The 72,089-nt window shown below is 38.6% G+C and overlaps 3 pseudogenes; all 3 read left to right on the top strand.

Moving 5' to 3' along the window:
- On the top strand, positions 13,411-14,377 carry OR7A222P (olfactory receptor family 7 subfamily A member 222, pseudogene; annotated as a pseudogene).
- OR7A200P (olfactory receptor family 7 subfamily A member 200, pseudogene) lies at positions 35,875-36,832 on the top strand (annotated as a pseudogene).
- Positions 52,686-53,613, top strand: OR7A270P (olfactory receptor family 7 subfamily A member 270, pseudogene; annotated as a pseudogene).

The following is a 72,089-nucleotide window of genomic DNA, read 5'->3' as shown; positions in this document are numbered from 1 at the left end:
GCCCCTTGTTACCATTGCCATCAACTTGGACACTGGAGCAAACGGTGCCCAAGAAAGGATCTTCCTCCTGGGCCTTGTCCTCTCTGCAAGCGAGAGGGACATTGGAAGAGTGATTGTCCTCACCTCAAGAGTGAGGAGGGGCCAAGAACACACTTCCCTGCCCAGAGATGTGACCCTGAGGACTCCGCCTGAAGGGGCCCAGAGGCCAATCCGTCTCCCATTACCATCGAACAGACTGAGCCCCGGGTTACTCTGGATGTGGAAGGTAAGCAGATCAATTTTCTTATTGATACGGGAGCCACTTACTCTGTACTTGTTTGCCACTCTGGCCCAACTCGTAAGTCCCATCAAAAAATTGTCGGAATAGAGGGTGACTCTAAGTTTTGTTAACAAACTTTTCCTTTAAGTTGCCAATATCGGACTCAGGTGTTTTCCCATACTTTCCTAGTCCTACCTACTTGTCCTATTCCACTATTAGGGCGAGACTTAATGAAAAAATTAGGAAGCCAATTTATTCTAACACGTGAGGAGGATGGCTTGTTTGTCGCTCTGTCTCCAAGCTCTATTGTTTCCCAGATACCCTCTAATATTCCACCCCATATATGGGAAGCAGTTGATCCCCAGGTTTGGGACTGCTCCCTTCCAGGAAGAGCTGTAACAGCACAGCCAGTCTCTATTACTCTGCGGGACTCTTCTCTTGTGCCCCATAAGAGGCAATACCCTTTAAAGCCAGAGGCAATTGAAGGATTACAACCCCTTATATTAAAATTCCTCAGTCATGGCCTCCTTAAACGATGTCAATCTCCCTACAACACTCCTATCTTGCCTGTAAAGAAACCAAATGGAGATTATCGTTTGGTCCAGGACCTCCACATAATTAATGAGGCCACTGTTCCTATCCACCCCATCGTGCCTAACCCATATACTATACTTTCCCAAATCCCAGAAAACTCTAACTGATTTACAGTCCTGGATTTAAAGGACGCTTTCTTTTGTATTCCTCTGGATGAAACTTCCCAACCTTTATTCACCTTTGAATGGAAATTTCCTAATGAAGCTCTTCCTATCCAGTTGACTTGGACAGTCCTCCCTCAAGGTTTTCAGGATAGCCCCCATTTGTTTGTAAGTGCCCTAGGCAAGGATCTGAGGGATGTCCAACTCCCTGTTGGTGGTTTAATACAATATGTTGATGATATTCTTATTTGTAGTCCCACAAAGGAGAATTCTGACCACAACACTGTCCTTGTCCTTAATTTCTTAGCCCAACGGGGATATCGAGTGTCCCCACAAAAGGCACAAATTTCACAACAACAAGTGTCCTATTTGGGCTATGGTTTAACCGCAGGACATCGGGCACTTTCTATAAATGGGAAAAAGGCTGTCCTCGAACTTGGACCACCAAAGACAAAAAAACAACTTCACACTTTCCTGGGTATGGCAGGATTCTGTCGTTTATGGCTTCCTCAGTTCGGGGTAATAGCAAAGCCTTTATATGAAGCAACCAGAGGACCTGATACAGAACCTCTGGAGTGGACACAAAAGGAAGACAAGGCCTTTCGGTCGATTCAACAGCAGCTGTCTTCCACCCCAGCCCTGGCTTTGCCTAATGTCAACAAGCCTTTTACTCTTTATGTTACTGAAAAGCAGGGCCAAGCCCTCGGTACCCTCACCCAAAGACTAGGCCCAGAGACCCGAATTGTCGGATATTTCTCAAAGAACCCTAGACTCGGTGGCTTTGGGATGGCCAGCATGCTTAAGGGCTGTAGCAGCTACAGCTCTGTTAGTTGAGGAGGTCTCTAAATTAACTATGGGACAGCCTTTAACTGTCATGCCTCCTCATCAGGTACAAGCCGTGTTACAAACTAAGGGACATCAATGGATGACTGGAGGACGTCTAATTATATATCAGGCCATTCTCCTAGACACACTGATATCATCCTTAAAGTTTGTCAAACAATTAATCCAGCAGAACTTATGCCCGGTCCTGACTACCCGGTCCAGGATTTGCAGCATACATGCTCTGAAGTCATAGAACAAGTGTACTCTAGCAGGCCTGACCTGCTGGACTCCCCCATAGATAATGCAGAGGACACCTGGTTTATAGACGGCAGTAGCTTCATAGAGCAGGGCATACGCAAGGCAGGCTATGCCATAGTAAACGCCTTACACGTCATTGAGGCACAAGCCCTTCCAGCCAATACATCTGCCCAAAAGGCTGAACTCATTGCTCTTACCCGAGCCCTTCACCTGGCGAAGGATATGGTTATCAATATTTACACTGACTCAAAATACGCCTTCTTGGTCCTACATGCACATGGGATCATATGGAAGGAAAGGGGTTTACTCAATACAAAGAACTCCCTATCAAATATGGAGCAGAGATTTTGGCTATTTTAAACTCTGTGCTTCTTCCTAAGCAAGTGGCTGTGGTCCATTGCCGGGGACATCAGAAGGATTTATCCCTTGAGAGCAAGGGTAATAACTTTGCTGACCGGGAAGCTAAACAGGCAGCTAAACAAACTACCCTTTTAAGCTTACTTCCCACTTCCCCTGCTTTGGGCCTTATTAGTCCTACTTATACAACTCAAGAAATAACCCTGGCTCAAGAAAAGGGATATACCCAGGAAACAAAACAGTCTTAGCTAATTAATGACCAGGGAAAAATTTTCATACCTAAAAGCCTTCAATGGAAATTAGTTAATGGAATTCATCAGGCTACCCATTTTGGCAAACAATCATTGACTCAGCTACTTTCTAAATCCTTCGATGGCCATACTTTCCATGCCACCATTAGACAGATCTGCCGCTCTTGTGCCACTTGTGCTCAAGTCAATCCAGAGGGGGCAGCTAGACCACCTCCTCTGTTACGGCCTATACAATGACGGGGCACCTATCCTGGGGAAGATTGGCAACTGGATTTTACCCAAATGCCTCCATGCCATGGCTATAAATATCTTTTGGTATTTGTCAATACCTTTACAGGCTGGATTGAGGCCTTCCCTTGTCGAAGCGAATGGGCAATCAAAGTAACAAAGGCCCTTTTAAGGGAGATTATCCCACACTTTGGCTTGCCCAAGACCTTACAGAGTGATAATGATCCCTCTTTCATAGCTCAAATAACACAACAGGTCTCTTCAGCTTTGCAAATCAAATACTATTTGCATGGCATCCACAATCCTCTGGGAAAGTGGAGAAGGCAAACCATACTCTAAAATGACATCTCTCTAAGTTAAGTCTCGAGACTCAGGAAACTTGGATTACACTATTACCTATTGGCCTCCTACAGATGAGAACGGCCCCTAAGAGTAGTTTAGGGTTAAGCCCTTATGAAATCCTGTATGGAAGGAACTTTCTATCCACCGATATAGTATTTGACTCTGATTACCACCAATTATGTCAATATTCCATTGAGGCTGGTCTGATACGAAATGAACTAAATGACTATGTTAATAATCATTTACCTAAGCCGGAACCATTGTCTGCCGATATACCTTGCCAGGTAAATCCTGGAGATATGGTATATTTAAAAGATTGGAAAACACATTCCGATGGGTTAAGCCCAAAATGGAAAGGACCTTATCAAGTCATTCTAAGTACCCCCACAGCTGTAAAATTAAAACATCATACTTCTTGGACTCATATTTCCCGAATAAAACTTATGACTTCTTTTCAGGACAAAGCTGATCCAGATCCTGCTGTTCAACCGGACTACTCTTGTGAACAAACCGGTGATTTAAAACTGCTTTTTAGAACAAAATGAACCCTATCTTGATTATTTTCTTCTTATCACCTTTTGTAATGACAGATAAGTTTTTTTTTTAAATGGGCTCAACATTATGGTGAGCTCCGTAACCAAACCACGTGTTGGGTTTGTGGACTCTTGCCTCTGTCTGGTACTTCTGGCTTCCCCTGGTGGGTCTCACCCCTCCAGGGTACTGATTGGCATGCAATGCTTCTCTTCACTACACAATACATTTCTAGCTCTTCTCTTCTACAAGATTCATCTATTACTAATCATAATGTCTCCTTGTGGCCATCTGTCTCTGATACCTGGGAGCTCCCAGGCCACAATCAAACCTTTTCCTTCAATGCTACTGCCCAAACACTAACTAGATTTGCCTTGTCACAAGTGAATCATGAACAACAAGTTCCAAAGGTAAAGTCCCCAGCTTATCGATACACACAGGATGGACTATATCAAATTTGGGACGAATATATTTGGCTCACTCCTACTAGTGGTCAACTCAGTCAAAAGGCCACTCTACGTTGGGAACAAACCAATCACACCTGTGATACGTGGCCTAATAGCACCCGACCTATGGGACAAATTCCCCGTCATATGTGTTCTCATATCCTAAGCTTAAAAAATACTGATTGGTTTGGGACTGACTGGGATAGATGGCCAAGCACACGTTGGTTAGCCCCTAATGGCACTCAACGGTTATGTGGCTCCAACTTATGGCCTTGGCTGCCACCTGGATGGATTGGATGATGCACCCTAGGTTTCGTCTGGATGCAGGGTAGAACTACCTTTAGTATATCTCCCCCTGCTAACCTACCCAACCTGCAACAGCGCTGGACCCGCTCTGTCTTCCACTGGTATGACCATCTTTCCTCCATTTTCCTTCCCCAATTAGGAATTGAAAGTGTCATCTTGCACATGGAAGTCCTAAACAAATTTACTATGAAGGCATTAAATGATACACAACATAGCCTTTCACTGCTCTATTTAGAAGTGTCCCAAATGCGTAAGGCAGTCCTCCAAAACCGAATGGCACTGGATGTCTTGACAGCAGCACAGGTGGGCACCTGTGCCATTATAAAAACTGAATTTTGTGTCTATATTCCTGACTACCATCAAAATATCTCTGGCTTCCTATGTGATATGAGCCACCAAATTAAGTCCATGTCTGACCCTCCCCTATCTCTAAATGACTGGTTGAACTCCTGGTCAGGACCAGGTTTCTGGACTGTCAAAACCTTATTCATTGGGTTAATCATACTGCTTGTATTTCTTATTATAATTTGTTGTCTGTTTCATTGTTTGTCTTCCGCATGTCAACAAAGTTTCACCTCCTGGACCACCTCTCGTCAAATGATTCTCTCATCCCCAGAGGATCTGGATGCCTTGTCAGCCTTGGACTCCACAGGTTCAGTCTTCTGGTCCGCTGAACCTCCTACCTATACCTATGGCCCCCTTTAGGGACAGCTCTACGACCTTGTACAGCCGGAAGCAGTTACAGAAGACTGACCGTCGTCCATATCCCCAAAATATTTCGGGGCCAAATGGGTTCAGGGGGGGTTTATGATGTGGATTAAGGCTGCCCCAGCTAGAGAAGCCCAAGGTGACCTGGCCTACATGCCAAACTATATGACCCAGTGGACTTTTTTTATGGTATGAATTAGGACCGCCCCAGGGAGAGAAGCCCGGGGCATCCTCACCTACATGCCGATCTATATGGCCAGATTCGTATCTAAAGTTATATGACCGCATAATAACCAGACCCCATCTGCACTGAAATCATTTAATGACTTTTTACATCATCTTTTCTTTTCTCCAGTAAAATTAAGTCACATACCCATGCCGTATAAAATTAGCCCTAACCCTCAACTCGGGGCAGCAGCAGGAGCTCTGACCGCCCGTGGGTCCTGTCCCCACGCACCAGCTCTGCCTGCCCATGGGTCCTGTCCCCATGCAGAAGCAGCAGAAGCTCTGACTGCCCATGACAGGTCCCCATGCTATTCCACACTATTCTCTAAATAAAAGAGCACTACTGCCAGATCTTGAGAGTCTAAGAAATCTTTCTTTTGACCCTCGGCTCACCGACCCCACACCATTTATGGCGGCCCGTAAGGGGACTTGCTTCATCGGCTTGTGAGCTCGAGTTCTGGTAAGTGCCCTTTTCTTCCTTGTGCCTTTCTCTTTTTCAAGGATGGATCTAAATTCACTTCTCCATCGGGAACTTTCTTGGATGGCTGTATGAATCCACGTTTGCTGCCCATGGCTACTCTATGGGGCAAACTGTGGCATTCAGCTTGAAGAGAATCAGTACCTTAAGCCTCAGGGTGATGAAGAATGAATTAATCCACTCCTTCCTGACTCTATCTCTAATAGACAAATTTTACGTGGGCACGGGTCAGCCACTTAAGTCATTAGGACGGCCGCCAATCTCCAAGACTCCCGTGGAAGGTTTCTTTTCCTAAGGCTGGATTGGGATCCCTCCCTCTGACACCTGACCATGCTCTGAACTGCGAGGAAAGTCCCACTCGGGACACCAGTTCAAGGAAAGTACCAAACTCTAACCTTTGGTGGAGTATGGGAACCCCTTCTTGGGAGAATGGCTCCAGGATGCAATTGGGTAGAATGTCCTCCAGACTGGCGGAAAATTCCTCACTGTTTTTCTCTATCCTTTATCCTGGGGACCATTCACCAGGCACCTATTATTGCCAGGCACAATAGGGAAGATGTTCAAGGGATGCCCCCATCATCCCTTGCTACAACAACTCCATTGGGGGGATTTTCAAGGTAATGGCTCCCTTTCTCTCTGGGACCATTCACCAAGCACCTATTCCTGCCAGGCACAATAGGGAAGATGTTCAAGTGATGCCCCCATCATCCCTTGCTACAACAACTCCATTGGGGGGATTTTCAAGGTAATGGCTCCCTTTCTCTCTGGGACCATTCACCAAGCACCTATTCCTGCCAGGCACAATAGGGAAGATGTTCAAGGGATGCCCCCATCATCCCTTGCTACAGGAACCCCAGTGGGGGGATTTTCAAGGTAGTGGCTCCTTTTCTCTCTCCTTTTCTCTCGGGGACCATTCACCAGGCCTATGCTGCCAGGCAGAATAGGCACCAGGCACCTGTTACTGCCAGGCATAACAGGGAAGGTATACAAGGGATGCAATGCCGGGGGACGCCCCCATCACCCCTTGCTATAGGAACCCCACAGTAGGAACAATGGGTAGGATGCTGCCCTAGGTTCAGGGGGGATTTTTCACGGTAATGGACCCGTTTCTTTTGTCTCTCTTAGAGTTACAATGGCCATTTTCATCTCCTTTTGAGCTTTGCAACTGGGAAACAAAGAAATCTTTAAAGAGTAAAAGGCTCCACCCCTGGGAGCCCCAACTTTGGGTTTCTGGGCCTGATCACCCCAGCAACCCTAAGTGGGGGTGCCCTCTCTTGACGGTTGACTCATTGAGTATTTTAGTCACCTACGGAGTCTGCTATGAGGGTAGGAGACCTGTGATTTATTCTGTGAACTGTCGTGCTAGGGTAGTGCGCTCCAGCACGGGAACTGTTGTGTGACTCTTATCTTGATAACCCTCTGGAAGAGGCCATGAGGGCGAGGTCTGATCTCTTCTTTTCCTTTCTTTGTCTGTTTTGCTCATCACCTCCTTTGTTGTCACCAAGTCGAGGTTAAAGTTCAGGCTGGACCTGAGCAGAACCTTGACCTTCTGTAAAATCAGAACTTAAGCCTTTTGCCAGGGACTTAACTCTCAACCTTGGCACTGGGAGTGCCTCCAGCCAGTTCCAGGCCTTTTTCTCCTGCTTCCCTGCCTCAACTGTGCTGGCTCGGAGACAAAGTGCCCAGTCTGAGCGGGACTTGACTAAATCTTCTAACTATGTCAAAACCCGCAATCGGCCTCTGCACCCTTTCTCCAGGGGCTGTCAGTCAGACACTGGCTTTACCGCCACTGGGAAGGCTCCTAAACATCCCCAGAGACCCACCCTGTGGATGTGTTCTAACTCCATCTGGGAGAAAATTTGAGGGGTTTCTCTGTGCCTTTGTGATGCAGTTGGACAGGTAGATCAACCTGGAATGTAATTTGAGTTACCATCCAGTTTCTGGGAAATCAAGAGCAACTGTCCTTAGAAAATCCTTGCAAGACTGGAAATACAGCTCTAGAGGCAGTTCAGATTCCACCTAGTTCCTTTATCACGAAAAGGATTATCATCTCCCCTCTCCAGGAACTACTATCTAGCCCATCACTAATTCCTAAGACTGAAGAAAAAAAAAAGAAAGAAAGAAATAAAGAGGAGGGGAGAGGAAAAACAGCCATAAGCATGCCCTTGCCAAAAATCTAGCATCTTGAGTGTCTCCTCCACAAATATTGGTAAAAAAAAAACAATAGCTGTGCAGTCTCTGTGTACGTATGTCTTACGTATGTTATATGTGTGACATTTTACCTCCGGATGGTATGGCCAAATTAAGAGCTCAGTTTAATTGGCTTAAAGCAAGCGCTTACATAAATTCTAAATGTAGTAGAAATTAATCCAATGTCTTTCAAGTTAACGTGATGTGAATTAACCTTTGGTAAATTAAAGCTTGTTTAAGTTTGTTGGTTTGATTGAAAATATTCTTGTTGCCAGAGTTGTCGGTATTTGCATACGATGCAGGCATGCTGCCTGGGTTTCCTAGTCAAGTAAGTTCACGTTGTCTGTTAAATTCATCAGCAAAATAATAGCTTTACATGATGACCAGTTTTGTCTAATGTCTCATGAAGTTTTTGTGGGTACAATAACTGTTTTATGGTCTGTATACTTGGAAAAAAAAAACAGCTTCTGAATTGTCTTGATAACAATCGAGTTTTGCCAACTTAAGTTAAATGATAAAAATCTGAGCATCTGGGTCATTTTTGGATTGGATAGCACACAAGCATTACAGCTAAACATATCTAAGTTATCTACTTTTGGCTTCTTATTGCAGAGAGGGTAAAAGTCTTTGGGTCTGTTACTGTAAATTGGCGTGTTTCTAGAAATTATAAAGTGTTTAGAATGCTGGTATGAAAGACAATTTGTAATTGATTACCTTTCAGTGTCTCCTAGGGTCTGTTAAGGGTTAAAAGTTCTAATTAACCTATATAATTAAAGCTACTGGAAATTAATAAGGAAAACAGCTCCGTATTCAAGGAAAGTAAAATGTGTGTTTTCAGTAAAGAGGGTATAAAGAATGGAAGTATTTTTGTTTGATAGGTTAAGAAAGATAAATTTGTCCTAAAGTACTAGAAAGGAAAAAAGAAAGACTTTGGGACAAATTCTGAAGGCAAAAAGAAAGTTGTAGAAGGTTTGTGAAGGAGAAATTCTGAAAGGAGTTTTATGACTGGTGAAGCAGACTAAGATTAAAGTAAATTCAATTAAGTGAATGAGTTTTAATGTTAAAAATAAGCTGGTACAGAAATTAAAATTTGGTTTTCTCTCAAAGGATAATTTTCTTGAACTTTTGGCCTGCTCTAACTCTACCTAAAAGACAAATCTGTTTTATTAAAATAATGACTGAGGTCACTCTTAAGATTTTTGACTCTTTCTGTTATCACTTTGAATAGATACCTGAGCATTATTTCACAGTGAGCGTTGTTTGAACAAGCGTTTTAAAGTCTTTTGATATTTTTGACAAGCTTCTCATCAAAAATATTCAAGTCCTAAGTAAAAGAATTTCTTTTGAAAATACTAAATTACATGGGAAGCATTGTCAAATAAGCGATGATGAACTTTCTTAGGTGGCATTATGTGGGTAAATGTTACTGATATACGTGTCTTAACATTATATAGCATTCCTAAAATTCTGATCTGTCCTGGTTATCAGTCATAATTCCAATTGTTATCTTGAAGTGTTGTACGTCATGTAAGTAGTCAAGTTTCTTTATCAATTGCCCTTTTGAGTCTTTTGTCCATTTACAGATAGTTGCTGTTTTACTCTGATGCTTTTTGCTTTTGCAAATATGTTTCATCTTCAGAGAAATTCCTGGAAAGGATTATGACACAAGATTCTAAACTACAGCTTTCTGATAAACTTTGAGAGTATAAAACTGAACTGGGTAAGAATTACAGAATTCTAACAGAAACTGAGCTCATAGATCTGCTAACAGAAGATTAAGCTCAAGAATTGATTATACAGGACTGCGTGAACTGATTAGGATGATTATAGCTTTTTATGACTTCTGTTTGAAATATTGTTGAGTTTTAATGTTTTGTTTTCTCAGATTTAAGGAAATATTTTCTCTTATGCTAACTATGACTTACAGCAATTTAGTGAAATACATCTTTATGAGCAAAACTGAAACATTTGTCTTTTTCTCCCAACCTGATCCCTCCAGAATTTGAAAACTCTTTGTAAGTATGGTTACTTCATGGCAATATAGTTATTTGCATAAGTTCAATAAGAATTTGGTCTCCTTATAACAGGACACATTGGTTATATTACCAAGGCTTTGACTGGAATGTCATATTTGAAACATACAGGCTCAGATATGACAAGACAGCTTTTCAGGAACAAAGATTGGACTTTCTGGAAATAAAGCCACTTGGAAATATGGGCAGGGTACCTTGTTTACAGAGATTCTGTCAATCTTACCCAGTAAGTAAGAAAGATTGCTTATCTGGCAGGTGCAAGGAACCTCAGAATATTTTGGAGGACCTCGAGAAGAGAGGAGTCCACCCAAATCTGGAGGTACTGCAGGCAAAATCTGATGGCAAGTCCTTGGCTTGGCTTTTCTGGCCTCGAGAGGCCTTTACAGTTCAATCTGAGATTCCTCAAAAATTCCAGCAAAGCAGATTTAAAAAGCCTGTATAATCAATTGCCATTCTTGCTGCACTTATGTAAATAATTGGACCAAGTTGTATTGAAACTACACTTTATTTGCAAACCAGTTTATCTTAATTTGGCTATCTTTTGTAAAAATGAGGGTGATTTTAGAGAGAAAAATTACGTTTCAGTAGAAGCTATAGTACGCATTCATGGATATTAGATTCTAGCTCTTTTCTTCCACAAGATTCATCTATTACTAATCATAATGTCTTCTTGTGGCCATCTGTCTCTGATACCTGGGAGTTCCCTGGCCACAATCAAACATTTTCCTTCAATACTACTGCCCAAATACTAACTAGATTTGCCTTGTCACAGGTGGATCATAAACAAAAAGTTCCAAAGGTAAAGTCCCCAACTTATTGATATACACAGGATGGACTATATCAAATTTGGGACGAATATATTTGGCTCACTCCTACTAGTGGTCAACTCAGTCAAAAGGCCACTCTATGTTGGGAACAAACCAATCACACCTGTGATACATGGCCTAATAGCACCCGACCTATGAGAAAAATTCCCCGTCATATGTGTTCTCATATCATAGCCTTAAGAAATACTGATGGGTTTGGGACTGACTGGGATAGGCGGCCCGGCATACATTGGTTAGCCCCTAATGGCACTCAGTGGTTATGTGGCTCCAACTTATGGCCTTGGCTGCCACCTGGATGGATTGGACGATGCACCCTAGGTTTCGTCTGGATGCAGGGTAGAACTACATTTAGTATATCTCCTCCTGCTAACCTACCCAACCTGCAACAGCGCTGGACCCACTCTGTCTTCTATTGGTATGACCACGTTGTCTCAATTTTCCTTCCCCAATTAGGAATCGGAAGTGTCATCTGGCACATGTAAGCTCTAAACAAATTTACTATGAAAGCATTAAATGATACACAACATAGCCTTTCGCTGCTTGATTTAGAAGTGTCCCAAATGAGTAAGGCAGTCCTCCAAAACCGAATGGCACTGGATGTCTTGACAGCAGCACAGGGGGGCACTCGTGCCATTATAAAAACTGAATGTTGTGTTTATATTCCTGACTACCATCAAAATATCTCTGGCTTCCTATGTGATATGAACCATCAAATTAAGTTCATGTCTGACCCTACCCTATCTCTAAATGATTGGTTTAACTCCTGGTCAGGACCAGGTTTCTAGACTACTATCAAAACCTTATTCATTGGGTTAATCATATTGCTAGTATTTCCTATTATAATTTGTTGTCTGTTTCATTGTCTTCCGCATGTCAACAAAGTTTCACCTCCTGGACCACCTCTCGTCAAATGATTCTCTCATCTCCAGAGGATCTGTACACCTTGTCAGGCTTGGACTCCACGGGTGCAGCCTTCCGGTCCACTGAACTTCCTACCTATACCTATTCCCCCATATAGGGACAGCTCTACGACCTTGTACAGCCAGAAGTAGTTACAGAAGACTGACCGTCGTCCATATCCCCAAAAGATTTCGGGGCCAAATGGGTTCGGGGGGGTTTATGATGTGGATTAAGGCTGCCCCAGCTAGAGAAGCCCAAGGTAACCTGGCCTACATGCCAAACTATATGACCCAGTGGACTTTTTTTATGGTATGAATTAGGACCGCCCCAGGGAGAGAAGCCCAGGGCATCCTCACTTACATGCCGATCTATATGGCCAGATTCGTATCTAAAGTTATATGACCGAACAATAACCAGACCCCATCTGCACTGAAATCATTTAATGACTTTTTACATCATCTTTTCTTTTCTCCAGTAAAAATAAGTCATGTACCCATGCCGTATAAAATTAGCCCTAACCCTCAACTCGGGGCAGCAGCAGGAGCTCTGACCGCCCATGGGTCCTGTCCCCACGCACCAGCTCTGCCTGCCCATGGGTCCTATCCCCATGCCAGTGGGGGCAGCAGCAGCTGCTCTGCCTGCCCATGGACCCTGTCCCCATTCCAGCGGGGGCAGCAGAAGCTCTGACTGCCCATGGGTCCTGTCCCCATGCTATTCCACATTATTCTCTAAATAAAAGAGCACTACCGCCAGATCTTGAGAGTCTAAGCAATCTTTCTTTCAACTCCTCGGCTCACCGACCTCGCATCACCTCTGCAACCAGATTAATAATGTCCAAGTTTTATATAATATGGACAAGGGACTCCCCTTTTCTTGAGGTTTCAGCAGCAGCAGGGAGGCCACCTCATTCCTCAACATTTTATGCCACCATCTCATCACTCCATGCCTTGCTCATTCCCTTAGACACATTTTGAATCTTGATTCTATAAAGCAATCGTCTTTCCCAGGGTCTTTGCAAGGCTGTTCCTTCTGCCAGGCACACAGTTCTTCAGAGAAACTTGTGTCCCCACTCACTCTTCTTTTAGGTTTCTGTTAAAATGTCACCTCACTTGCAGCACCTGCCTCAACTCCCAATAAAATATAACACCCCTATCCACTGTCTCCTTTTGACGTGCTGTCTTTCTATCACAGTGTCTGTTACCATTGTATATGTTGCATCATTATTTTTATTTGGTCATATTCTCTCTCCATCATTAGATTAAGGACTTTGTTTTTCTAGGTTCTATTCTCTGGATGGTGCTTGGAATATGGCTTATATTCAATATATATTACTCAAATGCATGAAAGATACTCAATAAAATATTAGTAACGTTATGTTTGAGGAACAAATTGATGGTGGAAAAGGAATTCCTCAAGAGATGTAGCACTGGAGATGCCTTAATGGGGACAAGATCATACACAAAATTTGGAAATTAAATTTCTTGATTCTAAATATAGATATAGCAGTTATTCTAGGTTACTAATGCTTGCTTGTGTGAAAGTAAATCATTTATTTTTCTATTTCCTAGTAGTCACCTCCAACACATGGAACCAGGGAATGACACACATTTTAAAAAATTTCATCTTCTGGGATTTTCAGAGGAACCAGAACTGCGGTCCCTTATATTTGCACTTTTCCTCTCCATGTACCTGATCACTGTTTCTGGAAACCTGCTCATTGTCCTGGCCACCATCTCTGACTCCCACCTCCACACACCCGTGTACTTCTTCCTCTCCAACCTGTCCTTTGTAGACATTTGCTTCACCTCCACCACTGTCCCGAAGATGCTGCTGAACATCCAGATGCAAAGTCATAACCTACAAAGGCCGCATTTCCCAGGTGTATTTTTACATATTATTTGTAGTAATAGATAACTGTCTCCTGACTATAATGGCCTATGACTAGTTTGTGGCCATCTGCCACCCCATGCACTACTCAGTAATCATGAACTCCCAGCTCTGTAGACTGTTGGTTCTGGTGTCCTGGTTCGTGAGTGCCTTTTATTCCTTGTTACAAAGCTTAATGGTGTTGCGATTGTCCTTCTGCACACATGTGGAAATCCCCCAATTTTTCTGTGAACTCAATCAGGTGGTCCAACTTGCCTGTTCTGACACCTTTCTCAATAACATGGTGATATGTGTTGCGGCTGTGCTGCTGGCTGGTGGTCCCCTGGTTGGTATCCTTTACTGTTACTCTAAGACAGTTTTCTCCATACTTGGAATCTCATCAGCTCAGGGAAAGTATGAAGCATTTTCCGCATGTGTATCTCACCTCTCAGTTGTCTCCTTATTTTACTGTACAAGCCTAGGAGTGTACCTCAGCTCTGCTGCCACCCACAGCTTACACTCCAGTGACACAGCCTCAGTGATGTACACTGTGGTCACACCCATGATGAACCCCTTCATCTATAGTCTGAGGAATAAAGACATAAAGAAGGCTCTGAAATCATTCTTTGAGATGGTAGCTATAAAAGGAATAATTCTACTGAGTCAGAATAAGTACCCTTGATTGCAGTGCTAAAAGTTTCTGAGCCAGAAATTTCTTTTCTTTGATGGTATAATGCAATTAAAAATTGTTCCTTCCCTTTTTTCCATATCTATCCATTTCTTTGACTTCAACTTCTTTGTACAATTTAAATAACTCATTCTGTTAAGCTTTCACTCACTCTGATATAGAAACAGTTTTCCCATATTTATTTTTTTCCTATGTATCAAAGTTTTTCCTAACTTTGTGTTTGAAGTATTTTGAAATTCTCATTTCTTTCGTGGACAATATGAATTCCTTAACAACAATTTCTTCTCTAATGACATATATCACCCCAAATAATTTTTCTCTTGTTTGCCTTACAGGACAGCGATGAGTTGTATTACTCATATTAACAAAAGTAACTACAATTGACAACCAAGGCAATTTATATAATTTTATAATAGGGGAAAATATGAGACCACTGTTTTACACATTTTTGTACATTGTTCCTTTGTATATCACTACCCCAATTGCTTATCCAGAAAATCTAGACTTCAATATGTATATTGTGTTTGATAGGTAGTCATAGAATTTTATTCTCCTCATTAGAATCCTGTTCTCTTATTCACATCTGTGTCCACAGTGCCTACCATAGTGACAGCAAAATGATTACTGAAGACATGTCTCCAAGTGGAATCTACACAGAAACACAAATTTGAACAAATAGATTGACTTTATTTGGAATTTAAATCAGAGTAGAGCTTAAGTATGATGAAGTAGAATTGTAAGATACTTTGTATTACTAAGTAAAATATTTCTATTTCTAGCTATACATCTACACATTGAAGTCTGAGAGATTGATGTCTATGTCTAAGTGAATTTTTCATTGGGATGAATTGGTTGGTGTGTTTAAATTTTTTATTAAATTATCTTCATTTCATCTTGAAAACTTCCAGTGCTGCCTACAAGTAATACCTCTGCCATGACTCTAAATGCAGTAAAAATTTTGTCATAACCACTAAATGAGCAGTGAATAATAATATCAATATCATATGTTACATAATATATATATATATATATATATATATATATATATATATATTTATCTCCTTCTGATGAGAGGATGACTCACAAGAGAGCTTGAATTCCCGTCCCGTCATGTGATTCAGAGTCACAGGTTTTAAACAACGTTACATGTCCTTCCAACTTCTGCTTACCTGGAAAGGAACCTCAGTGGAGTAAAATTTTAATATATTTATCTGAAATAATCTTCAATAACAGAGTAATCATGAATGCTATCTTCAAATATCAGAACAAATGCCTAGAATGAAAAGAAGCAGATTATTATAATTGCCTTCACTTCTGTTCATTTTTATTTTCATATCAGTTAGCTGTTTCTGCCCAATAGGCCATCCTAATAGCAATTGGTAGTAAAGTGCCTTGATTATCAAATGAGATAGTGTGGAGGGGAGTTGTTCTGATCTCTGTTGTGTTCCTCATGAGTCTATATTCAGCTGTGATTCCTCACATTGTCTCAAGCTCTAAAGCTCATCCATCGTATTGTGTGCAACTGTATTGCACTTTCTTCTTCAAGAAATATATGATACTTTACTCCATTTATATATGCAGATTAAATCTTAGAGTTTATGAGAAAAATAGTTTATCAAGTGAAAATGGCCTTAATTTAATTTCACAGTTCCTATCTTTGTATATGACATTTTTCTTTCTTCCCAGTTATAAAACATATCTCCTAGGTCTTGTAACTCAGCTACCTGTGCTCTAGATCCAACCCTGGGTTATTCACCCGTAGAATTTTTTAATTGGAATATAATTACATAAGAAATGGCAAATTTGTATATGTTTATTTATAATATATTATATAATATTAATTATATATTTAAGTTGCATATAATTTTATATTAATGTTATATGTAATATTAATATGTACCTATATATATGTAAAAATCTTCCTCATTTACACTGGGGTTACATCCCAATAAACGTATCATAAGTTGAAAGTGTCATAAGTCAAAAATGCGTTTAAATACATCTAATGCATCTAAACTGCCAAAGTTAGCCTAGACCACCTTAAATGTGCTCAGAACACTTACATTAGCCTACAATTAGGCAAAATGATCCAACACAAATCTATTTTAAAATAAAGTGTTGATGGGCCAGTGCACTGAACTGGTTAAATTCAGTGTACTCTGCTTCAGCAGCCCAGATTCGGTTCCCAGGTGTGTACCTACACTGCTCTGTTAGCAGCCATGCTGTGCTAGCAGCCCACATACTAAAAAGTAGAGGAAGATTGGCGTGGATGTTAGCTCAGGGCAAATCCTCCTCAGCAAAAAAACAACAATAAAAGAACAGTGTTGACTGCCTTATGTAATTGATTGAACACTGTACTCAAAATGAAAAACAGAATGGTTGTATGGGTACAGAATGGTTGTAAATGTTTGGGTTCTTTACCCTCGTGATTGCATGGCTGAGTGGGAGTTGTAGCTTGCTACCATAACCCAGCATCATGGGAGAGTATTGTACCATGTATCACTACTCTGGGAAAAAGATCAAAATTCAAAACTCAAAGTACAGTTTCTGCTGAATATGTATTGCTTTTTTGCACCATTGTAAAGTTGAAAAATGAGGAGTTGAACCATTATAAGTTGAGGACTGTCTTTGTGTATACATACACAAACCAAAAACCAGACCCATAGATAATCCCATCTTTTTTGTTGAAAGGAAACTTGACAGAAACAGGAACAGGATAAAAATAATAAACATTTGAAGAAACATGAAATTGAAAGAATGTAGAAATTTTGACACAAAGATTTAGAGTAGAACGAGTGACCTTAATTTTAATGATTAATTTCTTTTCCTCTCTTAATGACTCAAAGGCCTCAGTTAGAAACACATTTTAGACAATGAGAAATTCTCTGCACTAAGGGAGCCATATGTCTGCAAATTGACTTTAATTTTCTTTTCAATAACTATTTAAGGTGGAATTTCAACAAAAAAATGCCTTTACCCAAGAAAATCTAAATGATTCGAGAGGCTTAACATCAGTTTCCTTGAAAAAAACGTTTTTAGATGAATGTCTGCTTTAGATTACAATTGCTGCTTATCAAATTACCACACTAGTGGCTTAGAACAAACAAATTTATACCTTAAAGTTCTACAGTTCGGAAGTCCAAAATGGGTCTTATTGGGCTAAAATCAAGATGACTGCAGGCTCGGGTTTCTTATGGAAGCTACAAGAAAGAATAAATTTCCTTTTCTCTTACGCTTTCTAGTGGCCACCTGCATTGCTTGGCTCATGGCCATTCTTCCATCTTCAAAGCCAGCCACACAACGTCTTCAGTATATTTCTCTGACTCCAATTCTTCCTCTTCCTTCTACATTTAGGGGATGATCATGATTGCATTAGTCCAAGCAGATTATTCAGGCTAACCTTCTTATGTTAAGGTAAATGAATAGTAACTTAATTCCATCTGCTATCTTAATTCCATTTTGCCATGTAAACCAACATATTCAAAAGTTCTTGGGATTAGGATGTGGACAATATTTTGGAGGCCCTTATTTGCCTGCAAAGTCTATTTCAGATATATATTATTTGATGTCCTTGAAGAGCCCTCATGCTTAAAAGAGTCAAGCAGAATTTATCACCACCTGTAGGGTGAGTGCAAAATTTTTCTTTCAAAATTACATGCAAAGAAGATCTTGGTGGATTAGACCTAAAACTACCTACACCTGACTCTACGCAGGTTCACAGCCTTGCTACTCACCCTGTGATCCACAGACCAGGACCCGTAGCATCAACACCACCTGAGAGCTTGTTAGAAATGCACAGTCCCTGGGCCCACTGGAGACCTGATGAATTTGCATTTAGACTGCAGACTTTGTTGATTTACACGCACATGAAGTTGGAGAAGTACTGGTCCAGGACAGGTTTTCTCACCTTCTCACTGTTGACATTAGGAGCTGGATAAATACTTGTAGTGGATTCTGTCGCGTGGATTATATGAATTTGCTGCATCCGTTAAGACATTGCCAAATATCTCCAGGGAAAAAAAGCATCTCTGATTGAGCACCACTGTGCCAGAGTTTGAGAACTGGAAGCATCCTGATGGAACTCCAATCAAGGTTCTGTTTATATCAGCGATATTGTGATTTATAATCAAGAATATATATATTTGGCCTTCATCACATTTCTGGCACAGAGTTCCTAAAACTCTGGGAATTTCTTAAGTGTTGAGAGCCAAGAAAGTGTGTTTTGTTGTATTAAAAAGGTGATTTTGGACTTCAGCTAAGGATAGGAACTGGTTGCCAGGAGAACCAGCCATGTGGTTAGAGGGTTGGAATTTAAGTACCACCTGTAACCTCCTGGGATGGGAGAGGGGCTGGAAATTGGACTCAATCCCCAGTGGCCAATGACTTCATACCTATGTAGTGAAGCTTGTATAAAAACCCATAGGAATGGTGTTCAGAGATCTTCCAGATTGGTAAGCACAAAGAGGTTTTGTAGAGTGATGCACTCAGAGAGGGCATGGAATCTCCAAGCCCTTTCCTCATACTTTGCCTTATGCACCTCTTCCATCTGGTTGTTCCTGAGTTATATCTTTTTATAATAAACTGATGACCTAGTAAGTAACATGTTTCTCTGACACCTGTGAGCCACTCTAGCAAATTAATTGAGCCCAGGGAGAGATCAAGGGAACTTCTGAATGATAGCCAATCGCTCAGAAGCACAGGTAACAACCTGACTTGCAACTGGCATCTGAAGTGGAGAGCAGTCTGTGGGACTGAGCTCCTAATCTCTCGTGTCTAGGCTGTCTCCAGGTAGAGAGTGTCAGCATTAAGTCGAACTGTAGAACACCCAGCTGGTGTTGGAGAACTGCTTGGCTGTGTAGGGAAAATCCACACACACATTGGAACTGGGTTGAATCTGTTCAGGTATTTTGGAGCTGCATGTACTTGAATGTCCATATCTCTTCCCAGATTTTCAGCATTATTTATTCAAATAAGCTTTCTGCCTGTTTCTCTTTCTCTTCTCCTTCTCAGATTTCCATAATGCAACAAAGCCTCTCACTTAATGGTAGCTCATGATTCATATTGGCCTTCTTCACTGTTTCTCATTCTCTTTTTACTCCTCTAACAGGATGATTTCAAGAGATCTGCCTTCAACTTCACAGATTCTTTCTTCTAATTGATCAAGCATGTTGTTGAAGGCCTCCAATGTATTTTTTATTTCAATCATTGTATTCTTCAGCTCCAGAAGTCTTTTTTCATTCTTTATTGTGATTTTTAACTCTTTGTTCAATTCCCTGACTCAGGTATGGGGCACAGAGCAGCAGCAGCACAGGCCAGTGATGGTGGGTCAAACCCGTGACTTAACAGCCAAGGGGCAGAGGGCAGTGCAACAGCTCTGGTCTTCATATGGCACAGCACTGTGAGTCCTGATGCTGGAGAGTGGAGGACAGCAGTAAGAGTGGAAGAGTTGGTGCAATAGTGACTCGGGCCTTGGGAACAGGTCTCACCAAAGTGACAGTTTCAGCCCTGGGCAGGTGATACAGCACTGGAATCTATGGGCAGCTCCATGACCTGGGCTCAGTGTTGGTGAATACTATGGGGTTCTTGGTCTCAAAGGCTGAAGATGACCATGGCAGCGATGAGGATTGCTTAGGTTTTCCTCTTCTCCTTTCCCCATGGGGTAAATCCCTCTGAGGGTATCCCTTTTGGAACCCCGTTTCTCTGGACTCAACCCAAAGGAGCTAAACTAAATTGAGACCTTAATTATATTTGCAAAACCCTCTCATTTTTCAGGAATTGTATCCTAGTCTTGAGAGCTAAATCCTTCAATGCACACTCCAAGGAAGATGTATCCAGGGTGCATGTACCAGGAAGAAGAATCTCAGAGCCTTCTCAGAATTATGCCTATCACACCATCTTAGTGAACTGGAAAATTCGGTATTGTACCATGTCAAGTCTCCCTAAAGTAATCTATATATGCTGTGAAATCAAAATCAGAATCTCTGCAATTGCTTTTGTAGAAATTGACAACGATTTCTAAGGTTGAGATAGAAAGGCAAAGAACCTACAATAGCCAAAAAAAGTTTTGAAAAAGAACTAATTTGGAGATATTACACTATGTATGCATATATGTGTATATATATATACACACACATATATGTATGTATGTTCTGAAAATGCCTTAGAATCACTAACAGGGCTGAGGGAAGATATTCCTCTCCCTGGCCAGCCACCGAACACGAGAGGAGGTGACTATGTCTTCATACATGCAGACAGCAATGCAAATCTTAAAGAAACATGAAAAATCAAGGAAGCATAACAGCAGAAATGGAACAAAACCTCCAAACAAAGAAAAGCTCAGGAACAGACGGTTTCACTAGTGGATTTTACTAAATATTTAAGCAATGAATGCCAAACTTTTCTAAAAACTTGAAGAGAAGTGAACAATTTAAACTCATTTTTTTGAGGCTTGCATTATCCTGATACTAAAGCCAGATAAAGACACTACAAGAAAACTGCAGGCCAATATCCCTGATGAATATAAATGCAAAAATTCTAAACAAAATAGTAGCAAACCAAATCCAATGACACATTAAATGGATCATACACCATGACCACGTGGGATTTATCTCTGGGATGTAAGGCTGGTGCAAGATAGACTAATCAAGAAATGTAATACACTGCATTAGTAAAATAAAAATATAAATATCATATGGCTATCCCAATAGGATAGCAAAAGTATTTGAAAAATTTCAACATCCTTTCATGATAAAAACTCTACCAAATTGAGTATAAACGGAATGTACATCAACAGTATAAGGGCTGTACATGACAAGCCAATGGTTAACAACATACTCAATGGTAAAGGGTTGAAAATTTTTCCTCTAAGGTCAGGAACAAGATAAAGGCACCCACTCTCCACCACTCCTATTCAGCATAGTACTGGGAGCCCTAGCCAGAGCAATTAGGCAAGAAAATAAGATAAAATAATACAAATTGGAAAGAAAGAAGTAAAATTGTCTTTATTTTCAAATGATATGATTTTATATATGGAAACTCTAAAGACTCTGTCAAAAATGGTTAAAACTAACAAGCAAAATTCAGTAAAGTTACAGAACAGAAAATCAGCATATGAAAATCAGTTGTGTTTGTATACACGAACAACAAAAATCTGGATAAGAAATTAATAAAACTGTCTCAATTACAATAGCATCAAAAAGAAAAAAATAATTAGTAATAAATTTAACCAAAAAGGTAAAATATCTGTGCACTGAAAAGTTTAAGCCATGAATAAAGAGAATTAAAGAACATACAAATAAAGGGAATAATGTTCATGGATCAGAGGAATTGTTAAAATGTCCATATCACTCAAAAACAAATATAGTTTTAATGCAATCCTTATCAAAAGTCTAATCTCATGCTTCATGGAATTAGAAAAATCAATTCTACATATCTCATAAAATCACAAAATCCTTGAGTACACAAAGCAATCCTAGAAAAGAAGAAAAAGATGGAGACATCATACTTTCTAACTTCAAACTATATTGCAAAGCTGTAGTAATGAAAACAATATGGCACTGGCATAAAATCAGACACATAGACTAATAGAACAGAATTGAGAGACGACAAATAAACTCTTGCACTTATGGTAAACTAATATTTGACCAGGGAGCCAATAACCCTTAATAGGGAAATGGTAGGTCTCTGCAATAAATGGTGTAGAGAAAACCAGATATTCAAATGCAAAAGAATGAAATTGTATTCCTATCTTACACCACTCACAAAAATAAACTTGAAATGGATTGCTGTCTTAAATGCAGGACCTGAAACAGTGAAACTCCTAGAAGAACAAATAGGGAAACAACTTCTTGACATCGGTCTTGGCAAAGAGTTTTTGCATATATCACCAAAAGAACAAGCAAAAAAAGCAAAAGTAAACAAGTGAGACAACATCATACTAAAAAGCTTCTACACAGTAAAAGAAACAACAATATATATAGAAACCTACAGAATGGGAGATAATTTATGACATCATATATCAGATGAGTGGTTAATCTCCATAACATATAAGGAACTCATACAAACTAATGGCAAAAATACCCAACAACAATCTGATTAAAAATTGGCAGAGGACTTAAATAGACAGTTTCCCCAAAATCACAAACAAATGGCCAAAAACTACATGAAAAAGTGTTGAACATCACCACTCATCAGAGAAATGCAAATCAAAACCATGAGATATCATCTCACACCTGTTAGAAATTCAAAATGACAAAAGATAAATACTGGTGAAGATTGGAGAAAAGAGAACTCTGGTGCACTGTTGGTAGGAACATAAATTGTACAGCCAATATAGAAAACAGTGTGGAGGTTCCTCAAAAAATTAAGAGTAGAGCTACCACATGTTCCAGCAATTTCATATCAGGATATATATCCAAACAAGATGAAAGCACTATCTCAAAGAGATAGCTGTACCCACACAATGTTCATTGCAGCCCTACTCACAATAGCAAAGACATGGAAACAACCTAAGTCATCACCAGTGGATGAATTGATAAAGAAAATGTTATCATGTTATTTTCAACAATGTGGATAAACTTCGAGGATATTATAATAAATATCAGATAGAAAAAGACAAAACTTTATGATATCTCTTATATGTGGCATATTAAAAAGCAAAACTCTTAGAAACAAAGAGTAAATACTTGGTTGCCTGGGACTGAGGGGGAAGGGAAGTGTGGTGATGTTGGTCAGATGGTACATACTTCAGTTCTTAGATGTGTAAGTTCTGGGGAACTAATGTACAGCATACTGACTTTAGTTAACTATACTGTATTATGTACTTTAAAATTTCTAAGAAAATATATCTTAGCTGTTCTCACCAGAAAAAAAGCTAATTATATGAGTGCTGGATATTTTAACTGACCTTATTGTGGTAATATTTTCAATATACGTGTGTTTCAAATCACCATGGTGTGTACTTTAAAACTATACAATGTTATATGTCAATTATATCTCAATAAAGCTGAAAAAAATTTAAGTCTCAAAGCAATGGATGGGTATGTACAGTCCAGCTAAGAAAATGGGGAAGTAAATAAATCATTATGAAAAATAAATTCTTTGTGGGGCAGTCACACAAGTATTTCATGCTTATCTTGACAACAAATAATTTTTAATTATATGCTACAGACTTGCATCAAGGAAGCTACAAAGAGTTGGTGGAATAATTTAATTCTCCAAGAAACAGCAATAATGCAGATATCCCCAAGAGTGGAACATAGGAACACAGTAAAACAGCTTGAAGAGTCTAAAATTCTTACTGTGGCCATTTGGAGCCAGTGTGAGGAGGTTAGAGGTTATGACCCTGAATACAACACAGCATAGGATGGTGACTTCTCAAGCAGGCTTTTTCATGGTTGGGGCCCTGGGAGGAGATTCCCTTTCAAGATCACAACTCACTGTCTCCCAGGAGCAGGGTAATGATGGACTCAGTTCCTGTCCCTAGAAATTCTCTGATGTCACAACGAGCTTAGTAAATGCAGAACTGGAGCATTGTCTCAATAGCTGCTGTAGAGTGGGCATCTGCCCTGTGCCAGGAAATTTTCTATTAGTTCTAAATTATTACTAACTTTGCACACCAACTTCATAACATAGATGGAATTTTCCTATTTACAATTAAGGAATCAAAGGCCTGAAAGGTTCATTTTCTGTCATGAAGGAAATACTCAATAAGCATGTGCAAAGCTGAGCATGAAGCAGCTGAGCTACTGAGTCCATCATTTGACCATCTAAGGTCAATCCTGAAGTGGATGGGAGGGTTTTTGGTGGAGAAGGTCTCAAAATACCTACATCTCACTCTTGACATGGACCACAGACCTGATACACAAAGATTGGTCCACAGACCAGGACTAACAGCATCAATATTAACTGGCAACTAGTTGCAAATGCAGACACTTGGGCCCATCTTGGACCTGTTGAGTCAGAATCTGCATCTGAAGACAATCCCCAATGGTTCATATATAGATTGATGATGGAGAGGTTCTGGTCTAGAACAATGTTTCTCAATCATCTCACTGTTGCCGTTTGTGCTAGAAAATTATTTGTGATGTGAGCCATTCTGTGCATAGTGGGATGTGAAGCGCTATCCCTAGCTTTAACTCACTAGGTGGTGGTGGTACCTCCCCAGTTGTGACAGCCATAAATTTCTCCAGACATCGGCAGGTGTTTTCTGGTGGCAAAATCACCACAGTTGAGACCCACAGGCCTAGAGCATGAGAACTGGAAACATCTTGAAGGAGTTTCAATCAAAGCCAGCCCTTTCTCAGTTCATAACTTGAGGCAGATCACATAATCCTACTGCGCTCCAGCTCTACAAATGTAAACTGAAGTTCATGAAACCACTGACCACCTAGTACTTTTTATAAAAAATAAATGAGACAAACAAACCCTTAGCCAGACTCACTAAAAAAAAAGAGAGAATTTTCAAATAAATAAAATTAGAAATGGGAGAGGAGAAATCACAACAGATACCAAAGAAATACAAAGGATCATAAGAGAATACTATGAAAAACTTTATGCCAACAAATTGAAGAACCTAGAAGAAATGGATAAATTCCTAGACTCATACAACCTACCCAAACTGAATCAGGAAGAAATAGAGAATATGAACAAACCAATCACAAGTAAAGAAATAGAAACAGTAATCAAAAACCTCCCCAAAAATAAGAGTCCAGGACCAGACGGCTTCTCTGGAGAATTCTACCAAACATTCAAAGAAGATCTAATACCTATCCTTCTCAAACTATTCCAGAAAATAGAGGAAGATGGAGCACTCCCTAATACATTCTATGAAGCCAACATCACCCTGATCCCCAAACCTGACAAGGACAACACAAAGAAGGAAAACTACAGGCCAATATCACTGATGAACATAGATGCAAAAATCCTCAACAAAATTTTGGCAAACCGAATACAGCAATATATCAAAAAGATTATACACCATGATCAAGTGGGAGTTATACCAGGGACACAGGGATGGTTCAACATCCGCAAGTCAATCAACGTGATTCACTACATTAACAAAATGAGAAACAAAAACCACATGATCATCTCAATAGATGCAGAGAAAGCAGTCGACAAGATCCAACATCCATTGATGATAAAAACCCTCAATAAAATAGGTATAGAAGGAAAGTACCTCAACATAATAAAGGCCGTATATGACAAACCCACAGCCAACATCATACTCAACGGACAAAAACTGAAACCCATCCCTCTCAGAAGAGGAACAAGACAAGGGTGCCCACTTTCACCACTCTTATTCAACATAGTACTGGAGGTTTTGGCCAGAGCAATTCTGCAGGAAAAAGAAATAAAAGGAATCCCAATAGGCAATGAAGAAGTAAAACTCTTGCTGTTTGCAGACGACATGATCTTATACATAGAAACCCCCAAAGAATCCATAGAAAAACTATTAGAAACAATCAACAACTACAGCAAAGTTGCAGGGTATAAAATCAACATACATAAATCAGTAGCATTTCTATATGCTAACAATGAACTAACAGAAAAAGATCTCAAGAACTCAATCCTATTCATGATCACAACAAAAAGAATAAAATACCTTGGGGTAAATTTAACCAAGGAAGTGAAAGATCTATACAACGAAAACTACAAGACCTTCTTGAAAGAAGTCGACGACGACATAAAGAGATGGAAAGACATTCCATGCACATGGATTGGAAGAATAAACATAGTTAAAATGTCCATTCTACCTAAAGCAATCTACAGTTTAAATGCTATCCCAATCAGAATTCCAATGTCATTCTTTACATACATTGAACAAAGAATCCTAAAATTAATATGGGGCAACAAAAGACCCAGAATTGCTAAAGCAATCCTGAGAAAGAAGAACAAAGCTGGAGGCATCACAATCCCTGACTTCAAAACATACTACAAAGCTACAGTAATCAAAACAGAATGGTACTGGTACAAAAACAGGTGCACAGATCAATGGAACAGAATTGAAAGCCCAGAAATAAAACCATACATCTATGCACAGCTAATCTTTGACAAAGGAGCTGAGGGCCTACAATGGAGGAAAGAAAGTCTCTTCAACAAATGGTGCTGGGAAAACTGGACAGCCACATGTAGAAGAATGAAAATTAACCATTCTTTTTCACCATTTACTAAAATAAACTCAAAATGGATAAAGACCTAAAGATTAGGCCTGAAACAACAAGTCTTCTAGAAGAGAATATCGGCAGTAAACTCTTTGACATCAGCTTCAAGAGAATATTTTAGGACACCATAACCCCTCACATGAGGGAAACAATAGAAAGAATAACCAAATGGGACTTCATCAGACTAAAGAGCTTCTTCAAGGCAAGGGAAAACAGGATTGAAACAAAAAAACAGCCCACTAATTGGGGAAAAATATACACAAGTTATTTATCCGACAAAGGGTTAATCTCCATAATATAAAAGGAACTCACAGAACTCAACAATAAAAAAATCAAACAACCCAATTACAAAATGGGCAGGGGACATGAACAGACATTTCTCCAAAGAAGATATACGGATGGCGAATAGACACATGAAAAGATGCTCATCATCACTAATCATCAGGGAAATGCAAATCAAAACTACACTAAGATATCACCTTACACCTGTTAGAATGGCAAAAATATCCCAAACCAAGAGTGACAAATGTTGGAGAGGCTGTGGAGAAAAGGGAACCCTCATACACTGTTGGTGGGAATGCAACTGGTGCAGCCACTATGGAAAACAGTATAGAGATTCCGCAAAAAGTTAAGAATAGAAATACCTTATGACCCAGCCATCCCACTACTGGGTATATATCCTGAGAACCTGAAATCAGCAATTCCAAAAGTTCCATGCACCCCTATGTTCTTCACAGCATTATTCACAATAGCCAAGTCATGGAACCAACCTAAGTGCCCAGCAACTGATGATTGGATAAAGAAGATGTGGTACATATATATACAATGGAATACTACTCAGCCATAAAAAAGGACAAAGTCGTCCCATTCACAACAACATGGATAGACCTTGAGGGTATTATGTTGAGTGAAATAAGCCAGACAGAGAAAGACGAACTCTGTATGACTCCACTCATAGGTGGTAGTTAACAAATGGGCAAAGAGAACTGATCGGTGGTTGCCAGGGGAAAGGGGGGTGGGGGGAGGGCACTAGGGGTGAAGTGGTGTACCTACAACATGACTAATAATGATGTACAACTGTAATTTCACAAGGATGTTAACTTTCATAACTTTAATTTAAAAAAACACCAAATCCAGTTAAAGTTCAAATTTTTCCCTGCTTAAGTTACAAGATCCTACCATTTTGCTGAGTTTGTCCTTTCTCTGTAGTTAAATGCAGTACTATTAACCATCATAGAAAGTGACCAGTGAATTTTATTAGCATAGCTTTATTGTATCAAGACAATAATACAATCTTTATTGTAGAAAGACAATAAAAAAGGCAAATGTAATTTCCTCGTGGAAGTGGAGCACCATTTTCCCAAAAGTATATTACTTTATATTGCTTGTCCTATTTTTATTAACTGATAGTGTGTCATGGAATTTGCAACAGCAGGTAGTATTTCTGCTTACCTAATATTTAGAATCAGAGAATCTCTGTGGATAATAACCTATTTTATTTTTACTGTCTCTGTAAAACGTTATGATCCCAAATGTTTCTTAACTCCCTATTTCAATATGCTAATGAAAACATGCCTTTGCCTACAAAAAAAAATAGAAATACCATATGACCCAAATACCACTACTGGATATCTATCCAAAGAACTTGCAATCAGCAATTCAAAAGAGACCCACACACCCCTATGTTCATTGCAGCATTATTCACAAAGCCAAGACATGGAAGCAACATAAGTGCCCATCGACTGATAACTGGATAAAGAAGATATATAATAGAATACTACTCAGCCATAAAAAAGGATAAAATCATGCCATTCACAACAACATGGATGGACCCTGAGGGTATTATGTTAAGCAAAATAAGCCAGATGCAGAAAACAGTCTGTATGACTCCACTTACATGTGGAAGATAAACAAACATGTGGACAAAGAGAGCAGATTAGTGGTTACTGGGGGAAAGGGGGGCTGGGGGGCGGGCACAAAGGGTGAAGTGTTGTGCCTATAATATGACTGATAAATAATAACGTACAACTGAAATTTCAAAAAAAAATGAGACAATTCATATAAGATTCTAAGCTTACCTCATACTGCATAAGAAGATATAAATATCTTATAATTAACAAAACTTTTTAAAAAGAAGAAATAAATGACAGCTCTTAATTAGAGTTACAAGCGTGAATCTCCTAATTCATTTGTCACAAGCATCGTGAAGCCAAGGATTATAATACCCGTGGTTATAACACACCTCTGTCCCTTGTTCAAGAGGCGAATAGAAATTTTCTGGAGACATCAGGACCTGTTCCCTGCCACAGGTCAATACTTTGGAGGTCCATAGGACTTAGTCAAGACAGGTTCTTCAGTGGCAGTTTTGGAAAAAAATATTAACTCAAAATAAGAATAAGGCACAAGTAAGTTAGGCCTCTGGAAGACAGGTGAGTTCATGAGAATAAGGAATGCCAACTGGATACACCTGACTTCTCACCCGGTCTCCTGGGAGCAGAGTATCAGCAGGAAAAACTTTCTTTCTTTCCACACCATGGTCTCACAAGGAAATGATGCACTCAGAGGTGGGAGTAATGATGGAAACAGCACCTAGTGAGCAGACATAGGGAGCTGTAAATATCTCCTCTGCTGCAGTCCCTCAGCGTGCACAACCTTGAGCAAGAGAGAGCATGGCTGTTGCTCTTAGATTCCTGAGTCTGGCTGGGGAACCAATGTTTTGCTCTTTTCTGCTGTCCAGTCTGGAAACAGAGCTTCAGTCTCCATCATCAACCATCCAAGGATGAATTTGGACTTGCACGTGGAGGTCTTCCTCTCAGAAACTCCATCCACGTGACACTGAGAGCCCAGTAAGTACCTCAGGAAAGGTTCAGAGAGAGTGGAAGTGGAGAACATTTACCTGAGATCACCTGAGAGCCTAACCAGTCTATCCAAGAGTCTGTCATGTTTATCTGCTTTGCAGGCTAATTAATTTATTATTAATTTATTCAATATGTTAAAAAGAGGAATATCTGTTTGACTCAGGAATACAAGGATCATTGTTGACAATTAGGGAATGGGAATGGAAGTCTATTTCAATGTGACTGAGGAGGGAACGCGAGGGAGAAAGTGGTTCCAATACAGTTAGAATATATCTGAGGAGTTTTGCAGGTAAGAGAGGTAGAAAAATAGATTATTAGGTGTGGAGGCATGTGTGGTGAACCAAGAACATTTTTTAACTTTATAAGTTTCGGTGAATTTGAGAATGTTCTGTGTTTATTAGAAAGACACAGACCCATGGAGAAAGATATTTCTTTGCAACAGCAGTTCTTGAGATATACATTTGATAGTATCATCTCTGACGTTGTCTTCAAATTAAAAAAATTGTATTTAACATGCAGAATGAGGGGCTGGCCCCATGGTGCAGTGGTTAAGTTTGCACGTTCTGCTGCTCAGAGGCCTGGGGTTCGCAGGTTCAGATCCCAGGTGCAGACATGGCATCACTTGGCAGAAGCCATGCTGTGGTAGGTGCCCCATGTGTAAAGTAGAGGAAGATGGGCGTGGAAGTTATCTCAGGGCCACTCTTCCTCAGCAAAAAGAGGAGGACTGGCAGCAGTTAGGTCAGGGCTAATCTTCCTCAAAAAAAAAATACGCAAAATGATGCTAATGAGCTTTACTTTCAAATTATTTTATTACCAAGAGGTGAGAAACAATGGAAAGATTTGAGAGGATAAAAGCAACAGCAACATATCAGCAAAAACTCATGACCAGTGATACCCATTCATTTAGTAATGAGAACTATGCTAAGCTTTTTACACATTTTGACTACTAGTGTCTATCACCTTAGGAGGATGGAAATTACTCTCCCCACTATTTGAGTGAGGATGCTAACATTCAGAATGCACCTGTTGTCTCTCCAAGATCAAACAGCTAATATGTGGTAGATTGTAGATTCAAAACTTGTTTTTCTGATTCTAAAGTTATTGCATTTGAAGCCTTTTTGTTGTGATTATAAATAGGACTGTATTCTTGACTTCTCTTTCTGCTAGTTCGTTATTAGTAGGAATGCAACTAATTTTTGCTAGGCTGATTTTCTGTCCTGAAATTTGCTGTAGTTTTTTTTATTATTTATAGTAGTTTTCTGATGGATTCTTTAGGGTTTTCTCTATATAGGCTCCTGTCATCTACAGACAACTACCTTCTTCCTTTCCAGTTTGGATTCCTTTTATTTATTTTTCTTGCCTAATTGCTCTGGCCCAAACCTCCAGTACTATGTTGAGTAAGAGTGGTGAGAGTGGGCACCCTTGTCTTGTTCCTGTTCTCAGAGGTATGGCTTTCAGTTTTTCATCGAGTATGATGTTGTCTGTGGGTTTGTCATATAATGCCTTTGTCATGTTGAGGTACTTTCAGTCTATACCCATTTTATTGAGAGTTTTTACCATAAATCGGTGTTGGTTCTCGTCAGTGCTTTCTCTGTATCTATTGAGATGATTATGTGATTTTTATTCCTCATTTTGTTAATGTGATGTGTTACATTGATTGATTTGCAGATGCTGAACCATCCCTGCATCCCTGGAATAGATCCCCCTTGATCATAGTGTATGATCCTTTTACTGTATCACTGTTTTAGGTTTGACAATATTTTGTTGAGAATTTTCGCATTGATGTCCATCAGCAATATTGGCCTGTAATTTTCCTTCTTTTTGTTGTCCTTCTCTGGCTTTAGTATCAGGGTGATGTTGGCCTTGTAGAAGGTGTTAGGCAGTGTTCTGCCTTCTTCAATTTTTTGGAATATCTTGAGAAGGATAGGTGTTAAATATTCTTTTGAAAGTTTGGTAGGATTTTCCAGAGAAGCCATCTGTTCCTGGACTTTTATTTTTCGGGAGATTTTTTTTATTACTGTTTCAACCTTTTTACCTGTGATTGGTTTATTCATATTCTCTATTTCTTCTTGATTCAGGTTTGGAATGTTATATGAGTCAAAGAATTTATCCAATCAAAAATGGGCAGAGGATATAAACAAACATTTTTCCAAAGAAGTAATACAAGTGGCCCACAGGCACATGAAAAGATGTTCATCACTAGTTATCAGGGAAACGCAAATCAAAACTACAATAAGATATCACTTCAAACCTGTCAGAATGGCTACAATTAACAAATAAGAAATAAATGTTGGAGAGGATGTGGATAAAAGTGAACCTTCATATACTGCTTATGGGAATGCAAACTGATGCAGTCACTATTGAAAACAGTATGGAAAGCCTTTCTTTTTTTTTCAGGTTTGAGGGCCTTCTTGATCATTTCTTGTAGGAGAATCTTGTGGTGATGCACTCCCTCAGCTTTTGTTTATCTTGGAATGTTTTAATTTCTCCATCGTATGTGAAGGATCATATTGCTGGATAGAGTGTTGTTGACTAGAAGGTTTTGTCTTTCAGAATTTTGAATATATCATTCCACTCTCTCCTAGCCTGTAAGGTTTCTGCTGAGAAATGCACTGAAAGCCTGATGTGGGTTCCTTTGTAGGTTATTTTCTTCTGCCTTCCTGCCCTTAATACTTTTTCTTTGTCATTGACTTGCCAGTTTTACAAATATATGCCTGGGAGAAGGTCTTTTTACATTGATGTAATTAGGAGTTCTATTAGCTCCATTTACTTGCAATTCCAGCTTCTTCCCCAGATTTGGGAAGTTCTCAGCTATTATTTCTTTGAAGAAGCTCTCTGCTACTTTCTCCCTCTCTTGTCTCTCTGGAATACCTATAATCCTTATGTTGCATTTCCTAATTTAGTTGGATATTTCTCAGATAATTTCTTCATTTCTTTTTAGTCTTAGTTCTCTGTCCACGTGCAGTGTTTCTATATTTAAATCCTTAAATTACTAATTCTGTCCTCCATAGTATCAGCTCTGTTTTTTAAGGATTCCAGATTTTTAAAATCTCATTCATTCCCAACATTTCCGTTTTGTTTTTAGTTTCAATCTCTCTTGTGAAGAATTCCTTTTGCTCATAAATTTTATCCCTGACTTCATTGAACTGTATTTGTCAGTTTTCTTGTAAGTCATTGAGTTCCTTTATGATAACCATTTTGAATTCTCTGTCATTTAGATTGTAAGTTTCTGTGACTTCAGGATTGGATTCTGGACGCTTGTCATTTTCCTTCTGGTCAGGAGTGTAAATGTATTTCTACATGCTGTTTGATGGAGTGGACCTTTGCCAGCACATATCAGTAGTATCTGGTCTCAGGTTCCACCTGCCACCACTGGGGGGAGGGGAAGGAGCTGTGTTTTCTGAGCCTGCTGCAACCCCTGGTAGTTGTGCCCATCTGTTGAAAGTTGTACCAATAGAGCTGTCTGTGTCTGGCAGCTACTGCTTCACACATACGGTGCAGGCACTCTGGCATCTTCCCCTTTCCTGGCCAACTAGCTGAGCTGATGCACCAGGCAGGATGGGGACGGGGGAGGAGGTGCCTTCTTTCCCACCCATGCTTCTGTTCTGTACTCGCTGGCTGTCCTCCTGGGCTGCTCAGCTTAGCAGGGGCACCCCTGCAGTGGCTTAACCACCTTGGTGTGGAGCGTTCCTGCAGTCTGGGAAACAAGTCTGACAGCAAAAGCATTCCCATAGAGGGCTGCCTTTTCCCCCTTCTCCTCTCTGAGTCATGTGCCAGCTGCCATGTGAGGTCTCACACCCTCAATCACTGCCACTGGGGAGGGGGAGGATATCTACTTACCTCCTTCCACTGCCTACTGGGGGGTCCATCACCCCCACCTTCAGATGTATGGCTACATGGAAATCTCAGATGTCTTTTATGTTGTGTGGATGTCCACTGTTGGTTAATGAATGTCCTTTTCATTGTGTCTTAAGGGGGAGAGTCCAGGGGAACAGCTCACTCTGCCATGATGCTGACATCACTCCTCTAATCACCCTGATTTTTTTTAAAGATGTGTGAGATAAAGAACCTCTTAATTTTCTTCCAGATATTTAGCCTTTATGAAAGCTTTTATTCAACAACCCAGCCTTTACCAGCTAAATTAAAATACAACCTTCTCATATATTAAGTGTCTATATCTACTGAGACCTAATTCCTGATTCATTCAACAAATAGTGAAACATCTGCTATGTGCCAGAAAGTTCTAGGTACACTTAATGCTATATTTTCTTATATCAAGATCTATGCTAATTCATCAATCTATGTTGATATTCTTTGTTTACTGCTATTATATATCATCTTTCAGTTAGTTTTTGATGCTCTACTCAATTTTTTTTAATACAGTTGTATGAAATCACCCTATTTAACTGGTTTCATGTTCTTTGCCATTATATTTAGTTCATAACTTCTCATACTCTCTATTTTTTTTCTATATCAGTGCACATACATTCACATACCTTTGGGAAAAACAAAGGTGAACAACACAGGTGAAATCCCTGTTCCACTGGTAATTGCATTATACTGGCAAAGTCAGAGTACAATAAAAAAAAAACATGTTTATGACATAATATCCTCAAGTAAATTCATATGAAGAAAGTTATTCAGGTTAAGTTGGTGGATTGTCATGGAGTGTGCAAGATTTATAGAGTATGGTCTGGGGAGGAGTTTGCATGTTGGACAAAGACTAGAACCAGGACTAGGCTGTGCCCATTGGCTTTGTCAAAATAGAAAGCAAAAGCTAGGGCCCAATAATAACAAAGATGCTACATAAGAAATGAAAGAAATAGACCTGCTTCATATGCTATTGGATGATATAAAACCCAACTGGTCAAGTAAATGTGGGATAGGTACAGGAAACACAAGTCTTCCACTGACGGATATTTAAAAAGCCAACTTTTGTTGTACTCTGTATGTTTCATTTTGTGAGATGTTAGTTTATACCTTCTGCTAATTTTGCTCTTGGAGTGTTCAATTTGTGATGTGTTTCACAGCATAAAGATGTCACTGACTACTTTTGTCTTTTGGACAAGTTTATTTTTGCTCTTTTATTACTTTTGCTGGGCATCAGAGGACATAACGAGAGTTGGGCTGTTACCAGAACCAATGATGCTTTTACTTCCTCACAATCTCTCAGGGAGCTCCTGAGCTTTCAATATTTCCTCCTCCTCATGTCCTTTTCATTTCTCTCTTCTCTTTCTGTCTTTATTAAAGAGACGGTTTATTTTTCTTTAACTTTAACACAGAAAATAAGCATGCCAATAGAGATCCCCAAGTTTATTTATCCATAGAAAGCTTGCTAACTGGAATTCCTCATATCATTTATACATTCTTTGGGGAAAGTTGGCATGAACCAGCCAGCATGATGTGTATCCACTACTGGACTAATTAGTGTGTCTGGAGGTGAGAAAGCCACAGTAGTAAGTAGCCTCAGAGACCATGGTGGGCCACGGTGTGTGTGCATGTGTAGGTGTGTGCTCCTTGTGGAGTTAGAGCAGTTCTCAGAGCAGGGGTATCTGGGCTCATATATTCCAAGGTTACTCATAATTTAGAGGCCAGAACTCAAACAACAGAATTAACTAAATGGGAGTGTCTATTTAAATTCATGGGACACCATTATAACAAAGTGAAAAAAAGACCTACAAAAACATGAGTGAGAAAATCCCTGTGTCTTGACATTTCAGCCATAGCAGGATGGCCACTTCGTTCCTCAACTTTCTCTGACACCATCTCTCATGTCTCTCCTTCTGGTTCATTCCCCTCAACACACTGGCTTCCTCTTAAGACTTGACTATCTGAAACAAGCACCTTCCACAGGGCCTTTGCAATGGCGGTTCACCCTGAAGGGCATGCACTTCCCTAAATAACCTCAATCTCCCATCCCATCTTCCTTGAGGTCTCTGTTCAAGTGTCACTTTTTTTGTAGCACTTGCCTAAACATCCATAAAAAAAATAACACCCCCATCCTCTCTCTCCTTCATACCTGTGTTCTTTTTCTTCATGGTTCCTGTCACCACGTGACATGCTATTTGGTTATTTTTATTTGCTTATGTTCTTTCTCCATCATTGGATTGTAAGGACTCTTGTTTTTCAGCACTCTGCTCATTGCCTATTCAGTGCCTGGTACATTATTAACACTCATACAGATTCCTCAAAAGAATGGAAAATATTCTCAATTAAATGGTAGTACACATTAGGCTTGAGGAACAGATTGAGAGTATAAAAGGAATTTCTAATGAAAAATGGTGATAAGGATGTCCTAAAAGAGACTATATTATATACATGTATTGAAATTAAATTACTGACTCTAAAAAATAAATGGTAGGATTTATGCTAGGTGACTAATGCTTGCTTGTGTGAAAATTAGTCATTTATTTCTATATATCCCGGTAGTCACCTCCAACACGTGGAACCAAGGAGCCTCACAGGAGTTTCAGAATTTCTTCATCTGGGATTTTCAAAGGAACCAGAACTGCAGCCCCTCATATTTGGGCTTATCCTCTCCATGTACCTGATCACTCTGTTTGGAAACCTGCTCATCATCCTAGCCACCATCTCAGACTCCCACCTCCATACACCCATGTACTTCTTCCTCCTGCCTTTTGTAGAAATCTGTTTCATTTCTATCAGTGCCCCGAAGATGTTGATGAATATACAGATAGAGAGCAAAGTTGTAACCTGTGCAGGTTGCATCACCCAGATGTGCTTTCTCCTATTTTTTGCAGGCTTGGACATCTACATCCTGTCTGTGAGGACCTGTGACCAATTTTTGGCCATCTATCACACTCTGCACTGCACAGTCCTCATGAACCAACAACTGTGTGAGCTGCTGGTTCTGATATCCTCGATCATGAGTGTTTTGCATTCTTCGTTACAATGCAAAATAGTGTTGCAGCTGTGCTTCTACAGATTTCATATTCCCCTTTTCTTCTATGAAATCGATCAGGTGGTCCAACTTGCTTGCTATGACACATTTCTTAATGACATGGTGATGCATTTTGGAGTTAGGCTGCTGGGTGGTTGTCCCTTGGCTGGTATATTTTTCTGATATTCTAAAACAGTTTTCTCAACTTGTAGAATCACATCAGCTCAGGGGAAACATAAAGCATTTTCCACCTGTGCATTTCTCAGTTGTCTCCTAATATTATTGTACAGTCCTATGAGTGTACCTTAGCTCTGCTTCTACCCAAAGCTGGCAGTCAAGTTCAGTATACTCAGTGATGCACACCATGGTCACACTCATGCTGAATCCCTTCATCTATAGTCTGAGGAATAAGGACATAAAGAGGACTCTGAAAACATTCTTTGAGAAGGAAATTGTGAAAGGGCCAATTGTCCTAGTACTGATGCACATGATAGCAGGATGCAAGCCTGAGAGCCAGATATTGTGATTCTTTGATCAGATTGTGGGAGTAGAGTTTACTCCTTTTATTTACTTCCATTTCTTTGATTTCAACTTCTCCATACAATGTAACTTGCTTTGTTAACCTTTCTGCTCTCTGATATCTAACTGAATTTTCTTTTGTCCTTTTTCTACTCTTCTAAGTTGATTCTCAATCTTGGATGAAATATTTGGAAATTCCCATTTGTCTCATGGGACTACATGGATATCTTAAGAATAATTTCTTCTGAAATGAAATGTACCATACTGAGTAATGTTTCTTTCATTTCACTAAAAGAATAATCATGAGTTGTACTACTCCTATAGAAAAAAAATACATTTGGAAGCAAAGGCCATTTACATAATTTCATAGGAAAGGAAAATATGAGGCCACAGTTTATCACTTTGTGGTACATAATTCCTTTATCACTGCCATAGCTGCTCTTCCTAAAAATGTAGACTTTAACATATAATGTGTTTTATAACAGGTTGTTGGGTGTTATTTGCTCATTAGGGTTCTGTTTTCTTATTTAGCTCAGTGTCCACATTGCCTACCGTAGTCACTTGTGAAACTGATAATCAAATAAATGTCTCCAGTTGTGTAGTCTGCATGGAAACACAAATTCCAATAAATAGTTTAACATAATAGAGCCACAGAGTCACAGATGATTTTAAGTATTGTGAAGCAAAAACTTAAGTCATACATTTATAACTATGCAAATTATTTCTTATGGTACATACATACTTATTGATGTATGTAAGATCCATGTCCGTGGGTCAAGGGGTTTATCATTGAAGTAAAGGATTGTTTGGCATAATTATGTTTTCTATTGAATTATCCTCCTGATTCTGCTTGAATATGATTCTACTATTTTCAAATATAATTCCTTCCCTCGCTCTAAATGAAATATCTCCCCCATTCTAAATCTTGTCATCACCACTAAAGGAGTAGTGAATGAACAATGTCAATATCATCCATTATATATGTCATCTATATAAAATAAAATATATAATATATTAATTGTCATATGTCATATATACATTACATATATATATGTGTATATATATATATATATAGTCAAGGAATGGGTCAGTAGAGAACTTAAATTCCTGTCCAGTCCTGTGATTCACAGTCACAAGTTTTGCGCAAACATGCATGTCCTTCAAACTCTCCTGGTTCCCTATAAGGAAAGCTCAGTGGAGTCACTTTTTAATACAGTTGTATGAAATAAACTTGAATAACAGATTAATCATGAATGGTAAATTCAAATAGGATAAATGCCTAGAATGAGAAGCAACAGATTTTTGTAATTTCCTTCAGTTCTGTTCACCTTGATTATTGTATCAGTCAACTGTTGTTGCATAAGAAGTAATCCTAAAAGAAAATGGTTTATTTATTTTCCTTTTGCTGAGGAAGATTAGCCCTGAGCTAACATCTGTGCCATCTTCCTCTATTTTTAGTATGTGGGTCACTGTCATAGCATGGCTGACAAGTGGTGTATGTCCACACCCAGGATCCAAAACCCACAAACCTGGGCCACCAAAGTGGAGCATGCCGAACTTTAACCACTACACCATGGGGCTGGCCCCAGCAAATGGCTTAATATAATGCATTTATTATCAAATGGGATTATATGATGGAGAGTCAATATGAGCTCTGATCATCTCCTCACAAACCTACAGTCAGCTGTCAGTCCTTATAGTGTGTTTCTGAGGTGCATCCATGATCCTGTGTGCAGTTGTAGTGCTCTTCTGTCTTGAACCAGCTTATGTCACTTTGCTCTTTTATATATAGTTAGTCTTTAGTTAATGCAAAAAATGTGTTCATCGAACATTAATTGCTTTATTTTTTTAAATGTATGCTTTTTGTTTGGTGAGGAAGATTGTCCCTGAGCTAACATCTGTTGCCAATCTTCCTTTTGTTTTCTCCCCAAAGCCGTAGTACCTAGATGTGTATCTTAGTCCTATGTCATTCTAGTTCTTCTATGTGTGGTGCCTCTGCAACATGGCTTGGTGAAGAGTGGGTAGGTCCATGCCCAGGATCCAAATCAGTCAACCCTGGGCCACCAAAGCAGAGCACATGAACTTAAAGAGCTTGGCCACTGGGATGGCCCCCAATTGCTTTATTTTAATTCCACTGTTCCTATATCCATATATGACACTTTGCTTCCTTCCTAGTGAGAAGGGATATCTCCCAGTGCCTTTAGGTGCAACTCAGCTACATATGCTCTAGATCCTATCCTGAGCCAGGCACAGCCAAAGATTTTTATTCTTCACTAATTCATTGGATTGTAATTACATAAAACAAGCTGCACATTTGTAAAGCATATATTTTTAAAAACTTAAAAGACATACAAAAATTAGGAGTATATACTACATGGTTCCAATTATGTATAATTTGAAAAGATGTACAATAAGTTTTACCATAAGTTTTAAGTTTTGGTTATCTTGTTAAAACTGAAATCACTCTGAGCCTCAGTTTCCTTATTTTTGAAGGTAATGTGGGATGATAAAGCCTAACTTCAGACAGATGTTGTGAGGAATAAATAAAATGTGTAGAAATACCTTGTTGAGTCCAAAGAAAATGCTCAAGGTTAGAAGTATGTGTAGGTATATGTATGTGTACATTTGTATACATCTTTCTCTCATATGAACATGCTCACACACATACACAGAGACACAGGTAAATCCCATCTATTACATTGAAAGAAAACCTGAGAGAAGGTTGGAGGGGAAATGAAAATAATCAATATTTGAATTCACATAAAATAGAAAGAATGTGAAAATCTTGACATAAATATTTAGAGTAGAATGGGAGTCCTTAATTTTAGTACTGAATTGCTTTTCCTATCTTAAATCCTCAAAGACCTCAACATCAGAAGCACATATACATTTATCCAATATGAAACTCTCTGTACCAGGTAACGGGGCCAATGTCTCCAAATTGACTTTAAATTTCTTCTTCTACATAAGGTGGGATTTCAACACAAAATGTCTTTACCTAAGGGAAGCTCACTGAATGAATCTAAAGGCTTAAACTCAGTTCCTATGACCAATATTTGATTGAACAAATGTTTCTACTACATTCCTAGTGCTGCTGTAACAGATTGTCACACTAGTGGATCAAAACCAACAATTTTCTATCTCAAAGTTATAGAAAGTCAGAAGCCTGAAATGGGTCTAATTGTGCTAAAAGTAACATGTCTGCAAGATGGTGACCCTTCTGGCAGCTCCAGGAGAGAATGATTTCCCTATCCTATCCAAGTTTCTAGTGGCCACCTGCATTCCTTGTCTCATGGCCCTTCCTCCCTCTTCAAACCTAGCTGCATAGCATTTTCAAATGTCTTCCTGACCCCAATTCCTTTTCCTCTCTCTTCCACATTTAGAGGACTATTGTGATTACATTACCCCAACCTGGATAATCCAGGCTTACCTTCTTATATCAAATCAATGACTGGCAAGCTTGTTTCATCTGCTAGTTGAATTCCGCTTGCTCTGTAAACTAACATATTCAAAAGGTCTTGGGATTAGGATGTAGACATCTTTTGAGGCCCTATGCTGCCTACTTCAAAGTCTTTTTCAGATATATACTATTTGACATTGCTCGAGAGCCCTTATATATAAAAAATAGAATACAGAGTTTATCGCCACCTATAGAGTGAGTGAAAAACTTTTCTTTCAAAATTACGTACACAGAAGATCCTTGGTCCAGAAGACCTAAAACTACCTACATCTGACTCTAACACAGGACCACACCTTGCTACTGAAACTGTAATCCACAGACCAGGACCTGCAGCATCAGCACCAAGTGGGAGCTTGTCCCTGAGCCCACTGGAGACCTCATGAATCAAAATTCACATTTGAACTACAATCCTTGGTAATTTGTAGGAATAAGGATGTTAGAGAAGTGCTGGTATAAAATAAATGTTCTCACCTTCTCACTGTTGGCATTCGGGACAGGAGATTTATTTGTGTTGGGCACTGTCCTTTGCATTATAGGTGTTGAGATGCATCCCTTCAGGCATTGCCAAATATCCCCAGTGGCAAAGTCATCTCTGTTTGGGAACCACTGCCCCAGAGTTTGAGAACTGGAAGCATCCTGACAGCTTCCAGCAAGTCTCCATCCTGTACTCAGTGTATAACTTTGAGCAGAACATTAAATTCTGCTGAACCCTATTTCTACAATATGGAATGCAGTGCATTCTAAAAGTTAAATCAGACTATCCCTAAAAAGTATTAAGCTAGGTTACAGTGCTTAAAAATACCTAAATATGTCTCATAGTTACTAACATTTTATAATGAGAGACTAAATGATAGTTCTTAACTAGTGATATAAATATGTGATATAAATATGAGATTCCTAAGTACTTTGGCAAATGTTCAGAAAACCAGGGAGTGTAGTGCCCCAGGTTTTATATCAAATGAACATAGTTATCCTTTTTATAAAGAAGGGATTAATAATTTTCTGGACATATCAGGGGTTATATGCCACCATTAACCAATGCTTGGAAGATTGAATGGATGTAATCAAGACAGAATCCTCAGTCCTAGACTTTGGAGAAAACTCTTACTTAGAGTTTGGATGAGGTGCTGAGGGTTAAAGCTCTGGAAGCATAACAGTTCCTGGAGAATGAGTAATAAAAACAGAATTATCCTGGTTTATAATCTGGTCTCCTAGGAACAGAAACAACAGGAAAATTTTCCTTTCTGTCAAGACCTGTCCCCCACAGGGAAATTGTGTATGTAGAGGTGGGAATAACAATGAAAAATACCTAATGAGAAGATATAGTGAGCTGTAAATATCTTGTCTGCTGCAGTCCCCAGCCTGTGCAACCTCAACTAGACAGGATATTGTTGTTTCCTTTGGAGTCCTAAGTCCAACTTAGGGATCAATTCTTGACCCCTTCCAGCTGTCTTGTGGGGGCACTATTATCAACCTTTCTTGAGGAATTTGGACTTCCACAGAGAGAACTTTCTCTCTAGGTTCTCATCCAGGTGAGTCTGTGAGCCCAAGAGACACTGCAGGAGAAGATCAGAGAGAACAGAAGTCTAGAACATTTATCTGAGGTCATCTGAGAGCCAGCAGAGTGCAGCCCAGGTACCGAGGTCACTGTGGTTGTCAGCTGGCTTGATTCATAAGTTAGTGTATTTCTTATAGTACTAAACAGAGAAGTGAACATTGACCTCAGCAATGCAAGGTCAGCGTTGCTAATTATATGATAATAATGGATGTCAAATTGAAAGAGGGAATGGGAGGCATAAAACATTTCTAATAAAAGTTGAACATAAACCCATTGATATTATTAATTAATGAGAGTGGGGAAATAGGATGTTAACTGTGGAGTGATTTAAAGTGAAGTGAGGGTATCTTCCTATTTTTAAGGTGGGGCATATTTGACTATGTTTCCATATTGATGAAAAAGTTCTAGACCAAGAAGTGTTTCCAAATGCATGCTTGCAACAACAGTTCATGAGACATACACATCACAGTATCTACTCTCACTCCAGAATTCACATAAAAAAATAGTTAATATCTGAAGAGGAGTACGCTAACCAGTTGTACTTCACAATTATTTCATTATCTGTGAGGCTTAATGAATGTATATGTGCCTTTGTTAGCTTTTACTTTCTGGGTCTCAAATTGTCAACAAGAGCCTTTGCTTTTGTGTGGTGGAACTGGAGTGTTTTCATTCCAGTCTTTGATCACATTCTTTCAAAATAAGAGCTGAAGTTTTGTTTGTTTTTTCCACAAAATGACGTTGCCATTTAGTTCTTTTATGTATGTAGAGACGCCTATGTGAGAATGTCTGAGACTTTTTTGCTGGGAAAGTTTTGCCCTGTGCTAACATCTCTTGCCAAGCTTCCTCTCTTTTTTCCTCCTCAAAGCTGAAGTATGTAGTTGTATATCTAGTTGTAGGTCCTTCTAGTTCTTCTGTGTGAGCCACCACCACAGCACAGCTACTGACAGATGGGTGGTGTGGTTCCACCACTGGGAAGCAAACCTGGGCCCTGAAACTGAGCAGCAACTACTAGGCAATCAGGCTGACTTGAAACGATATAAATTTTGTGTGGTCACTCTACCAGTCAATCACATAGTGTTCTCTCCATTGCTTTTTAAAGATTTTTTTATTTTTCCTTTTCCTCCAAAAGCCCCCCAGTACATAGTTGTGTATTTTTAGTTGTGGGTCCTCTTAGTTGTGGCATGTGGGATGCCACTTCAGCATGGCTTGATGAGCAGTGCCATGTCTGCACCCAGGATTCGAACTGGTGAAACCCTGGGCCACCGAAGCAGAGCATGAGAACTTAACCACTCAGCCACGGGCAGGCCCCTCCATTGCTTTTTAATTTTTTTAAATTTTTCTTACAAAGAATTGAAATGCCACTTTAATATTCTTCACTTGCAAATTCTTGCTTTAAACAAAAATGATAGTGAATTCTCCTGCATTCTTAATGTTAATAAACCACTGTTTGTACATATTTCTTTTTATTTTATCTCTGTTATTCCTTATTGTCCCTTCTGCCGTTTTGTGGTTAAATGTATTTTTAAACATTGTTGTCACCCTTGGCCATCATATGGAAAGTATTCTTTACCATTTGACTGAAAATCACATTTATATTCTGGGAGTGTATTTGAATTCATATATATTTATATAAGAATAATCTATAACATGAATACTGCTTCCTCCCTGCATTTTAAAAGCCCTTCTCTAGTATCCTTTTAGTTCCATGTCTTTGGCAATTTAATCTTGAATCAGTGTCCTATGTTGATATCATTAAATTATTACTATTTTAAGTCTTTCTAAACTTATTTAAATTTTTATTTTTTAATTTATTTTTCATTGTAGTAACATTGGTTTATAATATTATATAAATTTCAAGTATACATCATCATATTTCAGTTTCTGTGTAGGGTACATCATGTTCACCACCCAGAGACTAATTACCATCCATCTCTACACACATGTGCCTTATCACCCCTTCTGCCCTCCTCCCTCTTGTGTAATTTTATTTCTGGTCTCTCAATTCTATTCCATTAATCTGTGCATCTATTTTTGTGCCAGTACCATTCTGTTTTGATTACTACAGCTTTGTAGTATATTTTGAAAACAGGGAGTGTGATACCTCCAGCTTTGTTCATTTTTCTCAGGATTCTTTTGGCTATTTGGGGTCTTTTGTTGTTCCATATAAATTTTAGTATCCTTTGTTCTATTTCTGTGAAAAATGTTGTTGGGACTTTAACAGAGATTGCAATGAATCTGTAGCTTGCTTTAGCAAGTATGGACATTTCAAGTATGTTAATTCTTCCAATCCAAGATCATGGAATATCTTTCCATTTCTTTGTGACTTCCTCAATTTCTTTCCATGTTTTAGAGTTTTTAGTGTACAGATCTTTCCCCTCTTTAGTTAAGTTTATTCCTAGGTATTTTATTCTTTTTGTTGTAATTGAAAACGGGATTGTACTGTTAACTTCTCTTTCTGCTACTTCATTGTTAGTGTATAGAAATGCCACTGAGTTTTATATGTTGATTTGGTATCCTGCAAATTTACCATATTCATTTAGTATTTCTAAAACTTTTTTGGTGGATTCTTTAGGGTTTTCTATATATAAAATCATGTCATCTGCAAATAGTGACAGTTTCACTTCTTCCTTTCCAATTAGGATCCTTCTTATTTCTTTTCCTTGCCTGATTGCTCTGGGTGGGACTTCCAATACTATGTTAAATAAGAGTGGTGACAGTGGGCATCCTTGTCTGGTTGCTGTTCTTAGAGGGATAGATTTCTGTTTTTCTTCATTGAGAATGACATTAGCTATGGGTTTGTCATATACGGCCTTTATTATGTTGAGGTACTTTCCTTCTACACCTATTTAATTGAGAGTTTTTATCCTAAATGGATGTTGGATCTTATCAAATGTTTTCTCTGCATCTGTTGAGAGAGGCATGTGGTTTTTATTCCTCACTTTGTTACTGTGGTGTATCACATTGATTGATTTGCAGATGTTGAACCATCACTGAATGGCTGATATAAATCCCACTTGATCATGGTGTATAATCTTTTGAGTGTATTGTGATAGATTTGCTAGTATTTTGTTGAGGATTTTTGCATCTATGTCCATCAGCGATATTGGCCTGTAATTTCCCTCCTTTTTGTTGTCTTTGTCTGGCTTTGGTATCAAGGTGATGTTGGCCTTGTAAAATGTACTAAGAAGTGTTATGTCTTCTTCAATTTTTGGAATAGTTTGCTAATGAATAGCATTTCATGTCTTAATGCTTCAAAGGCCTCAAAGTCAGAACCACAGTACATTTCTACAATAAAAATTTCTCTCTACCAGAAGATGGAGCTGTATATCTTTAAATTAACTTTGTGTTTTCTGTTTAAGGTGGTATCTTAATAGAAAATTTCTTTACAGTAGGGAAGATAAATGAATGAATGGAGAGGCTTGAACTCACTTCCTTCAAAGAAAGTGGTATTGGATAAAAGTCTATACTAGAGTCCATTTGCTGCCATAACAAATCCCCACACTAGTGGCTCAAAACAAACAAATGTCTACCCTAAAGTTCTGGAGGTCAGAAGCTTGAAGTGGGTCTCATTGGATAAAATAAAGAAGTCTGCAGACTGGGCTCCTTTTGGAAGCTCCAGGGGAGAATGCGTTTTCTTTCCTATTCCAGTTCCTAGGGGCCACCTGCATTCCTTAGCTTATGGCTCATCCTCCTTCTTCATTCCAACAGCATAGCATCTTCAGATATCTCTGGGACTCCAATTCTACTTCCACCTTTAGGGGGCCATTGTGATTGCACTAGTCATAACTGGATAATCCATTCTAATCCCTTATTTTCAGGTAAAGGATTAGTGATTTTATTCCATCTGCTACCTTAATTCTCCTTGCTGACTAAGCTACCATATCCAAATTCTTAGACTTAGGATATGCACATATTTTGGAGGCCCTAATTCTGCCTAATACAAATGTATATTCAGATGTATATTGTTTTATGTCATTCTAGAGTCCTTACATTTTAAAAAATGAACACAGGATTTCTCACAGCTTCTAGAGTGAATGAAAGCTTTTCTTTCAAAAATTCATGCAAAAAAGACTCTTGGTGGAGAAGACCTGAATCTACCTACACCTGACTCTAAAACAACACCACAGCCTTGCTATTCAGTGGGATCCACAGTCCAGGACCTGCAGCATCTTTCCCACCCCAGAGGTTGTTAATAATGCAAGTCCCTGAGCCTACTGGAGATCTGATGGATTGGAATTTGCATTTGAACTTAAAACCTTGGTGATTCGTATGCACTATTAAGTTAGCGAACTGCTGGTGTAAAGTAGGTTTACTTACCTTTCCACTATTGGCTCTGTGGGCTGGATGATCATTTGTACTGTGCACTGCCCTGTGGATGACAGGGGTTGAGCAGCATCCTTTCATACATTTCAAATGTACCCACGGGCAAAATCATCTCTTGTTGAGAACCACTGACCTGAAGTTTGAGAACTGGAAGGATCCTGACAGAATTTCAATCAAGACTCCATCATTTCTCATGGTTTATGAGTTTGAGAAGAATGTTAAATCCCTCTGAGCCCCATTTCTATGATGGAGAATGGAGTTCATAAAATCACTACTTCATAAATGGAACTTTTGTAAAGATTAAATTAGACAATCCCTCAATGCGCTAAGATACATTATGGTGCATAAAATCTAAATTTATCATTATATTTAAAAAGAATTTTATACTGAGTGACTAAATGACATATGAGAATTTATGATGTAAGAATGAAATTCCTGATTGCTTTAGTAAAATTGTCATGAAATCAAGGAGTTTGGTGTCCTAGGTTTTTCTGGGGAGTTTTTTGCCTCAGGATACAATATTTATTTATTTATTTATCTATTCATTCACTCATTTTTGTTTATTTTATTGAAGTCACATTGGTTAACACAGGAGAAAGTAGTTGGGGGAAAGGAAAAGGGGTAAAGGGGCATGTGTGTATGGTAATGGAAGAAAACTAGCCTTTGGGTGTAAACATAATGTCGTCTATACAGAAGTAAGAGTATAATGATGTACAACAAGTTTGTATATTACAGGAACAAAGTTACCCCCCTACTTCAGAGGAGAATCAAAATTTTCTAGAGACATCAGGATTATTTTCCCACCAGACAAGTCAATGCTTTAGAGATCTAAAGGCTAGTAGACACATTTCTCAGTATTAGACTTTTGAGAAAACTAAAACTCAGAGTTGTGGTGAGGTGCTTGGAGGTTTAGACATGGAAGCAGGGGGGTTAATGGAGAAATAGTAATAAAAACTGAATTGACCTGGCATATAATGAAGTCTCCTATGATCAGAGATTCATCAAGAATTAAATTGGATTCTGTCCAGACCAGTGTCCCATAGGGAAATCAGGTACTTAGAGGTTGGAGTAACAGGAGGAAATGTGACTAATGAGCAGACATAGGGAGCTATAAATATCTCCTCTGCTACAGTGCCCCAGGGTGTGCAACCTTGGGCTGGACAGGACAAGGTGGTTTCTTTTGGCTTCCTAAGTCTGCCTGGGGCATAGAAAGCTTGACTCCTTCCTGCTCTCTTGTCAGGGGACAGAGCTTCAGTCTTCATCATCAACCATCCAGGGAGGAATTCAGACTTCCACACAGAGACCTGCCTCTCAGGGACTCCCGGTGAGTCTGAGAGCCCAGTATGTATTTCAGGAAAGGGCCAGAGAGAATCAGAGCTTGCTTGGTGTTTGCTTGCTTGATTGCTAAATTAATGTATTTATTTTTGATGCTAAAAAGAGAAGTGAACATTGAACCTGGCAAAGCAAGCGTCATTTTTGACACTTAAATGAGAGTAGAGCATAAGCCTCAGGGTCTTCTTAATTAAGGGGAGCAAGGAAGTAGAGAATTAGCTGTGGGCAGATATACAGTGAAATGAGTGTTTATCTTTTAATTTTAAGATCGGGCATGTTGATGAGATGTGTTTCCATATTGATTGATGTGTTTCCATATTGATGAGGAAGATCCAGACCAAGGAATGCTTGCAGACACGTCCTTGCAGCAGCAGTAAGTGAGACGTACATTTCACAGTATCTTCTCTCAGTCTGGGTATTCACATAAAAACATTAATAGGTAAAAGGAGTATGCTGATGAGCATTACTTTACAATTGTTTTATTACTTGTGAGGATGTATATTTTTGTGGGTCAGTTAGCCATTTGCTTTCTCTATTGCAAATTGTCTCTTTGAGTCCTTTGCTCTGGTAAAGTTGGGTCAGGGTGTTTCATTCCTCATTTTGATTGCATTATTTCAAGCAAAAAATTGCTTTTGTTACCAACTGGTTGTTGTCATTTAGTCATTTTCTGTATGTATAGATGTATTTGTGGAAAATGTATGAGAGTTTATGAATCTTATGTGGTCAATTCTGTCAGTCATATTGTATTTTCTTCATTGCTCTTTTATTTTTTATTTTTTACTGAAATAACTGAGCTGTCATTTTACTTCATTTGAATCTTTGTTTTAAACAAAAATAGCAGTGAAAGTACTGCATCCTTAGGGAAAATAAATCACATTTTGAGGAGTCAATCTTATTGTACTTGTATTTGTTTTCATGCATGTTTTTATTTTTTTGAAATTTTTATTGAGGTATGATTAATATACATCACATTAATTTCATTAGTAAAAGGTAATGATTCAAAATTTTTGTATATTGAAAAATGGTAACCACAGTAGGTCTAGTTAACTTCCATCGCCATACATAGTTACAAAATTGCTTCTTCTTAGGATGAGACATTTTAAGATCTACTTTTAAATATGCAATACTACATTATTAACTCTAGTCAACATGATGTACATTACATCCAAAGAGATATTTATTTTATAACTCGAAGTTTGGGGGCCATGAAATGTGTGAAGGGATTAAAGCTTACAAATTTCTGGTAGTAAATCACACTTTATACATATTTCTGACTGGTTTTCATATCTCTGTAATTCATTATTTTTCTTTAGGCATTTGGGATTAGATCTATTTCTAAAACTCACATCAACCTAGGCCTTTGAAAGGCATTTATAATTATATATTTTTACCAAATGACTAAAGATAGACTATATCTTCCATAAACATATTTTAATTCAAACATCTTTATCTCAAGTGAAATTATAACTTAGTAGCTTCATCCCGGCTGGTTTATGATCCTCTTTTGGCTCTTCAGAGAGGCTCTCCTGATGGTTCCAGCTAAGTCCCCTTGTCACTGGCTTTTCTTGTGTCCAGCTGGCTTCTCTCCTGTCACCTCTCACAAGTCGCCATTCTGTAGTTATTATCTCAGAGAGAGCTGGCAAAATGCTCACGAGCACTGACTCTGGAGCCAGGCAGCCTGAGTCCAAACTGCAATTCTACCACTTCCTGGCTGTGTGCCCTTGGGGAAGTACATGAGTATGCATGTGAGCGTAAGGCAAAAACAGAAGGTTTATTTGAATACATGAATATAATCCTATGCACATCATAAATGGTTTTTATATTTTAGAGCAGTCTTTTTGTTTTATCTCATTTCCCTTTATCCTTTTTACTCAATAATACCTTGCAGATTTACTTCTGACCGACTAGTGTAATAATGATGTATTAGTTCAATGGCTGAGCAATAGTGCATGGTATGACTGTGCTGCTCATACTTTTGTAGGTCTTTCATATTCTTTATCATTATGTTACTATCACATCGAAGCTACAAAAGTATTTTGGAAATAAGTTTAAATTGTGGTTCTAAACAAGAGTGATTTTGTCCTCCAGGGGCCATTAAGCAATGTTTGGAGACATTACCAACTGTCACACTGGGGAGTGTGGGTGGAGGCCAAGGATGGCCTAAACACCCTACAGCACACAGGACAGACCCCACCACGGAGAATAATCTGGCTCAGAATGTCAATAGTGCTGAGATTGAGCAACCCTGAATATGAATATCCATACTTTTGTGAAAGAATATCTGTACTTTTAATATTTATAAGTGTCTTCAGATTGTTTCCCCAACGTTGTAACACTTTACAGTTCTGTCAGAACAAAAAGAGTAGCTCATTGCTATCTGTTTAAAAGTTTCAACCCCAATCAATGTGATAACCCTTTAATATTTTTCCAGGCTAATAGATATGAAAAATACTTTTTTGCTCTTTTCTAAATAATTACTGAGTTTGGTCAAATATTTACAAATTTGATCACCACACTGATTTGCTTATTATTATTATACATCCATATATTATATGCATGATGTTCCACAGTTAGCCTTTCAAATGATTTTTAAAAATAATTGTGTCTCAACTGACTTTTAGGGGATGTTTTGGCCATAAAAATATTTTACTTTTATTTAGTTAAATATATCTATCTCCTTACTTCTCAGATTGTTGCCTTAATTAGAATGATTTGGCCCACCTGTAGATTTTAAGATGTACTTTTCTAGGTGTTCATTTGAAAAGTCTCGATTGCTCTTAGAGTTAGTGGGTAATCCCTCTGACTTTTGTAATATGACTCAGTGAAGATCAGTTTTACTTTCTCCAAGGTCAATAACCATTTTTCCAGATTTATTTAACAATCCAATCTTTCCTAATATGTTGAAATACAGCCCTACCATGTAGTTATACACTGAAACCTAATCTGTGACTCCTTCAACAAATAATAACTGAGCATCTGCTATGTGCTATAATTTCTAGAAACACTATATATTATATTCTTTTATATCTATGCCTTTTCCAATTTAATTTTTGATCCATGTTGATATTAAATTGTTGCTATTTTGTACCTTGGTTTAGTTAGTTTTTGATGTTCCACTCAATTTTCTTTAATACACTTGCTTTGAAACCATTCTACTTAAGCTGGCTTCATTCCCTTTGCCATTGTTGATATTTCATAACTTCACATTTACTTAAATTTGTTCTTAAGTGCACATATATTAATATACGCTTATGAACATACAAAGGTGAACAAAACGTGTGCAGGTCTGCTTCTTTGGACCTTGCATTACATAGGTGAAGTCGGAGTGCAAGGAAATAAATGTATGTGACATACTGTGCTCAGGGGTAAATCATATGAACAAAGTTATTCAGTATAAAAGGATGGAATTGTCATAGCAAGTGTGAGATTTTATAGAGCATGGTCTGGGGAGGCCTTTGCTTGTTTTAAAATGACCATAACCAAGAGTAGAGTGTGCACACTGGATTTGTCAAAAAAGGGATGAAACCCAAAGTACAGGAAAAATGAAGAAAAGACGCCATGTAAGAGAAGTGAGAAAGAGGCTTGCCTCATCTGCTACCCAAGCATGTAGAAACAAATTGGTCAAATAAATACAGAATAAGCAAAGCAAAAACAAGCCTCCTACTGCTTGATATTTAAAATATCCAGATTTTGTTGTATTTTTTGTAATATTTCCTTTTGGGAATTATTGGACTACTTTCTTCAGTTTTCACTTGAGATATTCAATCTGTGAGGCAAATCATAAATTTATCACTACTTTTGTCTTTTGGACAAATATATTTTTCTCTTTTACTATTTTTCTTGGCATCAAGGGGATGCAATTAGTGTTGGAATGCCGCCAGAAGCCAATGAAGGTTTTTCTTCCTCACTGTCTCTCAGTGACCGCCTGAGCTTATTAGATCCTTTTTCTCCCTCACGTCCATTTCATTCCTCTCTCACTCTATTTTTATTGAACAGATGGTTTACATATCTTTAAATACAGTGCAGAAAAGATGAAAAAACCAAGATGGAACCCCAACTTTATTTGCCCATGAGAATCTTCCCATAGGAATATCTGGATACCATTTCTAAATTCCTTAGGGAAAAGGCATTTTTTCTGGGCACTTGAGTCGTATCTACTCATGGCCTAAATGGTGAAGGAGATAGTGAGAAGGACATAAACGTATTACAGATGAGAAGCCATGGTGTGCTGTGTTGTGTGTGTCTGTGTGTGAGCCTGGTGAACTGAGAGCGGTCCTCAGATCAGTGGCACCTGGTCTCATATATTCTATGACAACTCTTCCAGGGGCCATTACTCAGTCAAGAGAAAGTACTCAGGAGGCGATACTTTTTAATTCATGAGACACCTTGGCAATAAGATCAATAAAGTGCAAGGTTTACAGAGCATGGACAAGGCAATCCTTGTGTCTTGAAGTTTTAACAGTGGCAGGGAGTCCACATATTTCTCAACATTCTCTGACACCATCTCATCGCTCTCCCACTTGCTCATTCCCCTCAACACTGGCTCATTGGAATCTAGATTCTCTAAACAACCATCTGCCTCAGGGCTTTTGCACTGGCTGTCTCTACTACAAGGCACATACTTCCCCAGATGACCTTGTGTCTCCTACCCACTCTTCTTTCAGGAGTCTGCTAAAATGTCACCTCACTTGCAGGTCTTGTCTGAACTCCCAACAAAAAATATTACCCCATCTATTTTCTCCTTTCTATGTGCTTTCCTTTTCATCATAGTATCTGGCACCATTGGATATGTTATATTATTATTCTTATTTGGTTATATTCTCTCCATCATTAGATTAGGGACTATTGTTCTTCAGCATTGTATTCTCTGAGAAGTGCTTGGAACATAGTCTATATTCAGAATATATCCTTCAAATGTGTGAAAAATACTCAGTAAAACAGTGGTGAACATTTTGCCTGAGAAACAGGTTGACAGTGGAAAAGGAATTCCTAATGAGAAATAGAGCTAGAGATGCCCTAATGGAGACCAGACAATACAAAAACTATTGCAATTAATTTTTGATTCTAAAATATATGTAGCATTTATGATAGGGAACTACTGTCTGCTTGTGTGAAAATGGGTTATTTATGTTTTCTATTTCCTGTAGTCACCTCCAACACATGGAACCAAGGAATGGCACATGTTTGTCAGAATTTTTTTCTTCTGGGACTTTCAGAAAAACCAGAACTGCAGCCCCTCATGTTTTGGCTTTTCCTCTCCATGTACCTAATCACTGTATTTGGAAACCTTATCATCATTCTGGCCACCATCTCAGACTCCCACCTCCACACACCGATGTACTTCTTCCTTTCCAATCTATCCTTTGTAGATATCTGTTTCACTTCTACCACCATCCCAAAGATGCCGCTGAACATCCAGACACAAAGCAAAGTCATAACCTAAGAAGGCTGCATCATCCAGATGTATTTTTTTGTACTCTTTGGAGGACTGGATGACTTTCTTCTTACCATCATGGCCTATGACTGCTTTATGGCCATCTGCCACCCCCTGCACTACGTGGTCCTCATGAACTCCCAGTTCTGTGGACTGCTGGTCCTGGTGTCCCTGATCATGAGTGCCCTGAATTCCTTGTTACAGAGCTTAATGGTTTTGTGACAGCCTTTCTACAAAGTGGAAATCCCTCACTTTTTCTGTGAACTCAAACAGATGGTCCAACTTGCCTTTTGTGACAACTTTCTCAATGATATAGTGATATATTTTGGAGCTGGGATGCTGGGTGGTGGTTCCTTCGCTGGTGTCATTTACTCGCACTCTAAGATAGTTTTCTCCCTACGCAGAATCTCATCAGCTCAAGGGAAGTATAAAGCATTTTCCACCTGTGCATCTCACCACTCAGTTGTCTCCCTATTTTATTGTACATCTCTTGGAGTGTACCTTAGCTTTGCTGCTACCCACGGTTCACACTCAAAAGCAAGGGCATCGGTGATGTATGCCATGGTCACACCCATGCTGAACCCCTTCATCTACAGTCTGAGAAATAAAGACATAAACAAGGCCCTGAAAAGACTCTTTGGGATTAAGCTATAAAAGAGGATAGTGTCCTAGGGCTGAAGAAGTGTCCACGATTTCAGGGCTCAAGACTTGAAGTCAGAAATTGTAAGTGTTTGATCAGATTGTGGAATTAGAACCTGACTTCTGAAGTTATCATTTCTTTGACTTCAACTTCTATGCACATTTAAGTAATTCATTTTTTAAATCTTTCTGCTCTGAGATATAGATGACTGTCTCCTTTGTCCAATTTCCCATTTTCCCAAAGTTTCTCCCAGGCTTGGATCAGGAATGCTTTGGAATGTACTTTTTGTGGAACATATATTTGTTTAGAATAATTTGTTCTCAAATGACATATCTCATCCCAAGTAATGTGTCTTGTTTTACTGAAAGTATAGTCATGAGTAGGATTACTTATATTGATAAAATGATACTTGACAACCAAGTTTATCTAATCTAAAAATGGAGGAAAATCTGAGGTGACAGTTTTTCACTTCTGTGTCTATCATTTGTTTGTGTATCACTACCTCAACTACTTTTCTTGAGAATACAAACTTAAATGTACTTGTGTGATTTTAATGAGTAAATGGGTTTTATTCATCATTAGGATATTTTTTTTAAATTTAAGATAGCTTTGGTTTACAACATTTTACAGATTTCAGATGTACGTCATTGTATTTCGACTTCTGTATAGACTGCATCATTTTCACCACCAAAAGCCTAGTTTCCATCCACCACCATAGAAATGTCCCCTTTATGCATTTTGCCCTTCACCACCCTATTCCCCTTTTGTATCCACTAGTCTGTTCTCTGTAACTATGTGTTTGTTTGTTGTTTTATCTTCCACATGTGAGTGAAATCATATAGTATTTGTCTTTCTCCATCTGACATATTTTCTTCAGCATAATATACTCCAGTTCTGTCCATGTTGTCACAAATAGCATGATTTTGACATTTTTTAATGGCTAAGCAGGATTCCATTGTATTTATACACCACATATTCTTTATCCATTCATCCATTGATGGGTACATGAGTTGCTTCCACATCTTGCCTGTTGTGAATAATGCTGTGATGAATATCGGGGTGCATAAATCTCTTTGAAGTGTTGATTTCATATTCTGTGTATAAATACCCAGTAGTGGAACAGCAGGACCACATGGTATTTCTGTCTTTTAAGTTTTTGATAAATCTCCATGCTGTTTCCCATAGTGGCTGCACCAGTTTGCATTCCCACCAGCAGTGTATGAGGGTTCCCTTTCCTCCGCATTTTCTCCAACATTTATTTCTTATCTTGTTAAATATAGCCATTCTGATGAGTTTGAGGTGATATCTCATTGTAGCTTTGATTTGTATTTCTCTAATAACTAGTGGTGCTGAACATGTTTTCATGTGCCTGTTGGCCATTTGTATATCTTCTTTGGAAAAATGTTTGCTTATATCCTCTGCCTATTTTTTGACTGTTGTTCACTTTTTTTGTCATATGAATTCTTTATACATCTTGGAAATTAACCTCTTAATGGATATATGATTGGCAAATATTTTCTCCCAGTAAGTTGATTATCTTTTCATTTTGTTGATTGTTTCCTTTGCCTTTTAAAAAGCTTTTTCCATATATCCCCATTTGTTTATTTTTTTTCTTTTGTTTCCCTTACCTGAGTAGACATGGTATTAGGAAAGATATTGCTAAGACCAATGCAAAAGAGTGTACTACCTATATTTTCTTCTAGGAGTTTTATGGTTTCAGGTCTTATATTCAAGCCTCTAATCCATTTTGAGTTGACTTTTGTGTGTGGTATAATATCGTAGTCTACTTTCATTCTTTTGCACATCGCTGTCCAGTCTTCCCAACACCATTTATTGAAGACACTTTCCTTTCTCCATTTGTGTTCTTGGTTCCCTTGTCAAACATTAGCTGTCCATAGATGTGTGGGTTTATTTCTGGGCTCTCAATTCTGTTCCATTGATCTGTGTGTTTTTTTTTCTGCCAGTACCATGCTGTTTTTATTACTATAGCTTTGTAGTATAATTTTAATTTAAGGAGTGTGATATCTCTAACTTTATTCTTTTTTCTCAAGATTGTTTTGGCTATTCGTAGTCTGTAGTTGTTCCACATAAGTTTTAGGATTTATTGTTCTATTTCCTTGAGGAATGTCATTGAGAATGGATCAAATCTGTGGATTCCTTTAGGTAATATGAACATTTTAACTATTTTATTCTTCAAATCCATAAGCATGGAATATCTTTACATTTATTTATGTCTTCCTTGATTTTTTTCAATAATGTTATATAGTTGTCAGTGCATAGGTCTTTCACTTCCTTGGTTAAATTTATTCCTAGGTATTTTATTCTTTTTGGTGTGATTATAAATGGGATTATATTCTTGACTGCTCTTTCTGATAGTTCATTGTTAGTGTCTAGAAATGCAACTGATTTTTCCATGTTCATTTTGTATCCTGTAACATTTTTGCATTTGTTGATTATTTCTAACAGTTTTTTGATGGATTCCTTTATGTGATTTTTAGTCTTCATTTTGTTATTGTGGTGTATCACATTGATTGATTTGCAGATGTTGAACCATCCCTGCATCCCTTGAATAAATCCCACTTGGTCATGGTGTATGATCCTTTCAGTGCATTTTTGTATTGGATTTGCTAGTATTTTACTGAGGATTTTTAATTTATGTTTATCACCAGTACTGGCCTGTAATTTTCTTTTTTTTGTGTTGTCCTTTGTTGGCTTCAGGATCTGGGTAATGTTTGCCTTGTAAAATGAGTTAGGAAGCATCATGTCCTTTTAATTTTTCAGAATGATTTGAGTAGCAGAGAATTAAACCTTTGAATGTTTGGTAGAATTCACCAGAGAAACCATCTGGTCCTGGAATTTTGTTTTTTGGGAGAGTTTGATTACTGTTTTCATCTCTTTGTTTGTGATTGGTCTATTCAGATTCTCTATGTCTTCTTGACTCAGTTTTGGGAGGTTGCATCATTCTAAGAACTTATCCATTTCTTCTTAGTTATCTAGTTCATTGGCATACAGCTTTTCATAGTATTCTCTTATTATCCTTTGTATTTCTGTGGTGTCTGTTGTAGTTTCTCCTCTTTCCTTTCTGATATTATTTCCTTGAGTCTTCACTATCTTTTTCTTAGTGAGTCTGGCTGTGGGTTTGTCAATTTTATCTTCTCAAAGAACCAGCTCTTAGTTTCATTGACCTTTTCTATTGTTTTTTTAAGTCTCTATTTAGTTTATTTCTCCTCTGATTTTTATTATTTCCTTCCTTCTAATGACTCAGAGCTTTGCTTGTTCTTCTTTTTGTACTTTTAGGTATAGGGTAAGCTTGTTTATTTGAGATTCTTCTTGTTTCTTGAGGTATGCCTTTATTTCTATAAATTTCACTCTTCTTACCACTTTCTCTGCATTCCATAAGTTTTGGTATGTTGTGTTTTCATTTTCGTTTGTCTCCATGTATTTTTTGATTTTTCCTTTGGTTTCTTCATTGATCCATCAGTTGCTCAGTATCATTTTGCTTAGTCTCCATATATTTGTGAATTTGCCAGCTTTTTTCTTTCTAGTTTCTTTCTATTCTCTTTTCTAGTTTATTTCCAGTTTCCTAGCATTGTTGTCAGAAAAGATTCTTGACGTGATTTTGATCTTCTTAAATTATTGAGGCTTGCTTTGTTTCATAACGTGTAGTCTATCTTTGAGAATATTCTATTTGAACTTGAAAATGTGTATTCTGCTGTTTTGGGATGGGACATTCTCTATATATCTATTAAGTCTATCTAGTCTAGTGTGTTACTTAAGTCCCCTGTTTCCTTCTTTGCTTTTTGTCTTAATCTGTCAATTGAAGTAAGTGGATTTTTAAGGTCTCCTACTATTATTGTGTTTCTGTCAGTTTATCCCTTTAGATCTCTTAATAGTTGCTGTATATTCTTTGGTGCTTAAGTGTTTGGTGCATATCTCTTCATAAGTGTTATGTCGTTTTGCTGGAATGTCCCTTGTGTTATTAAATAATGCCCATCTTTGTCTCTAGCCATATTTTTTATCTTGACATCTGCTTTGTCTAAGTATGGCTGCACCCAATTACTTCTGCTTGCCATTTACCTGAAGTATCATCTTCCATCCCTTTACTCTGAGTCTATGTTTGTCTTTAGAGCTGAGGTGTGTTTCCTGGAGGCAGCACATTGTTGGATCTTGTTTTTTAATCCATCCAGCCACTCTGAGTCTTTGAATAAGTAAATTCAATCCATTTGCATTTAGAGTAGTTATTGATAGGGGCTTAATACTGCCATTTTATCTTTTTTCCCCTTTTGTTCTATATTTCCATTGTCTCTTTTACTTTGTATTTTTGTCTGCCATTTCAGTTTGGTGGTTTTCTCTTTATTTATGATTAGTGACTTTGCTCTGATTTTTAGTTTTGTGGTCACTATGAGGTTTATACAAATGATAAATGAACAAAGTTCACAAAACTTAGCTAGACAAACCAAGATAAAAGACCGACTTGGGATGACATCAGCATCATGGCAGGGTGAGTCATTCCCTTTGTCTCTCCTCACTAAGTTACAGCCAATCAGACATCCAGTGACCAACAAATCACATCAGACCCTGCACAGCACAGCAGAACACCTGAGTGATCCATGCATCTATGCATCCAAAGGTAGATGGACTGGACCTCTGGGAGGGAGTGGAACTAAGGGACCAGTCCCCTCCATTTCCCCCAGCAGTGGCTATACAAAACATGGATCCTCACACCGGCATGCTGGCCAGTGACCACAGGAAGCAAGAGCAAACATGACACTCTTGGCTAGGCCAATGCTGTCCTCCAGTGGTGGCAGGTTGGGCACACATTCTGTGGCTTCAGGACACAGAGCAGAACTGGTGAACTGACCCCCTTCAACTGGCAGTGTGCTGGTCTTTACAGTAGTGAGGACAGCACCCAAGGTGTGAATTTCCACAGTGGGGCAGGGAAACCTGAGCCAAGGTTTTAGAGCAGACCACCAGAGTGCTTGCCAGTGCCAGTGACCAGAGGCTGTGGCCACTGCCCATCCCAGTGGTGATGGGTTGCCCCACCAAAGAGATTGAAGCTATAGAAAAGCAACAAAAAGAAATCCTGGAGATGAACACAATTAATGAGATAAAAAATAATGTAGAAAGCATAAAAATAGAGCATACCTCATTTTTTTTTTTTAAGATTGGCGCCTGGGCTAACAACTGTTGCCCATCTTCCTTTTTTCTTTTTAAGGATTGGCACCTGGGCTAACAACTGTTGCCAATCTTTTATTTTTTTCTGCTTTATCTCCCCAGTGCCCCCCCCGTACATAGTTGTATATCTTAGTTGCATGTCCTTCTAGTTGTGGGGTGTGGGACACCAGCTCAACATGGCCTGATGAATGGTGCCATGTCCATGCCCAGGATCTGAACCCTGGGCCACCACAGTGGAGTGCGTGAACTTAGCCACTCGGCCACGGAGCTGGCCCTAAAAATAGAGGAGACCTTATGGAAGATAGAATCAATAAGCTGAAAGATAGAAACCTAGAAATGATCCAGGTGGAGGAGGAGAGAGAACTAAGATCTTTTTTTTAAATGAAGAAATTCTTTGAGAATTATCCAACTCAATTAGGAAAGTAACATAATGATTATAGATATCCCAGAGGAAGAAGTGAGGGAGAAAGGAGCAGAGAACTTGTTCAAAGAAATGATAGCTGAGAACTTTCCAAACCTAGGGAAGGAACTGCACATGAAAGTACATGAAGCCAGTAGAACTTGAATTACGTCAATGCAAACAGGCATCTCCAAGGCACATAATATTGTAACTGTGAAAAGTCAATGACAGAATGGACATCAAGATGGCAGTGTAGGCAGACACTGAACTCATCTCCTCCCATGAACACAGCCAGGTTACAACTGCTTTTGGAAAAATTACCCTGGAGAGAAAACTGAAAACTGGGTAAAAAGAACTGCCACAACAAGGGACAGTCCTCACTAAGGTGGAAAAGGCTGAAATTCCTTCTGGAGAGAAAAAATGCCACCTGCAGGAGCAGTGGAGCTTCTCAGCCAGCCAGGTAGGAGCCACCCTAAGGTACACAGCCTTCCCTGGAGAAGTGACATCCTGAGTGGGGGCCTGATACTGCTATAAGCAACCTTCAGACTCAGCACAACTGAGACAAGGGTCTTACTCTCCAGCTTCTAACTACAGCAGGGAATACCCCCAGAAAAGCTATCGGGTGAAAGCCAAAAAGACCTGGGTCTTAAAGGGCCCATGCACAAACTCACCTGTCTCAGCAAACTAAAATGACCAGAAAGAAGATGGACAGTCCTTTGGTGAAAAGAGACTCATTTGGAAGGCTCTGGGGGCATCTTGCTGAGAGAAGAGACCTCTCCAGAGACTGAGACATTGGTGGTGGTCATTATTGTCAACTAGTTGAGGTGTGCTGAGCTGACACAGACCCTGGCAAATGCCATTGAAGTTCTTTCCCTGGCCTGTTAACCCAGAGGGCTGCCACACCCACAAGACTGCACATTTAATCAAGTTCATCCAGGGCAGGCAGCCTGCCCTAGGGAATGGCTCCAACCAACAGCAAGCTCTCAGGTTACTTGGGTTGCATTGACTGGGTGCCTTGATCTGCTACAGGCAGTTGAGTGTGTCTGCCTATTTGGGGCAGGGCCTGTGTGAGGACCATGTGAACTGTGTGGGGCATTAGTGGAGAGGTGGGGCCCTCTGCAGTGGGCTGTTGGGGTATGCTCCAAGGGGTTGGGAAGTGTGCACGGACCAAGACTTTGTCGATGGTTTGTGTGCTCCTGTGGGAGGTGAGGCTTATCAGGGACAGAAGACCTGTGCTTCACAAATAGCCATTATAAGGATCAACCCCACCTCCCCAAAGCTGAATCAATTGAGTGCTCCCATGCCTAAGGCCAGCCTCACTCAGCTGCACTCCTAAGACAACTGACAACAGCCTTGTAGGCCTGAGGCCTATAGTAACTGTAAGCCCCTGAGTCTAGCAACCAACTACACTGGGTAACAACCCAATTAACAGAAAAACTGTAACAGGAGTGTGCTGTTAGATCTTGTAGCCTATGGTGCTGAGGCTCCCCAAACCTTATGTACAAACAGCTGGCCAGGGAAGGAAAGACTAGGCTCCCTGTGTACCTGAATTAAGAGCAACCCTGCCACAACAGAGGGACACAAGCAGCCCAAAAAGGGGTCACTCCTGGGTCATTTGGACTAGTGAAGAGATGGAAGCACACTGCTGGGCCTCAAAATGCATCTCATGCATAAGGCCACTTCTCCAAGATCTGGAGACATAGCCTACTCACCTAATACATAGATATAAGCATAGAGAAAGAGGCATAAAGAGAAGACAAAGGAATACATTCCAAACAAGGGAACAAGGCAATACCCCAGAAAAAGGACTAAATGAAACAGAAATAAGCAACCTGCCCACTTACAACCTGCTCACAGATATTGGGAGAAGACTGGAAGAACACAGTGAGCTCAACAAAAAATAACTAGAAAATATAAAAAAGAACTAATCAGAAATGAAGAATACAATACTGGAAATAAAAAGTTCACTAGGAAGACTCAATAGCAGAGTAGAGGATAGAGAAGAATGGATCAGCGAGCTAGATGAAAGACTAGAGGAAATCAACCAAGCTGAACAGATAAAAGAAAAAAGAATTAGACAGAATGAGAACAGTCTAATGGAAGTCTCGGACAATATCAAGCATACTAACATTCGTACTATAGGTGTCCCAGAAGGAGAAGAGAGAGACAAAGGGGCAGAAAATCTATTTGAAGAAATAATAGCTGAAAATTTTCCTAACCTAAGGAAGGAAACAGACATCCAAGTACGGGAAGCACAGAGAGCTCCAAACAGGATAATACCAAAGAGGCCCCCAGCAAGATACATTATAATTAAAATGTCCCAGAATAAAGATAAAGAGAGAATCCTCAAAGCAGCAAGAGAAAGGCAACAAGTGACATACAAAGGAAAGTCCATAAGGCTGTCTGGGGACTTCTCAGCCGAAACCCTACAGGTGAGAAGAGAATGGCATGACATATGTAAAGTGCTAAAAGGAAAAAGACACAGCCAAGAATACTATATGCATCAAGGTTATTATTCAGAATGGAAGGAGAGATAAAGAGCTTCCAAAACAAGCAAAACTTAAAGGAGTTTATAACCAAGAAACCAGTTCTGCAAGAAATGCTGAAGGGACTTAAGTGGGAAAGTGATGACCACAAATAGGAATAAAAAAATTTATCAACCTCCCCCCAAAACAGGCAATAAAATCAATGGTAAAGGTAAAAATAAGGTAAAGTAGCAGATCAAGCACCTGTGAAGATAATATGAAGGTTAAAAGACAAAAGTACTAAAATGACCCGTTTCAATGATAAGAGGGTAATGGATAGACACACACAAAACAAGAGATTAGATATGATTTCAAAAACATAAAATGTAGGAGGCGAGTAAAATAGTAGAGCTTTTATAAAGAGATCAAGCTAAACAGTCTATCAACTCAATATAGACTGCTATACACATACAATATTATATAGGATCCTCATGGTAATCACAAATCATAAACCTACAATAAGTAAGCAAATAAGTAAGACAAAAGAAATCAAATATATTACTAAAGAAAGCCATCAAACCACAAGGGAAGAGAGCAGGAGAAAAAGAGAGGAGCAGAGAAGAGCTACTAAAACATCCAGAAACAAAAGTAACAAAATGGCAATAAATACATATTTATCAATAGTTAGTTTAAAGATCAATGGGCTAAATGCTCCAATCAAAAGGCATAGGGTGGCCAACTGGATAAAAAAAATCAAGGCATATATATATGCTGCATACAAGAGACACACTTCAGATCTAAAAACACTCACAAACTGAAAGTGAAAAGATGGGAAAAAATATTCCATGCAAAGCGTAAAGAAGAGAAAGCAGGGGTAGCAATACTTATATCAGATGAAATATACTTTAAAACAAAAACTGTAACAAGAGAGAGACAAAGACAGGCACTACATAATGATAAAGGGAACAATCCTATGAGAAAATATAACACTTGTAAATATCTATGCACACCTCATAGAAGCAACTAAATATATAAAGCAATTATTAACAGACGTAAAAGAAGAAATAGATTGTAACACAATAATAGTAGGGGACTTTAACACTCCACTTACACCATTGGATAGACCATCCAAACAGAAGATCAATACAGAAATGCTGGCCATAAATGACACATTTGACCAGATGGACTTTGTAGATAAATATAGAACATTCCATCCAAAAACTACAGAATACACATTCTTTTCAAATGCACATAGAACATTCTCCAGGATTGATCACATATTAGGCCACAAAACAAATCTCAATAAATTTAAGGAGATCAGAATAATACCATGCACCTTTTCTGACCACCAAGGTATGAAACTAGAAATCAACTACAGGAAGAAAATCAGAAAAGCCACAAAAATGTGGAGATTAAACAAAATGCTGCTGAACAATGATTGGGCCAATGAAGAAATCAAAGGATAAAAATGTAAAAATTCCTGGAGACAAATGGAAATGAATATACAACATGCCAAAATCTATGGGATACAGCAAAAGTGGTTCTAAGAGGGAAGTTTATAGCAATTCTGGCCTACCTCAAAAAAAACCCAAGAAAAATCCCAAATCAACATTCTAAAAGCACATCTAAACGTACCAGGAAAAGAAGAAGAAACAAAGCCCAAAATCAGCAGAAGGAAGGAAATAATAAAAATCAGAGCAGAAATAAACTAAATAGAGACTAAAAAAATACAAAAAATTAGTGAAACCAAGAGCTTGTTCTTTGAGAAGATAAACAAAATTGACAAATTCTTAGCTAGACTCACCAAAAAAATAAGAGAGAAGGCTCCCATAAATGAAATCAGAAGTGAAAAATAAGAAATCACAACAGATATCTCAGAAATACAAATGATAATAAGAGAATGCTATGAAAAGCTATATGCCAACAAATAGGATATTCTAGAAGAAATGGGTAAATTCTTAGAAACATACAACTTTCCAAAACTGGACCAAAGAGAAGTAGAGAATTTGAATAGACCAATCACCTGTATGGAGATCAAAACAGCAATCAAAAACCTCTCAGAAAATAGAAGTCCAGGACCAGATGGCTTCCCTGGTGAATTCTACCAAACATTCAAAGAAGACTTAATACACATACTTCCCAAACTCTTCCAAAAAGGTGAAGAGGAGAGGAGGCTTCCTAACTCATTCTAAGAAGCCAACATTATCCTGATACCAAAACCAGACAAGGACAACATAAAAAAATAAAATCGCAAGCCAATATCACTGATGAATATCGATGTAAAAATCCTCAATAAAATACTAGCAAATTGAATACAACAATACATTAAAAGGACCATACACCATGACCAAGTGGGGTTTATTCCATGGATGCAGGTATCGTGAACATCCAGAAATCTATCAACGTGGTACACCACATTAACACAATGAAGAATAAAAATCGCATGATCATCTCAAGTGATGCAGAGAAAGCATTTGATAAGATACAGCATCCATTTATGATAAAAACTCTAAATAAAATGGAGATAGACGGAAAATACCTCAACATATTAAAGGCCATATATTACAAACCCACAGCAAATATCATTCTCAATGGAGAAAAACTGAAAGCTATCCCTCTAAGAACAGGAACCAGACAAGGATGCCCACTGTCACCACTCTTACTTAACATAGTATTGGAAGTCCCAGCCAGAACCTTTAGGCAAGAAAAAGAAATAAAAGGGATCCATATTGGAAAAGATTAAGTGAAACTGGTAGTCTTTGCAGATGACATGATTTTATATATAGAAAACCCTAAAGAATCCACTGAAAAACTTTTGGAAACAATAAATGAATACAGTGAAGTCACGGGATACAAAATCAATGTACAAAAATCAGTTGCGTTTCTATACACCAACAACAAAGCAGCAGAAAGAGAAATTAAAAATACAATCCCATTTACAATTGCAGCTAAAAGAATAAAATACCTTGAAATAAATTTAACCAAAGAGGCAAAATATCTGTACACCGAATCCTATAAAACATTGTTGAAAGAAATTGAAGAAGCTACAAAGAAATGGAAAGATATTCCGTGCTCCTGGAGTGGAAGAATTAACATCGTGAATATGTAAATACTTCCAAAAGCAATCTACAGATTCAACGCAATACCTATCAAAGTTCCAACAACGTCTTTTACAGAAATAGAACAAAGAATCCTAAAATTTCTATAGAACAACAAAAGACCCCGAATAGACAAAGGATTCCTGAGAAAAAGGAACAAAGCTGGAGGTATCACACTCCCTGATTTCATATTATACTACAAAGCTATAGTAACCAAAACAGCATAGGACTGGCACAAAAAGAGACACACAGATCAATGGAACAGAATTGAGAGCCCAGAAATAAACCCACACATTTATGGACACCTAACATTCGACAAGGGAGCCAAGAGCATACAATGGAGAAAGGAGAGTCTCTTCAGTAAATGGTGTTGGGAAAATTCAACAGCAACGTGTAAAAGAATGAAAGTAGACCATTCCCCACACCATGCACAAAAATCAACTCAAAATGGATTAAAGAGTTGAAAGTAAGACCTGAAACCATGAAGCTTCTAGAAAAAATCATAGGTAGTATGCTCTTTGTCATTGGTCTTAGCAGCATATTTTCAAGTACCATGTCTGACTGGTCAAGGGAAACAAAAGAAAAATCAACAAATGGGACTACATCAAACTAAAAAGCTTCTGCATAGAAAAGGAAACCATCAACAAAATGAAAAGACAACCTAACAATTGGGAGCAGATTTTTGCAAACCATATATCAGATAAGGGGTTAATATTAAAAATATATAAAGAATCCATACAGCTCAACAACAAAAAACCCAAAAATCCAATTTAAAATGGGCAATAAATCTGAACAGAGATTTCTCCAAAGAAGATATACGGATGGCCAACAGGCATATGAAAAGATGCTCGATATCTTTAGCTATCAGGGAAATGCAAATCAAAACGACAAAGAGGTATCACCTCACTGTGGTGAGAATGGCTATAATTAACAAGGCAGGAAACAAGTGTTGGAGAGGATGTGGAGAGATGGGAACTCTTGTACGCTGCTCGTGGGAGTGCAAACTGGTGCAGCCACTATGGAAAGCAGTATGGAGTATCCTTAGGAAATTAAGAATAGATCTACTATATGATCCAGCTATTCCTCTGCTGGGTATTTATCCAAAGAACTTGATAACACAAAGGCATAAATATACTTGCACCACTATGTTCATTACAGCATTATACACAACAGCCAAGACTTGGAGGCAACCTAGGTACCCATCAAGGGATGAATGGTTAAAGAAGATGTGTCATATATACACAGTGGAATACTACTCAGCCATAAAAATGATGAAATCTGGCCATTTGTGACAACGTAGATGGTCCTTGAGGATATTATGCTGAGTTAAATAAGTGAGAGGGAGAAAGTCAAATATATGATCTCACTCATAAGTAGAAGGTAAAAACAATGACAAACAAACACATAGCAACGGAGATTGGATTGGTGATTACCATGGGGTGGGGACAAAAGGCATGATTAGGCTCACATGTGAGGGGATGTACTATAATTAGTTTTTGGGTGGTGAACATGATGCAATCTACACAGAATTTGAAATATATTGCAATATACATCCGAAAGCTATATAATGTTATAATCAAATGTTACTGCAATTAAAAAAAGAAAAACAGAATAAAGAATTTACATTGTATTATTTCTTAAATAAAAAATATATTTAAAAAATCCATTATCTCATCTGATAGCTACATAGCTAGATCCTGGCCCAAAACAGACAAAAGTGAAAGCAGCTAGAACACCAAGTCTAGGATTATGAGTGCTTTAATAATATATTTTTGAGATTCCTTTAATAATATATTCCAAATTATGTAGCAAGAGACAACTGTAAATCAGAGATTTCAAGTGGGAGAGATTTCCCCCCAGGGGGCATTTGGAAATATCTGAAAGAGTATTGATGGACACCATGACAAGATAGTGGAAAAGAATACTGTTGCCATCTAGAGGGCTGAGGCTGGGGATGCTGCTATACAACCTACAATGCACAGGAAAGTCCTTCACACAAGAAATTATGGAGCCCAAAATGGGAAAAGTGCCACAATTGAGAAAGGCGCCCTAAACAATTGTTTCCTCAATAACTGTTGTATAGATTTCATTCAGGTCAAGCTGCTGGAGAGTGTTGCTCAAGTCTTCTGTAGCCTTACTGGTTTTCTCTTTATTTGTTCTATCACTTATTGAGTGCTGTTAAGTCCCCAGTTGAATTATGTTTTTACCTTTCTTACCTCTCAGTTTTTATTTCACATATTTTGGAGTGCCTTTGTCAGCTGTACATGAATTTATAATTGCTAAATTTACTGATTGTTTTCTGTTATAATTATTAAATGCCCCTCTTTGTTTCTGATGGCATTTTTTTTTTTTGTCTTAAAGTCTATTTTTTTCTAACATGAATAGAACCATTGAAGATTGAAGCAGGCAGCTCAAAATTCTTTCAAATTCATACAGGACAGTGAAAGTCCCTCAACCTTCTGCTCTCAAACTTACATACTAGCCCCTCAAGGTGGTCAGCACAAGGGGGACCTTCTGTTTAAAAAGATGTATTGAGTTTAATGCAATTGTTCTTTAGGATTTAAATACCACTACAATTTTTGCTTTAAAATTAGTTCTTTAGTAGGATACTATTTGCAGTGGATCCTATCAATGCTCTTTCCAAGACCAGTCTCTGGTTTGCTCTCAAACATTAGCATGCATCAGGGTTACCTGGAGGGCTTGTTAAAACACAGATTGCTAGGTTAACCCCAGAGCTTCTAGTTCAGTTGGTCTAATGTAGAACCAAAGAATTTGCATTTCCAGCCAGTTTACAAGTTAACTAGATGCTCCTTGTCCAGGATTGTTCTTTCATAACCATCTTTTAAGATGTTCCCTTCATATTTGTACACAGCACCTGCTGCGTTTTCCCTCTCAACAGCCTGTGCTGACTGGCATCTCTGAGGGAGAACTGCTTCAGGCTTCCTGAAGCTGCTTTGCCTGCACTTCACGTGAGCCTTTAGTTAAAGGGAATTTACATTCCACAGGGAGCAGCCCTTAGCCAATGACCGATATGCACATGGGAGTTTAGATACTCAAGCTCATTTGCTGCTCATTAGAACAATTCTGAGGTTTGATCCACTGTGCTCCAAAACTCCCCCATGGGATTTAACCGATGTTCCTATCATGGGACTTAGACACTACACCCTTGCTTGGCTGGTTTCCTTTCCAGGTCTCACTTTCCACTCAATCCAGTAAATTTCTTGGGAACAATTCCTAATAAGTCACATTTACACAAATCAGTGACTTATTGTCTCTTTTTTTTGGAGATCCAATATAAGACTATTAAAATTTCTATACACTACATTATTTGCATAATTTGACAGAAAACAATGCCCTTTTAATAATAAATGTATTTTGAAAGATCAAAATTGTTTGACATTCACCAATCTTTCTCAGCTTGTGGTGTCTTACTGGAGTACTTCCAGCACTTTTTCCTATTGCAAAAAGGGCTTAGAAGTTTAAAAATAAAACGTTAAAAAAATAAAATTCTGAAGAATTCTTTAGGATATATACTCAGGCCTAATTTGCTCCTAGCCACAAAATCCTGAGTCCTTTTTATTCTAGAGAAGAATGCCAAATTAATAGATGTGGATGTCAGGAGATATGAACCTGGCTTCATGATAGAAACACTAGCTGAATTACTTGTGGAAATTCATTACTTCCCTCTTTAGGTGTGACTTTTCTCATTGGCAAAATGATAGGCTTGTTCTAGGTATATTGTTTTAATTTTCTGTTTTACAGAATCATTTTGTTCACAAATGAATTCTTAATACTATTATTAATAATAATAACAATAATAAATACAACTATTCTGGTAGAATGAGGTGGTAGGCTCAAAGCTTTTCCCAATTGTTCTTCTTCTTCTTCTTCTTTTTATTGGCACCTGGGCTAACAACTGTTGCCAATCTTTTATTTTTTTCTGCTTTATCTCCCCAACCCCCCCCATACATAGTTGTATATCTTAGTTGCAGGTCCTTCTAGTTGTGGGATGTGGGACACCACCTCAATGTGGCCTGACGAGTGGTGCCATGTCCGCGCCCAGGATCAGAACCCTGGGCCACAGTAGCAGAGCACGTGAACTTAACCACTCGGCCACGGAGCAGGGCCCCAATTGTTCTTCTTAACACGTTTTCCACACATCTTTCTTCAGGTCACTCAGCAGCACTTGAGTTACCTCCACAAAATCAGATTACTATTCAGAGCATTGTCTGAAAACTGTGGGACTAAATACAATCTACCATCCCCTGCAGCCAAGTAATTGTCTGATTTTCACTTTCTTGTAGGCATCCCAGGAGCTCTGCTTTGCCAAAGGAGGTCTCTCTCACAAATACTTTTCCTGACCCATGCCTGAAGCACCTCCATTCCTTATACCCATTAGGTCCACTTGGACCTCAAGTTGAAAACAATTTTATTCACTGCAGTAGCACTGAGGAGAATCTAAGGTCCACCAGGGCTTCCACTGCACTTTAATTTGTAAAATCTAACACTGAAAAGGAAATGCTGTCTTTTGAAAATTTGAGATCTGAATGGCTAATATTGCTTGGAATATGCTTATTCTTTTCCAAATGTTAAGAAGTAAATCTTTTGTTTAAGAATGCTGCTAGAGAAAACATGAAATTTTGAAAATTGTTTCATTTAAAATTGGATCTCATATGTTATTGAAAGGAGATTAATTTTAATGATGTGCTTGGGGATCCTCGTTTTTCATTATCAAAATTTATCATAATTTGTTTTAATTTATTCCACAATATGAAGAAGTTTCTAAATAGAAATACTAACATATTAACTTTATTTGTAGAGGCTCAACCCCCGAGTTCTCACGGATCATTCTTTACTGACAACTCAGGAGAGAATGTGAGATAAATGAGTCCCGATGTTAGTTTCTCATTAGAGATGCCACGCAACCTTCTTTCACATTCTCCTTGGCTTCCAAATGAGGATGGAGGGAGAAAAAAAGATACTCCCAAACTCACTATACCCAAATGAAAAACACAATGCCAAGGAACATTTTCCATTGGAGGATTTTAGACAGCACTGTGGATATATTAAGCTACATGTGAGTTCATTCTGATATCACCCACTCTGTTCCAGTCCTGCAGGATTCCTTCTAGACTTAATGTCATGCTAATCTGTAGAGTCCCTCTCCCACAGTAAGAATCCTGAATCCTTCCACTTAAAAACCATTTAATTATTTGCTCAGCTCCAACATACATGTACCACAATTTCAGAATTGTTAACTAGAACCCCCATGAGAAACAAATTTACAAACTAGAATACAGAGTTTATATACAGTTCCTTTTGTCTATAGTTTCACAGTTTCTAATCAAAACACCATTGTCCAAAGTTACTTAAGTCAGTTAAGCCTTCAATGTGATGATATCATACATTTTTAATACAGTTAGATGCATTTATCATAGTATGTATTACTGTCTCGCATTTGCTGACAGTCTGGTTAATTTTCATTAGTTTACATATAAAATTTGTTCTTTGTGATGTACAGTCCTATGCATTTATGACAAAGACATAGAGTCAAGTAACCAACACCTCACTAAAATACAGATCAGTTTCTTCACCCTACAGATTTCCCTATGTGTTGTCTGATCAAATACTCTCTTGAACTGTGACCAACTACACTGGATTATTTTCCCTAATGATTAAGAAATGAGAAGACAAAACATTCACTGAGAAGAGCTTTTCAAAAAATATATAAATGTAATGTTGAAATAGCATTCTAAAAAAATCCTAACAAATTGTAGTTAATAACTTCTCTTCATTGTCATTTGAATGTGATTTAATTATTTATATGCATAAATATATATATGTAGACGATTTATTCTTAGTTATTGTTCCAACATCCCAATACCAGGTACCAAGTCATGGCATTTTACAGCAAGACATAAACAAGAATAAGACATTTTACCATCTGTTTTATGTATGTTTGCCAGCTTAAAAGAAAATTAAGTACTTCATATTCATAGAATAATTATTTCATGTTTCAAACATAGTTCATGCCTATACATATATTCTGATTAATTCTGACACAAAGTGACCATGTCAGGCTGTGATCTCTAAGGAATTGCTGTTTCACCCTCTTTAGTGATGCAGATATGTTCATGTATCACTTACAATGTTAGATACTGACACTACCTGTTCATTATACTGAAGCCCAGAGGTACAACTGGAAATTTATTTCACAGGAAACTAAGTGGCAAATATTATATTCAAAGCCAGTATATGAAACAGACAAGTCTACTCCTGTTTTCCCACAAAACATATTCACAATACTTCGTTTATCTGTTATCAAATTCAGAGTCCCTGGGGATGTAAGCTTCTCTCTGCTTGGCACTCCAGGATTTGTACCAAATATCTTACTGATCCTCTCACTTACATCTTTTAAGGTCACTATGTCTAAGCTCATTTGTGTTTTTCACCTCTTGTCTGTTTGATACCTCTAGGATATTTATCTGTGGTATCTGGTGTATCCTAAGTTAAATGCTGGCCTCCATAAATTACTGGGAAGACAATAGGAAACGCTCTATATGGAAGAAAAGGAAATAATTTCACAAGTCCTTTTCCTCCCCCTATATGAACAAAGCCTTTTGCAGCGTAGAGGATTATTTAATTTCCACAGAGATGCTGTCTTTATCATCAAGAGCTACCATAACAAAATTCACAAGTGAGTGGCTTAAACAAAAGAAATGCCTCCTTTTACAGTTCTGGAGGCTGGGAAGTCCAAGATGAATGCTCTGGCCAATTTGGTTCCTGGTGGGAGCTCTTCCTTGGCTTGTAGGCAGCCACTATCTCACTGTGTTCACACGAGCTCTTCTTTTTCAGTGTGTGGGTATAGAGAGAGAGATTGAACTCTAGTGTCTCTTCTTATAAGGGCACTAATTTCATCAGGAGGGCCCCATCTTCATGGCCTCGTCTGAACTTTATTTCCTCCCAAAGGCTTCATCTCCAACTACCATCATGTTGGGGGTTAGGATTTCAACATATGAACTTTGGTGGTGATTGGAAATACAATTCAGTTCACAGTGGATGCAGTGTTCCCTTATAAATATTAAAGCCACGTTCTTTCTGCACATCCTTGCTATGGCCAGATTGGCTAAGAAATCAATTTAGAAGAGTGCTCTTTAGACCAGACCACTGAAGAAATTAAGTAACAACAGATAGAGACAACCTGGAAGAGGAAAAAAATACTTCATGAGCATTTCAAAGAGTAAGCCAAAGAGAGAGTGTTATGTCTTAAAATGTTTGGGATAGGTTCCTGGGAGAGTTAGATATTCAGTTCTTTGAAATATATGTCATAGGAAAGTTGACAAGGCAATTCT

The sequence above is a fragment of the Equus caballus genome, chromosome 7 (assembly GCF_041296265.1).
Source record: "Equus caballus isolate H_3958 breed thoroughbred chromosome 7, TB-T2T, whole genome shotgun sequence".
NCBI classification, from domain to species: domain Eukaryota; kingdom Metazoa; phylum Chordata; class Mammalia; order Perissodactyla; family Equidae; genus Equus; species Equus caballus.
The sequence above is the reverse complement of the archived record's forward strand: the minus strand, read 5'-3'. Positions and strand labels throughout refer to the sequence as shown.